This window comes from Nipponia nippon, unplaced genomic scaffold (assembly GCF_047370975.1).
Source record: "Nipponia nippon isolate SJK-2023a ecotype South Korea unplaced genomic scaffold, ASM4737097v1 scaffold_5, whole genome shotgun sequence".
In the NCBI taxonomy this organism is placed as follows: Eukaryota; Metazoa; Chordata; class Aves; order Pelecaniformes; family Threskiornithidae; genus Nipponia; species Nipponia nippon.
Window position 1 is genome coordinate 86,148,340 of NW_028262369.1, and position 72,089 is coordinate 86,220,428.

Genomic DNA, 72,089 nt, shown 5'->3' on the forward strand with positions numbered 1-72,089 from the left:
AACTTGGTTATTTATATGTGCCCAAGATTTCATGTATAAGCTTATACGTGTCTGAGGAAAGAACTGTCAATTCAGCCCTTGGTTCAGGTGCAGCCCTTAATTCAGGTGCAGTCTTCTGCCACAGACCAGAGTCCTACACTGCTAACCTGGAGTGAATATGAAGAGAATAGCTTTCCAAAAGCTTATGAGGCTATATGTTTCCCCTAGAGAAACATATCTCTAATAACTGTAACCATTTTTGATAACTAACATAAAACTAATTTTCTCCTAATAGTGCATCTTCCAGGATGATTAATAGGTCTAAGGGGTAAAACAAAGGCTCTTCTGAGTTATTGAAATACAATGTAAGCACAGGGCAAAGCTCTTTGTATTACTAAATTGCAACCCTTGGTGCTCATTAGGGAAAATAGTTTCCTGTTTGCTTTGAGCTAACCTAATGCAGTGGGAAAGTGGATGAGAACACAGGCCTCTGTCTGCTGTAAACCGCTGAGTTTTACCCTCAACAGCATGGAAGTGCCTGTTGCCAGAAATCTGAATAGTGATGATTTTTTTTGACAGAGAAAAGAAAAAGTACAGAGTGCAATATACTATTATTCTTACTCTTCCTGAAAATATCACAGAAGACGAATTGTCCAGATGTTAGAGTGCAATCATGGCACTTGGGAGATGAGCATTTATTTTTGCACAATACCACAGGCTTCTTGGGTGACCTTAGGAAAAATTTTCTATGAACAGCATTTTACAAATTATTTAAATACTTGATAATATCTACACTCTGCACTTCAGCCAGCTAATTTCAGTATCCTAAAATTTCACTGTAAGCACCAGAGGTAGCTGCCTCTTTTCACTGATTTGCAGGAAATTTCTGACTTTGAGCTTTTGAATGTCATCTAACGTAGATCCCTATAGTAACTGAAGATAAACGGTGTGAAGATTCCCTTTAGGGTTAAAAATCCATAAAAGAACTTAGGCTGATAGTTCATCTGTTTCTAAAACTGAGTAATCATAACATACAGCCTACACAAAGGGGTAAAGATTCAGTAATGTAAGGAAAGTACTTTGAAGTTTTAATTTTACAGAAACACAGATAGGGGAGGTTACATTTGCCACTGATACACAGCTTTGCAGGCAGGTTGTCCTCAACCCAAATTCTGACTAGGTGGAGCCAGCAAGTCCCTGTTGAAGTCCTCCCCTGAAGCTGAAATAAATAATAAAAAAATAAAAAAGGTATTACCAAGAATGAACACAAGACTGACATAATTAAAATCAAACCGGCATTAGTGAACTTATTCCAAAGCAGATCAAACCATTCAAAGAAAGATATGACTTTGGCTGGGTACCAGCTAATAGAAATAGATTCCATGTGGCGAAGGAGCATGAGGGTAGAGCCAAAGGAAAACAATAAGATGTTATTTCACCTCATGTGTGAAGGTGGGATTAATTTCTAAATCTTTTTCAAAGCAGTCAGGTTGCTTATCATATAAATTTGTCATAAAACATCATATTTTGTCCACTAGAGTCTCTGGATAGGCATCAAAGCACCACAGTCCTTCATCCCCCACTCTGCTACTCAGCCAGTGCTCCCACCAGCCGTATGCCTGGTACTGCAGGTCACAGCGCTGGACTTGCATCCTCCCAGCTGTAACAAGGGGGTGAGGTGGGAGTTAGCACATGCACAGCTGTGTGTCTCAAAGACTTTGCATGAAACTTGACAAGTCTAATATGGGGAAGGCCTCCCCTAAAAGGTCCTCCCTCAAATTTATTGGGTGGTTGGTATGAAGGATATATTGAGCTAATGCTGACAGTTTTCTTGTCTTTGTCTCATATCTTCCTTGGCAAAGAACAATCTTTGGTTCCAATATCTAATTATCTAATCACTGATAAAAATCACTACTTTAACAGATACATTACTGTGATCACGGCCAGAAAACCAATGTTACTCACAAGGAGAATCACAGAGAAGTGAAGAAAGCTTTGCTTTTTCATAACTACTGCCAATAATAATCTAGTGAATCTAGTGAGTTTAAAGTGCCAGCTATAGTTTCTGTCACCTTGAATCCAATTCTATGGCAAGGACTTGTGTTTGTTCTTTGCCTTTGGACACATTCACACAATAGAACCATGAACTATGACTCTGATTTCTAAGCACTATACACAAATAGCCGTTATCTGATTAGAAAGGAAAGACTAAGCTCATGTCCTTAACGTGAATCTGATTTTGCTCAGTTTTCACAATACATTCACAACCTGAATGAGAGAAAAAAGCCTACCTGGCAGAAAAGAGATGATGACCCCCTTACCTTGAAAATATCATTTGAATTCTAAGAGCACAAAGGAAGAGAAATTAGGCCTGGTTTTTATCTTTACTTGAGCTTGATTAGGTCATAGAAAGTTCAGGTAGTACTCATGCCTCACAGCCACAATCATCACAGCAGTAGAGAAGCTAACAGAACAGAAAGAAATGAATAGGAATTAAAACTTTTTAACAAATATTCCAGCTCCCTGATTGCAAATAAAAAGTTCAAAATAAAAACTTCTATAAGTATATCGAGACATTCTGTTCTGATTAGCATCCAAATTATGTAAGTCAGCAGCACAGCCAGTGAAAACTATTACCTGAGAGCACTCCCCTGACTTAAGATGTTTTGAGAGGAAAGCTTTAATTTAAAAACCTTGATGACCGTGCATTTAAATATTTTAAATTATCATTATCATGCATGAGACTGCATAAACAGTCTTCCCTGTCTTCTTTCTTTCTGAAGTGACTAGGGTTTTTTGCTTGCTGTTCTTTTTTTTTACCTTCATGCCATTGCAAAGTAAGGTTGTCCAAATAGACCAAAGAGGTTCAAAAGTCAAAGCTGATATTTGCCACCATTTACAAAAATTACTACTGATAAGTATTGGGGTGGGGAGCATGGGGCAGGAAGGTGAAAAATCATTAACCAAAGACATTCTGGAGCAATCTCATTTTCCAGAAGTGACTGCCCGCGCTGGACTCTGACTATGTTTTTTAAAGACTCCCAACCCGGAGGCCCAAAATTAAGGTGCATAAAGACATTAGCTCCTTTTTAGTATTGCCTTTATATCTTCAAGTCTTGACTCAGACTGTCAGGATTTCCCAGTAGCCTGTTGAGCTAAAGGGCATATCGTTATAGCATTTCATGGCCTACACAGAACCTTTTAATCTACACAAGCAGCTGGGACTATTCATGCTATTGGAGAGGCCACAAATGCCCATTGCATAGATTAGGCCAACCAGTAGAGAATTCAGCATAAACAAAGCACAAGAAAGAAGAGGACTGACAGCTCCAGTAAGCTGCAGGGAAGAGGCAATGAACTCTTGGCTTAGAAAATCACACAGAGAACCGGACATCACTGTATTAGATAGCAAGATAAGTTTTCCTGGCAGCTCTCTAAAAAGGCTTTATGTTTATATTTGGTTTTGATGTCTCAGAATCTGATGTCTTTCCTGGCTATAAATACATTTGCACTATAAATATACTTATCCTCCCTTGTAAAATGTTTTTAAATCTTCTGATGAAAAGCACTAAATATGTAGCTTTCTATTTCTGGAGAAGCCTAAGGTGAGATAATGCTCTCTACATTGAGATTTCGTGGTTCTGTAGAGAGGGCTGGCCTCGCATCAAAGAGCTGTCTGCACATTAAAAAATCTGTCAATCCCACCGCTGCTGGTCAAGGAAAACTAGTAAATCAACCAGTAGCAATCATGTTTGGGGAAAGGAAAGACAACAGCAAAATTGCAACAAAGAAATGACATTGATTTCAAGCTGGAGAATGAGTTCTTCTCATTCAACATGCTAAAATGTCTTCACACTATTCTTGATTTAGCTAATCCAAATGTAGGTAGAAGTGACACCAGATGAGTCAGGCACACCGTCTGGACTCAAACTCTGAATTTGGAAGTGATAAACACACAAAAGTTTGCTTGGATGTTTCAATTCAACAGTTAAAGCAAAAGCCAAATTTCCCATTTAGCTTTCAGACAACTTGCAGTTGGAAATATCCAAAGGTTAAGGGGCTCTCTGAAGAGACATGCTGCTGAGACTAAATGCAAATCATGTAAGAACTCCAGTTTTAACCCATGTAAAGTTAGTGGAAAGGGCTAGCAGAGACATGTGGAAAGGACTGCTGGGGAAATTGTGTGCAGTGGTTGCTTTCTTCCATGCACTGAAATGCATATGCTTAGGTTTGGCCAAGTAATGGCAGCTAACATGCATTCATTGCAAGCCAATGAAATCTCAGAGAGCAGTTATTCCCTAGTTATAATTGCTCAGAAGGTGTCAACAAACAGAAAAAGACAGGTCTCGTTCTCTGGCAGATATAGAGAGCCCCAGTTCTAGCTGGACTGCCATGAAAGCACAACGTGGTCTGTAAGACACCACCTTACGAGGCCTTTTGGTGTATTTGTAACTTCTAAAACGTATGTTTGTACAGCACCTCACACAGCACATGACTGAAGAGCTGAGTAATATCTTAGGAATCTCTCTCTCATGGTTTGTAAAATGGTGTTTTAAATATCACTAGCAATGAATAGTATGATCTTCCTCACTGCTGAACTTGTTTCTTCTATTTGTTTCCCTTTTTGTCGCAATTCTTTACCCCATAAATGCCTCACTCTATGTTAGGAAAGAATATCTACATGAACTTAAACCAGAAATTCCCAGTTCCATTAAGCATTGCACTCTTATTCACACCCTAGCCTATGAATAAATGGCTATAGAAGAGATGTATCTGATTGGGATGTACGATTTTCAAAGGAAGTCATCAGATCCCCACATTCCATTTAATGTATTATGCCACTAATGTAATTGTTAGTGCGAAATCAGAAAAACCTCTTCCAGTGAGTGGGTGGGAGGAAGAGAAATACAACCATGGTCAAGGTAAAATGAAGTGACTAATGATCTGAGACTTAAAAAAATATAATTGTAGCCAAAAGGAGTATGCTGTACCATCTAATGGACAAAAGATTGCAGTTTAAGTATCTGAATAATTACTTTCCTTGGAAGAAGAATGCACAATGTTTGATAATCCTTTCTGAATAATTGTAGTATTTCTCCCAGAATTTGTGTTTGGTAATTGAATAGTCTGAAGGTTGCTATGGTAAACACTTAGCTTACACAGCACATAGTGTAGGGAGCAGGTACAAACTAAAAGGGAGACTGGTGTCTGTAAAACACCTTATGATTCTTTTTTGTGTATATTAATTGTCAAAGATGCTAAGAAGATAAAAAGGGATCAACATAGCTAAGCCACCTCTGCCTACTGATTTCAATGGAATTGCAAAGTCAGAATTTGACTTGAAGATATTTACATCAGAATTAATAACCATTAAGTTATTAAATATGCTTTTCTCCCATCTTGAAGTGTCTGCCACCTCCTTGGGAAACTGATAGTCTGACAAGATTTTCTTTTTCTCCGACATAAAGACAATCAGAGGGATGTCAAAATAGTCATTCTCATCTTTATTATTGTTTATTACTGATGCCAGGTGGATCCTCAGACACAAGCTTTTTGATGTTAGGCATTGTAGAAAACGGCAACAAAAATGTATGTGATATAGATAGCAGAGGGGTGGAGACACAGTTCAAGGAAATAGTAGGATAGTACCAGCTCAGCTGGGCATAATAATGAGCACGACACGGTCGTATCTGCTGCACAGCCTGCCTGTCTGTAAGAGTTTTAGATATCACGACAAGGTAACATTTACAAAGGATTTGAAAGAAACAGTACTCAGATTGGGGGGGCTCAAGGGAGACAGTCACCTGGCTAGAGCTGTTCCTGATTGACACCACAGTGAGTAAAAGGCAAGTCTGCCACAATTCGTATAGACAAAGTCTCTTCACAAGACCTGGCTTGGGCTTATGAATAAATAAAGTATGTTCAGTATTTGATTATTTATCTCAGATGGCTTTTGACAATCTGGAAATAAGATGGCAATTTTCTGGATAAGTCTCTTTATTTTTTAAACTGCTATCATTAATTCTAACCATCTCTAGTGTGTGTTTACTGCACTACAGAAGCTTATGAGAATATGATAGTTTCACTGGCACTGTGGACAGAACAGATCTGTAAGAATATCCTCTACACTAATTCCACTTGTCCCAGATTTAACCCATTTTAAAAATTTGTTTTGTGAGCCCCCTCATGTGATGATGAACTATAGCTAGGGAAAATGGCTAAAGGTTATTCAAGTTTACTGCGACTGCAGGGATTCTGTCTAGTATCTTCTTGCTCAGAGAAATAGATGTGGCATCACATATCAGTGCAGCACAAAAAGAAGATACTGAAGACAACCTGTAAAAATGTCAGCAGAAGGTGATCAATAGCATCATTTTTAATAAGAGAGATTAGAAACATAAGAAACAACACTGTGTGATGACCCAGACGTAGCCAAAGTAAATCATAAAGCTAAAAACTAGAAAAGGAAAGGACCACTCTGTGAGCAGTGGAACTATCAGAGGCAGATTCCCCATGCACCGACGTCCTATGTCACTGCCCACTGCAATCGCCTGCTCCTGCCAGTTCCTCAGTGCTTCCAAAGCCATCTCCTGAGTCATCGCACTGACCTGTCCTCACAGTTTCTCCTAAACACCTCTGTATCTGTCCCCACAAGCATGTACCAACCCCATAAGTCATTTATATAGTGCCCGTATCTTTCTTTTGTGTGAGTGAAGCTGCACATGCTAAAACTATTTCTGAGCTATTAGGAGTGTACTGGTGCGTTAGCAGTGAGACACAGCATGCTGAACTTGCACCGTGGCCGTTCCTCAACAGGAGTGAGGATACAGGGCTCACTCTGTCTGTGACCAATTTTCTCCACTTGCACAATTTTCAATAACTGCATAATAATGCTAAGAAAGGCTGCCATAAAGAATTGATATACAGGTCTAAAGTAGATACGTAGTCAATTCTTTTATTTTTACCTCAGCCCATCTTCCACATAAGAAAGGCAGAAAAATGGGCAATTTAAATCCATACAAGGAACAAAAGCCTCTAGCTCTCATTTTCAGTGTCGTTGGGTGCATTGGAGTCAAATCCCCACTGGCTTTCCATGGACTTAGGCATGCTAGCCAATTTTGTTCTATTATAGTCTATTACTAATTTACAGAGAACACGGACTTTTTAGATGCTTCACTGCTCTATCTTGTCCTGTCTGCAAGGAGTGGTAAGTAGATTCCTCTCTTTTCGCAGGAAAGTGTCATTTTTTTATTAATTTTACAAACAAAATTCTTAGTGGATATAAATATGTCACCTGTAGCTTTCCTCTTTACTCTCTTTGTTCCTGAGAAACTTGTATTGCTTATTTTTCATGAAAGGCTTGTCGAGATGAGAAGCCATCACAGAAACATTTCAAAATTTCCCAGACAATTGTCTCATTCATAATCTAATTGTGCTGGCAGGCAAGAAACTCTAAAAGTCCCTCGATGAACCATGACAGTTTTTACATGGATCTTGACAATATTTGCCAAGCAATTTTCACAGCCTTGAAGTTTCTGTCAAAAGAATAGAGAAGAATGAGAAACCCAGGGACTTTGACCACATGAAATGCAACTCAATAATTTTTCTTCCTCCAAGCTGAAATGCTAGCCTAAAATTGTCATGTGAAAGGCATACAAGGAGAAATATTTGCTCTTCTGAGAATGTCTTCTTTTCAGAGCTTAACTAAGGTCATCCTGCATTCAAGGTGTACAGTGAAATGAAGCCCTTTTAAGTTATTATTCCCATCACAGGAAAAAAAGGTCTACACCGCATCAGAGGAAAGGTCCACCAGTATCCTTTTCCCAGTAGCATGTACTAATGGATGTATAAAGAAGAGGATAAGTACAGAGCAAGAACAAGCACCACTGACAAACAGGTCCCACTTCTATAGACATTGGTTTCTCTTCCAGCTGTCCTAGTAGTAGGGTTTAGAACGATGGATAGGGCAGCAACAAAAGTATTTGTCTTGGTAAGAAGGCCAAGCCAACTAGTGTCCTTGTTCCATACAATGTTTGCGGGGGCGGGGAGGTGAGTGTTCCATAACCCACAGGTCTTGGACTTGACCCTAAATGGAGATACATAAGGAAGCTTATTTTCTTCAGACCTATTGTTTCTACCTGTCTGTCAGTCAAATAAATTTGTATCATCTACATACATGTTACATTTAAGTTGCCGTTTTAATTTTTTTTTTCCCTCAATGAAACATTGATCCCTACTAAAAAAAGGGCAAAAAGTGACATATAAAATGACTGCATGATCTGGGGCCTATATACTGTTTATGCCTTAAACATCTGACCTGAAAATTTATCCTCCTTGTTCAATATTTGAGGTCTTAATACGGAACCAAAGAGCTACTGCTAAAAAACAGAGTATGGGAATGAATGAATTCACACTGCTTTTGCTCTCTCCCTTCAATTTACTTCCATATTGTAACATATTTTGCAAGCTAATATAGATTTTCAAAACCACAAGAAAAGGAAGTGCAAACAAGAATATTTACCTACTGTATTCATGCTAGAAATCTACTGAAGCCCTTTTGAAAGCTCTTTTCTTTAAGTGTCTCAAACCCACAAAGAAACAATACCATCTGGAGTAGATAACAAAACAGGCATGAAATTTACCACTTTGTGACATTGAATACTACAATCAATAGAAATGTCAGCTATCTCACATTAACATCAGAGCAGGTAGATTTATATGACCACTTGGTTACTGTGTTAGACCTCATCATGCTTAACAATAAAAGAGCTTAAGGCTGCCTGCTCCTAGCCAGAAGAATGCAATATTTCAATGGTACTAATCAGTTAGGATGGATTTTGTAGGAAAATGACAAAAATCACAGATTTGAGCAGGTTTCATATTTTCAGCAGGAGACATCTCAAAAGGTAATTCAGTCTGAACAAGTGGAATGATTTTTTCTCTGGAAGGGAGGGGCACTCTCTCCTTCAACTAGACCGAGAGTGAACAGAAAATTTGGGCTAGATGCTGGAGTTAAGTGACATGACTCCCCCAAGATGTCTCTTTCTACCCAAACCCTCTTCCTGCTACTGCAGATGGAAACTTCCCGATCTCGCTCACAGATGACCATGCCCTCCTTCTAGGAACACTTCCTTTTGCTAGTGTTTATACTGCATAGAAAAGTAATGAGATGGCTCACGAGAAAGCTATGGATGTGAGAAGGAACAGCATTATACTATCAAATATGCCTCACAAATAACTTGTGGTTTAAATGATTTAATGATATGGGGTTGCTGTTTCATTGGCTGGACAGATTTGGTCAAATGCCTTAACAGCACTCGCGCACATTAATACCAATTCTGAGTGGCTATTCAATTCCATGTTCATAGCCCTTGTTATTCAAGTTGCTGCGTGACTGTCAGAAGAAAACAGATTGCTGTTCATTTTAATCAGTCAGATCACAGTTCTATTGAACGTGCCTGTTTGATGTGATTGCATCTTGCGCAACTGAGCGAAATGAGACAAAAAGAGCAATTTTATATCACGTAGATAATAACAGATGCGCCCCTCAGAATTCATTATAGAAATCTGTTTTGCAGCCGTATGTTCCACTTCATCTGAAATCCTTTTGTTCTCATCAGCCTCTTCCTGTGTGAAACTACCACTTTGCATTTTGCAAGCATCAACTAATGGAATTTGATATTACTTTGTCCATATCCTTGGATTCCCTGCTAAATATTGAAAACTAAGAAGTCTAGTTGTCTATAACCTACAAAGATAGCCTCCATTTAGTCACCCATTTGTAAAGCACCAGGTATATTTACCCTCTATATTACTATATACCCTTTAAATATCACTCTCTAATAAATGAAAAGAGAGCTTTAGCAGTAAACATTTTTTAAAATATTTTGTTACCTTGGCTTTTTCTTCTGCCTCAGTCTAAGTCTTCAGGGTGAGCACAGCTCTGTGAAATCTCAGCTCAGCCTTGGTGTCATTTTAGTTTAAGGTGAGTTCAAATCTGTAGCCATCCAAATTCCCTTAGGACTTATATGTATGTGTATGAATCAAAATTACAGGTATCATATGGTGCTGCTTTCCTTCATAACCTTTTTAAACACCTACGTGACTATGCTGACTAATATGTATTTTATTGGTTTGATCCTTAGCTGATGTATATTTGAGTAGCTCCACAGATTTTAATGGAGTTATGCCAAATTACATTACTCCAATGGTTTGGCTGAAATCCTATCCCCTTTGACATCATTGGCAAAGCTCCCATTGTCTTCAGCAAAGAAATTATTTCAATATATATGCTCTGCATATAGAGACCCTCCTCAGCAGAAGGTTGTGTAGTCAGGTGAGCGGTGTGATGCCTTAGTTAGAGGCACCACATTCATCCTGTGAGGTCTGCTAGAAGTCAGCACTAAAACATGAATTTTTTTACTAGACAAAAGAAGGAATAAAGGAAAGATTGGACAAACATGAATTAACTTTTGCAAAAATTGTTCAAAAATAGAATCATAGAATCATTTAGGTTGGAAAAGACCTTTAAGGTCATCAAGTCCAGCTGTTAACCTAGCACTGCCAAGTCCACCACTAAACTATGTCCCTAAGCACCACATCTACCTGTCTTTCAAATACCTCCAGGGATGGGGACTCAACCACTTCACTGGGCAGCCTGTTCCAATGCTTGATAACCCTTTCAGTGAGGAAATTTTTCCTAATATCCAACCTAAACCTCCTCTAGTGCAACTTGAGGCCATTTTCTCTTGTCCTATCACTTGTTACTTCGGAGAAGAGACCGACCCCCACCTTGCTACAACCTCCTTTCACATAGTTGTAGTGAACAATAAGGTCTCCCCTGAGCCTCCTTTTCTCCAGACTAAACAACCCCAGCTCCCTCAGCTGCTCCTTGTAAGACTTGCTCTCTAGACCCTTCTCCAGCCTCGTTGCCCTTCTTTGGACATGCTCCAGCACCTCAATGTCTTTCTTGTAGTGAAGGGCCCAAAACTGAACACAGTGTTCAAGGTGCGGACTCACCAGTGCCAAGTACAGGGGGACGATCACTTCCCTAGTCCTGCTGGCCACACTATTCCTGATACAAGCCAGGATGCTATTGGCCTTCCTGGTCACCTGGGCACATGGCTGGCTCATATTCAGCTGGCTGTTGACAAGCACCCCCAGGTCCTCTTCTGCCAGACAGCTCTCCAGCCACTCCTCCCCCAGCCTGTAGTGTTGCATGGGGTTGTTGTGACCCAAGTGCAGGACCCAGCACTTTCCCATGTTGAACCTCATACAATTGGCCTCTGTCCCTCGATCCAGCCTGTCCAGGTCCCTCTGTAGAGCCTTCCTACCCTCCAGCAGATCAACACTCCCACCCAACTTGGTGTTGTCTGCAAACTTACTGAGGATGCACTCAATCCTCTTGTCCAGATCATTGATAAAGATATTAAACAGATCTGACCCCAGTCCTGAGCCCTGGGGAACACCACTTGTGACCGGCCACCAAATGAATTTAATTCCATTCACCACAACTCTTTGCACCTGACCATCCAGCCAGTTTTTTTACCCAGTGAAGAGTATGCCTGTCCAAGCCGTGAGCAGCCAGTTCCTCCAGGAGAATGCTGTGGGAAACGGTGTCAAAGGCCTTACTAAAGATATTTCAGTGTAAATTTGAGCAGTGACTCAGAGCATTTCCTTACTTTTCTTTGTCTTCCTTATAAAGTCACTGGCTTCCTTAAATATCTGCCTTTAGCCTTTCTGTAATTATAAATCATAATTTTCGCTGGGTCAAGCCTGCACACATATACATGTCATAAAGCTCATAGATCAAGCACTGGGACCCAGTCATATCTCTGTATCCACTCCTCACAACCTGCCCGTGGAGCACCCTAACTTCTATTCAAGGGCACCTTGTAACTCCCTCATCCCTCCTTCATGTTCTCTGAGCCACTTCATCTGTTCTTGGAGGCCCTGTTTGTTTCCTATATCCATATGTCTACAGCATCCACAATATCAGGACCCTACTAAGGTATATTTCCCATCTCTCTCTGTCTCCCTCTATGACACCCACATAAGGTTTCCACACTCATAAATCTAGTTCTCAGCACAGGGCCTAACCTCTATAATCATCACCACCTGCCCATGCTTCTGTGTGAATTCTGGCTAATGTCTTTTCTGTACAAGCCTTTCTTCATCTCCCTAAATCCTTCCTCTTTTCCTACTTTACTGTAAGACCTCAAGTCCACATCCAACTCATGGTACATCAAAGGCTTGATTCTTCAGCCTGCATTTCCATAGGGTGCCTAATAATCTTGTAGCATAGACTGGTGGAGAAGGCAACTAGACAATTAAACTCTCTTCTGTTCTTTTTTTCAGCCCAGCTAAATATCTGGTGTATGACCTTGGGCCTCCAAAATCTATCACATCTGTTTACATCTGTTTAGACTAAATTTTTTAAGATGAGGCTGTAGTGTAGTTTTAAACAGTATCTTGCACAATCAGATCCTGATCTGGGAAAAATTTTGAAATCACAGAAGTATTTTCATTCACTTAAGAAAAAAAATCGTGGGGTTCTTTTTATTTGCTTGGTTTAGTTTGACTTGGCATTTTATTGTAGGGAGGGATTTTTTATTGTTGTTCAGGTTTTTTACTGTTTCATAGAGACACTCAGATCATCTTTTTTCCTTTGTTTGAAATTTCCTCTTTTCTCAGTCTGGACAGCAAATCAAAAAATCAATCATTCAGACAATACTAGCTAGTTCTTCTAAACTCCATTGAAATACCAATAATAATAATAATAATAATTGATTTTCAGTCCTATTTCGGCAGAGGACGTCACATACTTAAGCCATTGCCTTGTTAGACTAGAGGTGTGCTAGATGATAAAGGGACTATCTCTCTCATGCATGTTTGAAGAGAGCAAGGAGATTTCTATTTGTTGTAAACCTGGAGGAGCCTGATAACACAGACATTTTTTAATCTGAAAGCTAGACTTTCATCAAGTGCAACTTTTGTATCTTGAGAGACAGATGTTGAGGCTCTGAAACGTCAGAAAAACCTACCAGTGAAAAAAAGGTGTAAATTACACTTGTGTTAACAGTAAAGGGACAGATGCAAAATCCACATCAAAATGTTATGAATTATATTGCAGGCCTAATGTTGCTTTGTGTGTGACATTAATGCCGTTGAAAACACATTGACATAAAAGCCTAATATAAACATTACCAGCCAAGGCTGAAATAAAGGCAGGAAGGTTATCATTGACAGTATGGATATAAACATATCAGTCTTATAATAGTATTATAAATAAAAAGGTTGTTAATTTAACAATGGCCATATATATATATTTAAGTAATGTCAGAGCTCACACATTGCCAGCCTTTGTATCAGCATTTATATGGGATCTCATAAAGCAGCCAAATACTTCCTGTTAACTTTTAGGAAATGATAGTGCAAACATGACCATAAACATGATTCTACTGCATAAATCAGGTCTGTACATGTGTAAATTGCATGGGTAATTTATAAATGTAAATGTAAACAGAAATAGCCTGGCCATGCATCAAAAGCACCAAAGTAATGAAAAACAGGCTCTGGAAATCATACCCAGGTTCTGCAGGTATGTGGTTTTAGAGCACAGAAGGACAAATAAATTTTTTTGTAAGTGGTGTTCATCATGCTCAGGCCTCAAAGTTCTCAAGGAGTGTATATTAAGGGCAGAAAGCTATACAGTATTACCCTCCCAAGTATCCCCCAGCCCTATTATTTTCTTATGAAGGGCTGGTCAGAGTCAATGGGAACTTTTGAGAAGAGATTTGCTGTTTCCGTGGTGCCAGGCATTCATTCTACAACACATTTCTGTGAGTACTTGCTTTTAATCAAGGCCATTTACCAGGGACCTTGGGACTATGGAAACATCTAATGTTTGAGGAATTGAGAGACTGACAGTCCAAAGAGACACAGATACATAATATGCACAGCATCGTCTTTCTTATATACAAGAAAATTCAGATTTGCTTTTAAAACCATGCTAAAAGCTGACAACGTCACTCAGCTGGCCTTCCATGCTGTCTCACGTAAAGACCTTTAAAAGGGATGGGGGGTAAACTACATATGGACCAAAGATTTTGGCTTTTATGCTTCACTCTTAAAAATAATTATGCAAGGCATCAGGGCTCGTTACCACAAACAACCCCACTGGCAGACAACTTGACTCCCAGGCCCTCTTCTGGAACCATAAGACAGGTTTCTCTTCATTAAAGCTACCCGTCTGATTTTTCATACCAACTGCACAAGAGTCAAAAATGCCTTTAGCTCTGCCTAAGCAGTACTGCTGACTCCTGTTTTGAAAAAATCTTCACTTACCTACCGCAGAACAGCACTTTATTGCTCTGTACAGAGAATTAAATAATTGAACAAATATTATACCACTCCCATAACTGAGGTATTAATGTTGCTTTAAGGAATGTGATGTTTCTTGCCAAGAAACCATCTGTTGAATGAAATATGTGAGACTAAAATGAGGCTAAAAAGGAGACTGCAGATATGATAGCTCCAGATTGGAAGCTTCCTGGTACCATGGGAATGCTAATCAGTGTTGATCCTGACAGCTGTAGGTGTTCAGCTCCCAACAACTAGTAATGCACTCTCATACCTTTTTTTATTTTATCTTTTTACTTTTTCAAAGGTGAAGAGCAATCTAGAGCTACCTGCTCAGCATATTTAGGGAAGAACAAATTAAGGAGACAGAACATTATCTCTGATAGTGTTTTAAATGAGACAGTGGTGGATACTGGGAGAAGTGAACATGTAGCAACTCCTACTGATCAGCCATGAGAAAAATTTTTGAGATTCAAAATATGTTAGAGATTTTTATGTTGGTTTGATCTTTTAAATCTACTTTTACACTTCCTGGTTTTGTCAAGTGCAAGGAAGAGACATGCATTTGGACGCCTTAAATCTTATTTCCACTCCAGTTTCCCACAGTGTGACTAGTTGGACAGCATCCCCTTCTTTGAAAAAGAATCTTTGTGTATCTTAATGCATGTTTGCAAAGGCATACCTGGACAACAAGGGCCCAGAACTTTAAGCACCAAAGTGTCTCACTAGAGCACGAGGACAACTGACTTCTGATTGATCCCACAGGCAAAGCATTGCTGTTGAAACTCTGAGAAGATTTTAATTTTTTTTTCATTTATGTCACTTAGTAATGATTACAAATTAATAAAAGAAGTCTCTTTCAGATTCCTCCTCTAAAGAAATTTGAATTATTTCAACAGAGCTATGACATCCACTAGTTAACACAAACCTAAGAAAGTAAAATCTTGTCCTAAACATCCTTGACCAGTTATTTCCCTCTAGTGTTGCTAAGAAGAGAGGTATCACAAGATGAGGTAATTAAAAAAATACCTTGTATGGAAGGTGAAACAGTGATTTCTCACCTCCAGTGACAAGAAGCAGGCTTTTTTATTTTTCAGCCCGCCCCAGTACCAGTACAATCAGATGGTGTTAGTATGATGTGCTTTCACAGTTGTTTTGACTGACTGTGCATGTTGGAGCTTCTTAATGCCAACATAGCTCTTTGATTAAAATGAAATAACCAGCAGAGAAAAAAAAAAGGAAATAAATACAAGGGAAATAAAACCTTGGGAGTATTTGTAAGGTCCACTGAACCTGAGGACTGTACAAGGTACAGGTGGTAAAGAAACTTCCTACCATCTTGTACAGTCCTAATAGTGACCCTTCTCTTGTCCTGCAAACATGCTCCTGCTGTCTCAGGCAAATGACTTCCAAAAAATGGCAATGTGAACAAAGCACTTTTTAAGGAGTTTGCCACAGGTGCCAATCCCCAGCATCTATGCACAATGGCCTGACTCTGTAAACCTTATTCATGCAAAATGACTCTGAAAGCAATTCAGGGGGATGTTTTCATGTAGGCAGAAGAGGACTGAGGGAGTCCCATTTGGTTTCATTGATCCATCACCTGCATGGTATCACACAAGAGAATGGGAGACAGTTATTGTGTTGTCTTCATCAAATCTTTTCCCCTCTCCTCCAGTCATCACTGAAGCTACAGCCAGTCCTGGGAGGGGCTTGGTATGTGTGATTTACATGCAATTTCCATGAACTGAAGTTGATAGGAGGGAATTCCATACAGACATTTTGTTCACAGCAAACCCTTCTTCCTCATTGAGGCAGGACCCTGTCCTACATGTGATGATCTAAAATGTCAGTAACAAAAAGGAATTACAGACAGCAACACACAGTCAGCAAACCTAAAAAGAAGTATTCACAGTACACAACTGTAGCTGTCTAAAATCAACATCATCACCTTCTACAGCCAATGAATAGAGCAGGATGTCCAAAACTTTGTATTATGAATATGTCCCTTGTAGTTCTTACAAAAACATATATTACAAAGTTAAGTGAGTAAATAAACTGATTTGCCATGAACAACAAAAATGGCCCCAGGGCTTTAGACCTCATTAGCCTAGATTCAAACCAAAGTGATGAATTCCATTCTTAATTGATTCTGCAAAGATTCCTAATGAGGCTGCAAAGGGAGGGATCCTGAACATAATAGATAGCTTTTGAAAAAATCAGCAACAGTAAGGGAGAGGGAAGGGCCATCGTTTAAACATCTTTGTAAGTAAATGAAAAAGACTGGGGGTGTGGAAGAATGTGAGGATATGTTTCTACCCAAACCAGAAATTGTATCATAACTTTATTTATGAAAGACAAAAAAAAAAAAAAAAGGTTATATAATAGAAAATGAAGTATGGTGGCAAAGTGCTGAAAGATTTATGCTTGGTCAAATTACAAAACCTTGTCCAAGTATCACTCATTCCTTTCAAAAGTGGAGGATCCAAACTTAAAAATGTAACCCGTCACCACACTGCAGAAATTAAAACAGGAGCACGCAGCCTCTGAAATAGCGATGATTCAATTCTGCCAGATAGAATTTCCATCAGCTTGAATACTGTTACCATCATAATACCAGCAATCCTGAGTGCTCATGACCATGTAATTAATAGCTTTATACCTGGCAGCCCATTCCATGACTTGGACCAACGCTACAGCCCCGGCACACCCTGCATATAAACAGAGAACTGTAAGTCTGGCAATCAACTTGAGATCAAGAGACTGCATAGAGTAAGATTCAGTGTCCACCCATCTCTATAAAGGACTGCTTTTGTTTTCCTCAGAGGTGAGCTCCATTTCCATAGGAAAATTCTGTCTTCTTTCCATAATGGGTAGGTGAAGAGGAAGCATCACTGCTTAAGGTTATTTCCCTCTGTGGAATAAATTAATAGTTGTTACATCTTAGATTAGGCCAAATGATATCTGATCACCCAAACTGTAAAGGTACAGAAATTTACTCATCTCATTTTTGTATGTGTTAAGAGGTCACGGAGAAAATCTCCTGGATCTTTAGTTTCTAACCATTCTATGAGTCTTCTGGTCAAACAGCTGGATATGTTCAGGGTGACTGTTGGAAAACGCCCCAAAACTATAAAATTTTTCAGGTTTTATACATTAGTATAGGTTAGCAGCCAAGCTGAAATTGACACTTAAGCACCAGCCTATAGACTTCTAATTAAAGCAAGTGAATTCAAACAAAGGATTTGCACATGCAAAAGTTTGGTAAGGATCAATGCCTAAGCTAGAGTCAAGACTAAACCTTCAATAAAGACATATCTAATGAGTTGCTGTCCTCCAGATCTAAATAAATCCCATGAGAAATGCACATGAATAATAGGCTCTGATGATCTCTGAAGCAGCTTCAGTCTATCACAGGGAACCTTAGTGCAAGTGTAATTATTATGGTTCCTACTGCCTGAATTTCTTTCCTTCCCCCATCCTGGTTCCTGGAGAGCCATATAAAGAAAAGGTAGAATGATACCAACACTGTTAGGATACTGTGAAGGAAACAAGAAAAGCACCCAAAATGAGTTGTTTCCTCATGGGCAGTGAGCAAAGATATTAAGGAGGGCAGGGAGCAGTTCCAGATGGTAAATAAAATACTAGGAGCATAATGAACACCACAGATTTTATAATCTGGCCATTTTTTCATCTAAAACAGTGAAAATCATCTAAAACAGTGTGGAGGGTAGAAGATATTTATGGAGGGTAGAAGATAGTTAATGCCTTAATATAACTGTACTATTAAACCACTGATAATCGAGAATTGTACCTTTATATTTTTTGTTCTTTCACTCAGCTACAAAGTTAGCAGTGAATGAAGACTACTAGTGTTTGAAAGATGTAGGGTAGCATACAAAATAAATTGTAACATGAAGGTGATATAAGCAGAAATGCAAGGGCACAGCTATATCCAAATTGCAGGACCTTGCAACATGTCTTGGTTCCCAAATCAGGATGGGAAATCCAGCCATAACTAGACCACTAGACCTGTGTCTAGACATAGGCACATAGAGATTTTCACTTTCCTGATCAAGAATCCAGCATTATTTCACAGAACAGAAACAGAAGAAATCTGCTCGGTAAAGCAATCAAGGCAGTGGGAGTCTAGGCACAGCCTTAATGGACAGAGTAGTTGATAGTTAAACCACTACAGCATAACCAACCTGATACAGACAGCCCTTAAAGATGGTGATGGGAGAAATTCCCAATTTCCACAGCTGAAACAGGGAGTTGTTGAAATCTCCCCCATTCCCTCCCAGTACAAACACACCAGGTGAAAGACAAGGCTAAGGTCAGTGTTCATCTCAGCAGTTTACCTCATCAAGGTCTTCAGCAGGTATAAGGTTAGATGGATACAAATCAGGAGAAGCCCTGCCAGGTCACCTCCATGTTCTCGAATTTTGCAGTGTTATATTTTATTACTTTCATTCTCTTTGCTTTAATAGAAAATCCCCAATCTATACTTCTTCTATTTACAATGCGATTTCAGTAGGAACAAGGTTGTTTGGTTGGGTTTGATTTGTGTTTTTTTCTTCTTTTAACTCATAAATGGCAATGATATGAGAGATTTGGAAATGTATTTACCATGAACATACTTCTGCCATCTCCTTCGCTTGTCAGATACAAACAATGCTTTGCACTGACTTAGGGCCAGGCATAAGAACAAGTTACTGCATGTTAGCTGGCCCTCTGTAGCTCTCCACTTGTATGTTTTTAGCCTGCAGTTCACCTCTCTTGGCCCCCTTTCACTTAAAAAAAGAGGATATTTGAATATTTAATCTGAATGTTTAATGTTTTCTGAATGTCAGAATTTGGAGAGAAATGAAGAACACAAACACGTTAACTCACTGTAAGACTGTTTTGAGTAATCACAAACCCAGCATGTTTTTGGTATGAGACTATTTACCTGTGTTTTGAGACTTTATTAACTGAAGATTGTGAAGTGCTTAGCGATCCCTGGATGAAAGGTAGTTTATACCATGCTAAGCTAAAACATAAATAAGAATAAAGTACAGGTATATGCCATATCTGGAGAATGGTCTCCAAAGAGGGAAAATCGGGGGATTGATTTTTATGTTTATGAAAGTCAGTGGGGAGTTCTGCTCTAAAATCAGTGGCATGTGCAATGGGCTCATGTGGATGGATGGGGAAGTTAGTGTGCAGATAGATGTCGATTTACAGCCCACAAGGTATTCTGCAATAACTTGCCATGAGGGTTTTCTTAGCCTACACTGAGAATGCCTTTGTGTACAGTAGTCTAATAAACTATTTTGCACTTGTTCTCTATTAGATAGGTTTCTTACACCAGCTGACACACCAATTTCTACACATTACCTTTTCTGTAATGATAAATCCTGTAACAATGTCTGGATAAGTTACACTTAGGTCTCTTTATATTCACCAAACATGTAGTCAGGCTGGCAGCACAAGCATATGAAATCCAATTCCCCTCTGCCGTAAACTGGAATGCCTCCCTGGAAGCCAAGGCAGGTCCAGAGATTCAGATCTGCAGCAAATTCAACCTGGTTACCATGATATGGTCACTGTAGCACTGCACAGTCTCTGAGCATCCTGCAGTTTTCTAGGGAAGAGGTCTACACAGTGTGCAAATTTAGAAAACCACAGCAGTAGTTTTATACACATTGAATGCCATGAGTAGCACAAGTCGCAGACATAGGAAGGTCCCAGCTGCCCCCCAGGAGGAAAAGCAAAACAGCCACAAGACCTAATCCTTTGCCCTGAGGTAAATCTGCCCCAGGAAATTTCACACTGGTTCTTTTCCAGGAGGAGTTTTCCTAAGGGTAGAGGAGTTTGTGCAAAGTTATGCTAAGTCAGCTGCTGCCAGACATTTGCCTAGAGGGGTCTGCAGGGCAACCCCAGTCGTTCAAGTTTAATCATGCTGAGTTCTCCAGTAGCAGGTGCAGTACTCCAATGCATTGTGCCATCCTCTGGCAGGTCAGTGTATAAAATATCACTCAGTGCAGTTCAAGTCCAAGAGAAAAAGAGAAATCTTCTATGCTCATTCTTGAAAATAATGCTTTATTAAAAAAAAAAAAAAAAAAAAAAGAAAAAAGAAAAGAAAGTTTGGCAGCTAAAAGTGCCAGGCTAGTGGAGACACACTGTCTGCACAGCAGCTTCTCCTGGTAAGAGATCTTAAAACTTCAGCAGTGATCTGTTATTCTTACAAGACACAACAAAGCTCCCAACAGGCAGAGAACAGCAGAATTAATGGATTGGAAAGTGAGAGTCTAATGTATGAGCTTTCAAAAGTCTCCCAAGACTAGCAGCCTCATTGTGCATATCCCGTAAGTTACTGCTATTGGGTTTTGGGTGTACGTGATACCATCAGTGGAAAAAAAGCACAAAGGTCAATATAGCTGCAAACTATCTCAGAGCATCTGGGTAATATTTCTATGGAAATCCTTTAACTCCAAGAGAAACAAATATTATTTACACAACAAAGGGCTTAAAAAATACCCAAGTAAGCAAAAGTCGGCTCAGTTCAACTACTTTACAGTTAAATCATTTTTTATTGAATTCAAGTTTCATGGATCATTAGAGAGCCAGAGGCAGAATTCCAAGAGCTGCTTTGGCCTAATGAGTCTTCAGCAAATTGTTTTTTTAAGGATCCCATGCCCTCTTTCTGGGCTGTGAAAAGAAACTATGTTTTATGTAATTTCTTTTTTCTTTTTTTTCTTTTTAAAAAAAACACAAGTTTTTTAATTTAACATAACTTATACCTGGTGCAATAGGCTGTTGGTAGGGTGCATTTCTTAAACCTTTTTTACTACGAATATAAATGTCCCAATACCATAAAAAAGGTACTGACACCTGAACTTACTTTCTTATGGCCAAATTATGCACTTTTCTTTTTATATACTGAAAACCTACTGAAGTCAATAGTTTTAAACTCCCTGATTGCACAGGCCTATGCTGCTTTGCATCCTCCAAGAACCCATGGTTATAAATCAGTGCAACCGTTACTCCTAATGTTGTAACTGATTTTGGAAAATAAGAGAGGAAAGTTTAATCTATCAAAAACCCTATAGCTGATACAAATTTGCCTCCAAAGGAAAATATTTGTTAAAAAATAACCCAATCACTTTAACAGGTAAATGGAGAGTGAGTTGAAAGTTAATACTCTCCATATCAGACAATAAACATTTGACATCCAGTTCATCAAAATCCCTTCTATCGTCATGGCCAGGGCATGCCAGTATCTGCAGCCAACAGCACAGAAGGGACTGATAGGACTGGCAGCATGTCCAGCCACCCGTGACTGTCTAGCTCAGATGCCTGGACACTTCTTTACAGCTGGGTACACAGGGGGGTGGTGTATGGTACACAGCCAAGGTGAGCTCTGAGTTCAGATATCTTAATTGCTCTGCTGTTGTGTCTAATACAGCCTCAAATGGCCTGTCCCTGCATCAGACAGTCACCCTGAAAAAAAAAAAAAGGATGCCAATCTAGCCAGAGAGTTCCTTCATCAAAGGAAAATTGCCTCACTAGGAAGTTACTATTAGTGATTTTCTCGGACTTGTAATTGGAGGTCTTACTTTCTAATGTCCACACACAAGACAAAAAAATTGTCTTTTGCTTGAGTGCGGTGAAGTTTTTAGTACCAGCTTGCTAAATGGATGGGCTGAAGTTTGCGTGTTTCAGAAAATGGAATGAACAGCACAGCAAGAGACACAGCAGCTTGTGTTACAGTTCATCTACTGTTAATCCAGTCATTTGGTCTGAAAAGCCAATCAATCTTTGTAGCTCTGATTGTTGTGCAGCTAGAGTTGGCAAAAAATATTCCTGTAAACTAACTAAACAACAAGGATTTGAAAGAGGCAGAAATTTTTGTCTGCAGTCAAATTTGGTGATCACTTCCAGCCAGGGAAATAGGAGAGACAGCCATTTCTGAAATAAGCATTAATTTTCTCTGCTCTGAATGGCCAGTGGCATGAACAGGCAAAGCAGACCAGTCTTGCTCTCGATGTGGTCCCCACAGTACATCACCAGCTCACCATGGAGACCCATGTGACCTGTTCTCATTAAGTTCTTTGGTGGCACCTGCTTCAATGGGAGGTGAGGGAGGTTTGTCCACATCATTATCCACCTGTGCTTCATGGTCTCTGCTCAGCGCTCCATATGTTGAACTCCTGCCCTGCATCTCTGGCCACATGGCCAGCACTTGCTTGGTCTTGCAGGCCCTCCTTCTCCCAGTGTTTCACAACAATTTGGTCTCCTTCTTCCTTACCCCAAAACCCTGTCCTTTGCTCCAGGATGTTCACATCCAACCACAGGGCAGCAAGTTTCAGAATGCAAAAGCAGGCACAAACATCAAACAAGGCTTTTTCTGCCACACATAACATACCAAAACACATAGCAAAGCAGGGTTCAGGCCATCTTCCCCTTCCTCACTCCCCTTCCTCCAGCATAGCTGATAATCAAGTCTCAAACTAGGGACAAGTTGCTAGAGATGGTAAAGATGAACTTCAGTGGAAAGAGCAAAGCAGTGCTCATTAGTGTTTCCAGAGGGATGGACATTAGAGGGCATCATAAAGGCTTCCCCGACTCATGAAGCGTAAGAAGAGGAGCTGGGTGACATTTTAGGACTTTGGGGCCTGGTGACCCAGGGTGAGGTGTGGGAGTATAGACAGAGCGGCTTGCAGACTGCCCACGGAGCACAGCAACAACAGGACCATGGGGCAAGCCAGGGGCAAGCGGAGTCCCCTCAGTGGCATAATACTGTCTAGGGCTTTCCCCTGGCTGGAATTTAACCTCAGCAACAGAAGGCTGGGCCCCTCAGGGGGACATCAGAACACTTCTCTACAGTGCCATAGTGTTGGCAGCCACAAGGCCACGGGAGATGGGCAGAGGGCAGAAAGCAGCAGTCTGCAAAACCCATCACGGGCACCAGCTGAGATGACCACTGGGTTCCCTGCTCTGTCTCATTTGACAGAAAAACGCAGCTGTGCGGTCGTGCATCCAGGACTACTGAGCATCTGACCACAGCCCAAGGGCAGCAGTCCAGTGAGGCTTCATACAAAGAGCACTGCTCAAACTCAGTCCTCACTCCACTACAGCTTTCCACTGAGAAGTGCGGAAGAGTTTGTTGAGCAAGAACTAAGTTAAGGACCTTAAGATTTGTCATGTTAAATTTAAGCCTTTTGAAGTAGTTCACAGCTGTCAGTGTCGACTGTGTTATTTCAGCTTTTAGCTTCCTGAGGAATCGAACAAAACCCCTAAGAACCCTTTGTGAAACTGTTCAGCCCAGGAGTCACAATTCTTTTGCATTTTGCACTACGGAAAGCTTGCTGGAGCTGCTTAACTACAGAAGGCTGATTGCCGCATATCTTGAATTTCAGACAAATCACGAGATGTAAAAATTGGGACTCAGTGTGATAATGATGACTTTGCCCACTTAGTTCACTATAGGCTTCAAGTACTGTAGTTATTCTCTCAACATTAAAAGAAAAGTAGCTTTCTCCCCCGCTATTTCCCAGGAAGCAGGGGAATGAAACCTAACCAGCTTGAAACCATTCAGACTAAAATGCAAAATGATGATTTTGGCAGGGAGTGGGTATGTACAGTGGATAAAGTGCAGGAAATTAAGACCCAAGTGCAGAAATATACATTAACTGAAAGCCACAGTAAAGCACCTTGCTATGTAGCATGTTTAGAAAAATTATATGCAGTTCAAAATTAAAGACAATATTCTGTTTTTATATTTCATACATATATATGTGTGTGCATGAATGTGTGTGTGTGTGTGTGTGAATTACCAGCAGTAATGAAAGGGGTAGATAAATTACTTTTGTCAGATGAATGAGGAAAAAAGAAAAAAAGCATTTTAAGTACAGTCAGAGCATATAATTAATCAGAACTACTCTGATTAATAATTATTGTTATTGTAGTTATTATTGATAAATGTTAGCACTAGACTTCAATGGCTGAGCTACTAAGAATTCAGATTAACTGAAATGCATCTAATTTGCCTGCATGTAGCTATAGCCATTTTTATTAACCAATAATTCTTCTCTAATGCTGCTGGTTAACATCGCTCTCTTGCTCCATGCAATATACATAGTTCCTGTTCTACTTAGAAATACTGAAGGACCATGAATCTGTTCTTGCCTCTGCCCCAGGCTTTCTGTTGACTTCAGTGATGTTAATTCTCTCTACCTCCCTATCCTTGTCCGTGACACAGGGTAACGATCCCTCCTGAATTCATAGGGGCAGAAAGAGACAACCTTTATGGCTGGCTGTGGTGAAAGAAAGGGGAATGCATTGCTGGAAAATCTCCCAAGAAAGCAGATCTGATGAGTTGGATTAGAGGAACAGACAACACAGTGAAATTGAAGTGGGGCAATGAGTTCAAACCTAGGGAGGATCGATATTATTTAGGCTTTTTTCTGGGATGTTTCAGTCTTGGGAAAGGATGCTCAATGAAAGAGTAACTAGCTCTGTAAAAGGAGAGAGGATAAACTTTGGGTAGAAGGTGGGAGATGTGTCCATTACTGCCTGCCTGTCAGATAGTGCTATGACAGAAGATCTGTCCTGGTCAGGGGATTTTCATCTTCCTACCAGACTACAGAAATCCCTTGCCCTGTTGTGAGAGTGAAGCGTGAACAGAGCCTTCAGCAGTGATCCTCTTCAATTTGGAATATACCTCTACCATGAGGCAAATGGCAGAGTTAAGAGAAGAGTTACATATTTTTATCATCTTTGCTCATTGCCTTTCTGTATACACTACTGGCCTAACTGTAGTTTGGGCTCACAGCAACTGCACTGTAGCACCAGGATCAAGATCCCTTTGGGTGGGTAACTCAACCATGCATAATTCCTGCAGCCAACATGATCCACATCAGGGTGTATATGAGCTTTCTTGCTTGAGTGTGGTTCAAGGGTTGGTCAAATTTGAGCGTGGCCTTCATGTAACTATAAGGATAATAGATCAGCCTGGGCCTGAGTACAAGCTGAGAAGTGGGCTTTCTCAAGGGTGTAGACAGGCTCCCCAAGTTTCACCTGTGTTCTAGCCACTGACACAAGCATAAAGCTTTACAGAGGTGTGGGCTCTGTATTGGTTAGCAACATTAAACACAGCAGTTACTGCCACTGCCAGTGCTTTATCCAAGGAAAAGCTTCAGACTGTCAAAGGTTTTATTTAAGGGTGCATTTTTTGTAAGTAAATAACAAATGGAAAAAGTTGTCCCTGTTAAAATCTACCTCCCCTGCTAACTGAGTAATCAATATGTAAGATAAGTTGAAAAGGTATTTTCAGATGGCCAGTTATTCTCGGTGTTGTGATTCTACATGAAGTGTATATTATCTTGGCCAGAGACAGCATTTTCCTATATGCTATAGTTAAATCAACTCTGAAGTGTGAAATGAGACAAGACAAAATCTATCACACTTCCCTGAAACTTTACCAACGCTGTTTCCATCCTCAGAGAGCAAAATAATCTTTATTTTGAAAGGAAGCATTTCTAGGTCAGACCCACCTCTGTTTCTAATTACTTCTGTTTTCCCATGTTCTTAAGCTGCAGATGAGGAAGCAAAGTGGTACCCAGTAAATTATGTTCCTTCATTATCCACATGCAAAAGTATATTATTTCATAGCTATCTCTGGAATTTATGTGCATCTCATTTCTACATTTGGATAAGTGCAAATGGATAAAGTTAAAATGAAGGCATGTTCATTTTACCTTTATGCCAACATCCTTCTGCAAGGTGTAAAAGAATCCTGCTTTCTGTCCACAGTGGTTTGTTTTCGGAATTGATTTCTTCTTGGTTTTGCTATAGAGAACATAAACCTTTCTCTAAACTGAAAGTCAGTTAAGTAGACTTTGACCTATTTGTGCTTAAAGTTCTTTTTTCATTGCTATCCTAAGGAGTCTTCCACCTGCTTGAGTCAAACATAACTTTACTCCCAGTATAGTTATTCCAAATTGCCTGATGTTAAAGTTTATGATACCAAGAAGACAACAAATTCCCAACACTGCTGTCAGTCTCTACCTGTCACCAAAACAGATTTTTGTCTGCTGTCAGTGAAGTCAAACAAACAAAAAAAGAGTTGCTTCCTGCAGACAAAGCCTACAGCTATTACAGACAATTCAATTTAGAAACTCCATTAATGTCTCATCTAACCAGTTCTTGAATGAGTGTAGCAATGGTGTCTTGACCACATCCCTTGGAAGTAAGTCCAGCTACCCCGTTCTTTCTTCTAAGAACATTATTCTTATTCTCTGTTGCAAACTCTGATCTAATTTCCTCCACTTGATCTAATTTCCTTCTGCATGTAGGATGATCATTTTGAGAAAATACATATTTCAGATATAAAGAGGAGATTAAATACTAGAACAATTGACCTTAATGTATACAATTCTTTGTAATGTATATTATTACTTATTTTGTTTTCCACCCTTTTACTACAATGCCTTATTGAATGATAAAGTGTAAGTTCAGGAGATAACAATATATTTTGAACTGTATTCTTCTGGATGGAGAACGGTAAAACAAGATATAAAGTTGAAATTCTGCTAAAAGCTGTAGGATTCCATAATAACTTCTGAACTGTCTTTTAAAAAGCATATCGAAATTATAAACGCTCAGTTTTTGAAAACATGTGTGAGATTTTGGTTGTCCTATTGCCATACCAAATTTCATAACCTTTTCTTTGGTTTCTACCATTAAGTGCTGTTTGGCAGGAAGATAAATAGCTGCAAGAGAGAGCAAATCTCAAACTTACATCACCCGTTCTTCATATGCTGCTAAAATGTGCTTTTTCTTCAACAGTGGAAAGCTAACAGCCTATTTATCTTTGAAGCCAATTCTATTATTTATACAGTATTTATCAGGTCTTCACTTTATTTTGAAATACAAGGATGTTGAACTCTTCGCAATGCCTGGAGTATTCAAGGGAAAATGATTACAAAGGCAACTTCACTGCATAACAAAATTCAGGCTAATAAACTAACCCTTCTGATCCTTTTTTTTTTCCTTTCTCTTCAAATCTGCTCCTAACTCATTTTCCTAGAAAAAATAATTTAACAAGCATCCCTCACACCATATTGTTTAATTTTTGTTTTGTTTGATTGCTTTAGATAACAAGAGGAGGAGCAACAGGGTAACTTTTCACTTTCTCCCTCCAGAAAAGAAAGCAATTGAATCTGGGGCTTCTGCTCAAAGTTTGTGTCTCTCACTCATCTGCTCCTCTTTCTCACTGCCCAGCTGTGCAATGACTGCCCATTTAGTTGAGGCCCAACAGCTTCTGAAACAGCCTGAAACAACAAGAAAACACAATTTGTACAAGGCCGTGCTTTTGCATTCATCATGCATTCATCTCTGAATCCTACCCTAATAACGAATATCTTCCAAACCACTAGAAGTATCATGCATGAGTATTAGCAGGCCATAGGATTTATGTTATGCAGAAGACTCTCATCTTCTGTGTTGGGATATTATTTTTCACCTATCCCACCTACAAGCATTTATATATCATGGCTGCTCTCTCCACTGATGCAACCCAACCCTACTCCCTGGGCACAGGAAATGAGTCAAGTCTCCAACTGTGACAAATCTTGTGGCGGGAGAAAAAACACAGTGCCAGACCACAAATGGAAGTGATACACTGGTAGAATAGGGTAACACAAGAGAGAAAGACTTTTGCATTACAGTGCATAAAAGCAAACTGGCATCAGGTGGACCAGTGTAGTCAATTTATGCCAGATGATGGTCTGCTCCAACAGAGATGAGATCTACATCAAAGGTTGCAATAGCACAAGCAAACCATGTTGCCTCTTCTCATGGTCTTGTAGTAAAATTAGCCGACGTGGAGCTTTAAAGGCACATTCGACTTCATCTTATTTGTTTGGGGGGGGGAGAAAAAAAAAGTCAGTAAGAGTGATAATGATCTTCAGTCTCAATTTTTGCAGACAAGTCTCTCATCCCACAGTAAAAGAATTTCAGAAAGTGTAAGAGAGAAATAGGGACCCAAATCACCTTAGCTATAGTAATCCGTATGTGTTAATCAGAAGAATAAAACAAAGGCAAACACAGCTTCTATAGCTATCATCTAAACCTCATTACTGTGCTATAATATCACCTGGAGCAACTTGTTTATTTCAGGGCTGCAGCCAGGGCTGACACTGGGGAACTAATCAAGGACTTCTAAACCTAACTGCCTATCTCTATAGATACAGCAATATCTATAAATATGATAGTACTCGACCCAGTGCCTCTGTGAAGTGCAGGATGTCATGTATTATACCCTGACCAATAATAGTTCACACAGGATTATGAGGACCTATTGCCAGTATATTGCTCTCTGGTCTAGCTTATCCAGAATTACTACAACAGAGTAAGCAGAATTTAGGAGATCTTACCACCCTGGATCCTCACTGTTTTGCATTCCTACAGCATTTTTCATTCAAGAAACTCAAAGAAGTGTACATTACTTAACTAATTCAACCTTACAATGCCCCTGAGATGCAGGTAAACAAGTTTATGTAGATTTTACAGGTGGAGAAACAAAATCTAATATTTTTCCCAAAGAAATTAGTTACAGCCTTTTGCAAGTAAAATCTGACTCAGAAGGGGATGGGAGATGGAGCCTACACTGAGAGCCTCACCATACATTTCAACATTCTTTGACTTTGGGAGAGTCGGGCTAATTTACACCAGCTGTGGATATAACTTTCCAAATCCTTATCACTAATTGTCAAAAGCCCTGCAATAACTTCTTCCTAACAAGCAAAAAAGTGGAAGGTCTAACAAGCTGTTTTCTATGCCTATGTTAGAGGAAAGTGTTGGCAGAATCAGCTTGTTTCTGTAGACTCATACTTCGGAGCAAAATGGTCAGGGAAGTAGTTAAGTTCTCACTTTTTTCCATTGCCAAAAGCAAATGCATCATAGTGTACTTGAGTTTCCTGAGAATGACTAAATTTGTCTTTTTTATTGTGCAGCTGAGATATGGCATGATGTATTCTACTGCAGAAGCAAGTGGGGTACTGGCATTTTTTTCTTTCTTCTGCTCCAAATAGCTGATCTGTGGTACAAACATCCATGTCACAGGAATGAAAAGAACATGCTATTGCTTTACCCTTTGAATGTATTGTGCCTGCACAGGTTAAAGGAGCCAAAAGAAAAAGACAAGCAGAGAGCTGGTTTATGTAGTGAAAGATCCTGATAAATACATTAATCAAAAATATCTTTTGAATGTATCCCATCTGGTTCCGTAAGATAATATTATAACCTTCTCTCCTGTAGTGCTGAGGGGCTCTGTCAGTTGGAAAGATACTATTAAACAGAGCAAAACAGTAAGTCCTATTTCATGCAGTAATAAAAAGAAAAACAAGTTGCACCTTTTCTGACTACTTTGGGTACTTCAACATGTGTTATTTTGGAGGATTCTTTGCAACATATCATTGTGTCGAACAGAAAATTGAGGGGCTGTCATTTTCATCACAAACACATTTTACTGGAGGAAAATAGAGAACCTGCATGTAACACTGTGCAACAGCTTTCTTGTCTATTAGCGTCTAACCTGACAAACCCTTACTGGCTTGCAAAACTTTAACGATGACAGTTCAGGAAAATGATCCCTGCCAGGTACAGTATACTGGGGGAAAATCTGTGAGAACATTCAGTTTTACAAGCCAGGGATATCTGCTAAGGCTTTCTTTGAAAGTGAGCAGGTGTCTTGCTATGTTTTAATTTTATTACCCTCTTTTTGGTATTTCAACCTGAACAGGTAGAGCAGGAGAGGTGGCAGGAAGCGGAACAACAGGATAGTACTGTCAAGCTGTCATCAAATGACCTTCAACGTGCCTTACTGCTTTTCAATATACAGTGCCACACTGGAAGAAAAAACTGCTTTTGTCTTCTCTTTGTCAGGTGGGTTTCATCCCCTCTTTTAAGTGGAGAGCCCGGGCAGACTGATTTATCCATCTCCACACTGAATTATTATCTTCCATTTTTCCTAGTCCTGGATAAGATTTGGATTTTAATATGGCATAGGGAGCTAGTGGCTTGTGCAGGGTTAAATCCTCTCCAGACACTTAGGTAATGTGTGACTAGATAAACACCTCATGTTTGTTGAAGTGAAACATTATTCTGCAACTTCTCAAAGTCATGGGTGATTTTCTACACTGTCATTCCAAGCCGGGCTTTAATATGATAGAGAGTTCTGAAACTGCACTCCTATCACAGGTTGAATACACTACCAAAATCATTTTGATCCACTTCTCCTATCTCATAAACACCTGGCATTTGGCATGGTTGGGTGGATGGAGGCATTCCTGAACTGACTTTAATGATCTCATAGTACATTTGTAATAGATGAAGTTTAGCAGTTAATCATGATTGAAGTTGGCACCTGAAACAAAATTCTCACCTCAGTTTTCTGTTACAGTTGCAGCAATATCTTCTAGAAATATAATTTGGAAGCATTTTTGCTCTAATCTCAAAGGAATACTGGCACTATAAAATAATTTCTTTGGAATAAATGGATTAATAAATAGTCTGTGCTGCATTTGGGTAGTTCAGGTTCACTGTTCCTATTTGCATTTTCCTGAGAAGTTAAACTTCAAGCTTTCCAGGTGGCCTTTCTTCCAGTATATTTCATGGATTTCAGTTGGATCAGGGAGATCAAATTGTACTACATGCCTTTTTCTTTTTTTTTTTTTTTTTTTTTTTTAAGAAGGTCCTTTTGTTGCTCAAATTCTTTCAAAGCCATAGGCTGATTGATACCCAGGACTTTTTGGCCTATTTCAGCAGCGAAGTTCAGTGTTCCCACTGGTGCTGTTACCCCACCAATTCAAGCTCCCAGTTCAGGATCACTTGCTGAGTCTCCTGGACAGGCTTTGGGCCGCACAAGCTAATTGTCAGCATCTGAAGCCGTTGAGTCAGTACGGCATCCACTGCAAAGGGCAGGGGATACAGAAGGCTGGTGACACCCTGCACCGCTTATTCCATCTTTTGACCTGAAATACAGTGACTCTTCTGGGTAATCTGGGATTTCTAAAAGCATTTATTTTTGCAAACAGATTTAAAAATATTTGTTCAAATGATATTATTTTTAATAACATCTATGCCAAATTCAAAGCATAGCCATGGCAATACACGTATATATCTTTTCAGAGATTAGGTCTCATAGTTACTTTACCTGATATTACACCTATCATATTAGCAGGTCTTTCATAACATTGCCCATGTGCAGTTGTCCATCTTCAACTTTAGAAGCAATAATCTATCCTTACTGCTATGATAACCTCTACTAATATAAACTCTACATTGTACAACCTGATGAACACTTCATAAATGTTCATATCATCTTCTGAATATTGCAGGCATAAAATCACTTCCTCTTTGTTTGAGAAGTCTATGTCATTTATGATCATCATTTACCACTTTCCAGAAATTTGTTCAGAAATATCCTTTGCAATTTAAAGACTTGTGATTACCATTATCTCATTTTCCATAACTGGACTTGTGAATTTGTTTTGGTTCCTTTACAGCCATTTTGAAATATCAGGATCATATTCTGCCTGCAAAGAAAACTCCTCACTTAAGCATATTTTCAACTTATTCACTATAATGGACTCATGTTGCAGGGTTTTGGGAAAAGAATGTACATTATTTTCATTGTAATCTTAGCCTCTCTTTTTTTTTTTCTGAAAATGTAGTATACCCTCAAAATAGTTTGTGACATTTTGAAAATATCAACTATTTCATGATGGTATTAAAAAATCTTCTTCTTTTTCAAACAGGGAAAAAAGAATGACAAAAATTAGTTGAGGGATGGAAAAACCTTCACAGTAAAAAAAAGTTTAAAACTTCCATCCAGTTATTTAAGCAATGGAAAGAATAACTTGATAAAACTCTGCTTTCACTGTCAGAAAATACTGGATACCTACCATGTTTCTGTGATTTTTTTTCTATCTGCCATGCAAAAATGTTCATTTATAAAAAGGAGGTAGAACAAAGGGAATAAAAGAGCTTGCATGCCGTGTTGCTGGGCAGGCTGAAACAGAGCCCTGGGCAGTCTGGGATCTTTGCAGAATCATCAAAAATGGCAGAAGGATAAAGCAGAACAACCGGTATCTGAACTGTTGATTACCCGGGCAACAGTTGCTTTTATATTTCATTGATATAGTGCCTTGCATTTACCTCTCAGTCAGACACTCACAAAACCAGTTACAATTAAGCTTAGAATAGAGACTGTTGCACCATTAGATGGGAATGGGCTGGAGTCAGATATTGCTCAAGTCATCGTTTCTGGGAGGTCTCGTTTTCTCCATTCCTCTTGTGGAACACATGTAAGTATTTGGCATTCAGGTTCGGGGAAAGGGAAGAAAGGAAGTAAAATTCTGGGCATCAGGCTCAGAAAAGTGGCAGGCAGTAGGGCATAAGCTAGATCTCCCTACAGAGAAAGAACCAAACATTTCTGAGCACAAGCAGAAAGGAAAATGTCCTATTGAAAGAGGAAAACAGACTTTCTGGCTGCAGAAATAGTGAAAGAATGGGCAACCACATGCACAAGTTTCCTTTGAAAAAGCCACTTCCTAATCAAAGCAGAAAAAAAATCGTAAAGCATGTTTCAAAGGAGATTTTCAGCACCACCTCAGCTGCCAAAAGCTATCAATAGTTTATCTGCAAGGCACCAAAACAGAGGTTCCCTTCCCTCTCTAGTGCTAGATGATGGGAGAAGTTAACAATCTGCTTCTGTTATCAGTCACTCAACTTGTATAAGTGACAGCAGAGATCTGTGTGGTGGATGGAAAGCTTCTTGACTGACTGATGGCAGCTTGCTGTCTTTATTCAGCTTGCTTTAAAAATATGTGTGCATATATATACATATACTTACATGTGTGTGTGTATATATATACACACTTATATATATATATGTGTGATGAGTAACAAAATCCAGTTAAAGAACATTGTCAGCTGACAAATCAGGCACTCATAAATAGCATGTTTCAGTACAAAGTTTGTCTGTTCAGAAATATTATTCACTGGTTATTTGAAACCCAGATTTGAAAGATGCAATTTCAAGTCTCTGACAGAGTTTTCGCATGTGACCTTGGGTAAAACACCAAAACAGGAATTCAAGTGCCTAAAACAAGCATCTAGTGCCATTTGAGATTCCCTGGTGGATGTGGCACATCTACATAGGGCTGTTACAAACGATGCAGTACTTAAGACAGCCATGTTACTATGGTCCAGCTGCTGGAGGCCAGGTAAGAATAACTTAGAGTGCCTAAAAAGAAATTAGACACCTGTTTCTATATCCCTCTTCATTTAACTCTGTGCTTCAGCACCACATTAGTAAAGTTCTGACCTCTACCAACAATTTTCTTACCAACAATTCGCAATAATAGTATGTGATACCATTGAGCCATGATAGTGCTGCAGGGCCCTTTAGGCACATTGACCTCTTTGTGCACATGAATTCCTTTACTTTAAGTTCTTTACTTTTTTTTTCCCCCCCTTCAAGATGACCTGTCTGTCAAATAACTTCCCGACATATACATAGAAAAAGATTTTGATCTGGTGACCATGAATTTCTTGTGAGCAAATACCATAGTACAGGTCAGTGGTTTGCTTCAGTGTTTGATGTTGCCTTATTGCATGTGGTCAGGTCTTGTTTAAAAGAAAGAAAGAAAGGGGGGAAAAAAAAGCTTCTTAATTTCAAAAGGCAAACTGATCCCTAAAGCCAGACATTTTTTTCATACTCACATTGGCAGTGTACCCACAAAAGAATGAGGGGATGGAGTTTACATTTAAATTCCTTTTAAAGCAAGATTCAGTTTTCATTTATTTATCATGCCATAGATAAAGAATGATTCTTTTTCAGTGCTATGTCTATGATGCCCCAACCTAATTGTAGCAGTCTCACAGCAGCCCTTCCTCATGAATCACACTGGAAGAAGATAACATAATATCTGCTGCTCGGCTCCTGAAACACAGCTGCAGCCTTCCAGAGGATCCACACCAGCAGTGCCAACAGACTGAGAACAGTCCAGCTAAAAATGGATTTTTTAAAAAAGAATAAATTAATAGAGGGTGACCATTTATTTCACTTGTTGTAACAGCTTGGTGAGAACATCGAGGAAACAATAAAGCAAGCAGAAAATACTAAGTGGATAATTAAAGTTCACACTGAAAGAAATGTATCAAGTTGCAAATGGTAAATGGGAGAGATCTTGTGGAAGATGCGCGTGCAGAAAGTTTCACTGAGTGTAGCAAAGTTGTCAGGAGAGGAGTAGCACTTAGCCTTCACTAAATGTCTGGGCACTTCTCAAAACCAGCCAGTTCATTCTGGTTGTAGATATGATCCCATATGTTTCTGCTATATCTAAACCCAGCTGGAAGACAGACTGATTACTCTTGTACATCGTGAGGTTTTGGTGAAACCAATGAATTTACCAGTTGTGGAAGCCATAATGTGAGGAGGAAGATTCACTAACAAGGAACTTTGAAAGTTAAATGGTCAGAAGCGCATAAATCAGGAGGAAGCCCAATCAAAACCTGGTTCTTTGTCCAGAAGTAGATTGTAAAATGCCAGCTGGCATTACAATGCAGCATTCTTCTAGGAAATACAGCCTTGGTTATTATACAGTGGCATGTGTCAGCTATTTCAGAAGGGCCATATGTCAACAGGGGTGACCCAAGGAGCAGTTTGTCCTTTATAGTCTGTCAAAAGCAGCTCCCTCTTCAAGGAGAATCTGTAAATAAGAAAGGAGGATGGAACCATGCCAGGTGGCAGCCAATTGCACAAAGAATACATTTGATTTATGCCAATTTAAAAGAGCAGTGTTTGGACTCCAAGTCAAAATTATATACTATTATGACAAATATTTTTATTGCAAAACAGCACTGTCTTCATCATTTTCATACCAGTCCTTGTTTGTGCCTCTCTCTTTTTTTTTCACAGAAGGCTATAATTTGCTACTGCTCTTATCCTGATGAAATTCAGCCCTGCTGTATTCAGTCGGTGTTTGTCTGCCTCTTTGAACACTGGCTTTAGCACAGATGTTTGCTGGAACTATTGGCTTCAATCTAGTTTTGTAGACTTATTGTAGTTACACAGGCAATTCTCACTGGATGCAAGATATTTTCTTAAAGTATAAGACTTTTGTCCCAGGAGAAGACTCCTGTGAGAACATTCCCATAGACTGAAAAGAGGTGATCAATTTTTAAGAAAGGAAGTCATCACTTTTCTCTCCCTACAAGGAGAGAAGACATTGGTTTTATGGCTAAAAATGCCCTGGAACTCAAAGCAAGCCACCTTCACCAGTATACCCCTAGGCAAGCTGTATTGATACCTTTGGCCTTGGTTCAGCAGAGGACTGAAGCAAGTTACGCATGCAAAAAACCTCAATGCCTTCTCTGAGCTGATGTTGAGTATAGCTCAATGTTTGCTTTTCACACAGCTGAATGAGAGCAGACTGTCTCCGAAAGCATAACCTTGCTTGTGGTGCTGCATACTTCTGAAAAGCCTGACCATCATGTAAAGGCTGCAAGGAAAGGAACTCATAGATGTCATGTTATCTATTTGATTCATGGATGAAATAACAAATACAGGGATAATTTGCAGTGAGGGTTGAATAGAGATTTTTTTTTTTCTTCAAGTTTGTAAGATATCTCTTGGGTCATCTCTGAAGTTTCTGGATTTCATTATAATTGTCTTCACTGAAATATACTTGTTATTCTCAGGCCTAGCCTAATGAATTATCCAAATCCTTCTGAATGTGTTTGCTCTGTTCCTTATTATTTATACTTTGTTCCCATTTATTATCTTCTGCAGTGAAAATCTAGTTTTCAAATCCCTCCTCCAAATCACTCATAAGAATAAGCTCATCATCTTTGTAGCAAACCAAGCATATCTCAGAATTAATGGTCAACATCATTTACTATATGCCGTACTTCATTTCTCTGTTTGTTAACTTTTGGACTTATACATTTAGCAGTGGTTTGCTTTTCTTAGCCGGAAAAACTGTAGATGTGCAGCAAACCTGAAGCTGACAGACAGTGAGACAATGCCACACCTCCTCAGGAATGTTCTGAGATCAAAAACTGCCTCTGGAGGGTAAAAGTGTGCGTATCACATCGTTGTAGCAAGGGTGTATTTGTCATGCAACTCAGCATTTAGACATCATGTAACAATTTCTGAAAATATACCTGCCAATCTGAATTGTCTTCCACATGTTATTTTCTCAGGCTTGGAAATATGTGAATGGTTGTTAATAAGAAAATGACTGAAGCTCCTCAGCCCTTTTCTCTTCCAATTTGAAACTGAATTTAAAAGATGATCTGATTGTAAGGTGCAGGAATAGAAATACACAGATGAAAATTCAATATTTTGCTCAGTTACACTTTCTTTGTGTGACTTTGAGTAAGTCACTTAACCTATGCTTTGCCTCATTTCTCTGCATGGAAAACTCTATCTGTGAAATAGGCATAAAACTTAAAAGGATTAAATGAAAATGAAGTAGTGACAAAGTTAGCTGGACACTCTGCACCTGCTTGATGCCTAAGAGGCCACTGCAGTGTCAAAGTCACCAGCTAGCCAGACTGGTTTGCAGGAACACTCTCAGGGCGAGACTTAAGGCCAGCCAGGTAACATATCTTAGGAAAGAAATGGAGGAACCTCAGGTATTTCTTGAAGTGGACATACCCGCAGTACAGATATGTACTGACTCAGCTGTCTGCCTACATCTACTCTTCCAACACCCAGACAAAGCTGCAAGAGAGGAGATCCAGGAGTCTTTCCTGAAAGGGCCCTGGCTTTCAACAAGGACACGTAAGAACAACCTGAATTCACGGCTTCTACCAAGGCACTATGAATGTGCGAAGCTGGGTCTCAAGAGTACCCTAAGCTTGAAGCATCTCCAAGAACCAGGGTCTCCATATCTGTTGAGCAGAATCAAGCAGTTTGGAGAGTTTGTGACATAAACTTTGCCATCAAATGGCCTCTAGTTGCCTGTCTGTTAAAACCACAATCAGACAAGACACACAAAATACTTCCTGTGAGAATAAAAAAAACCCTCTGCTCCTCATAAAATGCCATTCTCCTGCCACTTTAAATACAATTCCAGTTTGCTTCTTGCTTCAACGGCTATCCTTCCATTTTAGAGATGTTACACAAAAAAACGTGCTAAGTGAATTGCTAATTAAGACTAAGAGAAGGAAAAAACAGTCCCTGGTGCCATTTCACAGCCTTCACTCTGGTAAAATGCAGCTGTCACTTTCAGTCACTGCCTTTCCCATAAGTCTATGTTAAATATTAAAGCTCAAATACAGTCTACCTGATTTGCGTCTGAAGTACAAGGGCTTGCAGCAAGGAGGCCTCAGAAAATGGTAGAAAATGAGCTACAAATAAAGGTCATAGAAAAAATTCACAAGAAAAACATGTCTAGGCATCATCTAGAATAAAACAGATTTATCTTCTTTTTTTTCGTCCTTTCATTTGAAGTTAGTGCTTTGCACTGGGGAAGTGGGGGTTGGAACTAGCTGACCTACAAGAAGTCCTTTCCAAACTAAACTATTCTACAATTTTATGATTTGTAACTTTGCCATTAACTTTTTAAATTAATATAGCTTGAGTGAGTGAACACAGCCACCTAGTTATTTCACCAACTCAGGCTGTAGCTGCCTAATACTATACTTTGTCAAACATAACAATATACAAGTACGGTTGGTGAAAGTTATTCTGTGTTCCTGCCCGCACTATATGTGATATAGCAGATAACATCACATGAAATCTGTAATGAGATTTGTCTCCATTATTCTTCAGGGTAGTCATCAGATTTGTTGAGCCTTTTCTCTCCTGGTATATCTTTTTGTTACTGTAATTTATTACAATTTTATATCATTATTTTGTTTTGTGAATGTTTCATCAAAGAACCTCTCTGCGTGTTCTCCTTTTCTCCATGTAAAATGCCTGACTGATAGTTATCTATTTGTGCTCATTTTGTTCTTTACTCCTGCTCTAAATCTTCTTTTCTTTGTTTTACTGTATCCCTGTTGTTTGCAAGAAGCTGTGATCAAGTTAATAACAGATCTTAAACACCAAGGATTCTCTGTCTAACAAAATTAAGTCACTTGATAGGACATCTTCCAAAACAGAAAGCATGGCTAGGTGCCAAAATATCACTGAAAAAGAAGGGGAGTTCGATACCTGCCTCTTACTTGTGCTTCTAAAAATCTCCTCTCTGCCCTCAGAGGCTTGGGAGCATTGCAAGGTCAAGACTGATTGCATGTGCAGAGTGTACTGGGCATAAGGCCTACGTAATTCATATTCATCATTTTACTTTTCAAATCCTAAGCATGCAAGTCCTCAACTAAAATTGGCAGACTTTCTGCCTCCAAAATGCAAAGGATATACATTTTTTTCTTTATGAGTGTTGGCTCTGTCATTTACTAATGTAAGAGTGTGTGTGACATTTTGTCAGTCATTCTTTTTTATTTCAGGTGCTGGGACAAAAACAGCTTGATGATGAAAAAGTGATGACCAAACTCTCCGTGACCTGCAGGTTCTTTATATTGGTGTTAAAGAGTGTTAAAAGTGAATATGGAATCATTAGCTTCTCTTAAAAAATGTGGCCTTTGCACATTTGTAGTAAACCTAACAGAACACTTCATCCACACTGGAGACTCAAAGGACTTCTGCAATCCTGTTGTTTAATAACAGCATTGCTATTGAAGATCATTGCAGTCAGTGGGGTGGATAAGAGGAGGTAATATATGCTCCTGGAGCCAGCATGAGAGAGAAGACCAGGCTAGATTTAAAAAAAAAAAAAAAAAAAAAAAAACCACAGGAAGGAAGGAAGTCTTCTAAAACACCTATTACTGTTCTTGTTCCAACAGGCAAATGTTCCTGTTAGAGGGCAGGACCAGTTTCCTGGCTGGGAACACTGTAGCTTCATGAGAATAATATATGCTCAGGTCATATCTATTGAAGCTGACATTCAATGTAAGAGGAAGTTTGAAAGCAAATGCCACAGTGACAATGATCACAGCCTTTCACCTGCATCTGCACTTTAATTTCCCTACCAGTGTTTCTTTTGCATGATACTGTGGTCAGTAACAACAGCATGGCCAAAAGTGAATTAACTCCATTTGGCTCTAATTGAACAGGAAGGGTCGGGGGGGTGAAAGGAGCCTGACAACCAAGGTGCCACCACCAAACCATCTGATCCAAATCCTTCTGATCATTAACCTCCACTCCATCCCCCAAAGCATCACATGCAACAAAGCACTTGAGCCTTCCAGGTCCCCCGGAAGCACTATGAATGTTGTAAACATCAGTACACTGAGCCATCAGACTGACAGCAGTTTCCCAGCAGAAAAGGAAACCTAATGTATGTTGACATATGATGGGCACAGGAGCTGTGGTGCAGCCCTTTGAGGATCGCGCGTGCCATTTTCTTCCTTTCAGAACTGTTGAAACAACAGACTATCCTTGCCCAAAATGGATAAGTTTAAGCCAAATGCTGTCAGGTCCTCTTATTACCAATAACGCTTGACAGGGCTGAGCTTTGCTTGATCTTTTTTTAGCCTTTTTGTCCAAATGGAAATGGCTTTTTTTTCCTCCAGTTGTTTTTTCCAATCCACATCGCGCACCGCTGGTCTAAATGTGCAAGAGGTACCAGTCCCTGCATGAAATTCCAGGAGCAGAGACATGCAGCTAAGACCTTGCAGAATTTCTGGGTGTTTTTTCCTTTCTACTTAAGACAACCAGCAAACCCCAGAATAAAATAAAATTCTGTGTGGGCATCCTCAGATCAGACATGAAATATTCATGCTAATGTAGCAATCTGCTGCTGGGTTTTGGAGGGTTAGTTTATATATTTATTTACTTATTTGTTCTGATTCTTTTTACTCCAGTTAATTAGGTCTACCAAAGACAAAAGCTAACTTGTTTACCCGTAGAAGCCTTATCCTCTATTCTACAAGCATTTTCATCATGTCCCTATTACTCTTTGTTAGAATTCAAGCTGTTCTCCTGAGATGGTGAAACCAAGTTAGCCTGACAGGCAGGAAAATGTTTGCAGACACCTAGCCAGTCATGTCCTGGAATAGTTGTCACCAAGAGCAATTTTAGAGGCAAGTGGATGCCTAAAAATAACCATTTTATATATATATATTTTTTTTTTTTTTTTTACAGGAGTTGAAATGATCACAGTTGGAAATTATATTATGCCTGAACTACAGCTCAAGTCTGAAGTTGGGCCAAAGTGAAAGCTTGAGTGCCAAAGTGTTATTAAATACTAGGATGACATGGAAAAAACTTTACAAAATTCCTCATGGCAAATACTGTACTTCTCATGAGCTCAGATTCCTGCTTTCTCTTTCCTTTGCTAAAAATACCAAAATGAAAACTATCAGAGATGAAGAAGTGAAAATAATTTCTTTCCATTAAGCGAATTTGTTGTTACTGCTATTATTTACCATCAAAACAAAGAAAGCACCAAGAAAAGACTTGGGAAACATGATTAATTTCCGTTGGTAGTTCTCTGTCTAGTCCTTAGACAACTTTGGTTTAGCTTTTAAGACAGTCAGTTGTAATTTCACGGGCTCTGCCTAAAGCACGTACATATATATCCATCATCAGAGGAGCCTTTGAAGAATCTACCTACTCAGTTTTGTTTCATGGGACCTAAACTCTTTGGATAATTTGGTAAAGCACCAAACATCTTTAAATGCTGATTTTACTGTATGGTTTTTCTGTCAAATTAGAGTTTATCTTCTACCCCTAACATGTCTCATCTACATAGGTCATAAGTGCTTTAGGACAGCGATTGTCATTCAGTGTGTGATCAGAGTCCAAGGTAGCAGATCTGTGAGGTGGGAACTTTCAACTGATACCACAAGGAAAGTACTAGCGGTAGCAGAGCCATGATAACAGCTGTCCTGGTTTCAGCTGGGACAGAGTTAATTTTCTTCTTAGTAGCTGGTAGAGTGCTGTGTTTTGGATATGAGAATAATGTTGATAACACACTGATGTTTTGGTTCTTGCTGAGCAGAGTTTACACTAGTCAAGGACTTTTCAGCTTCTTGTGCTCTGCCAGGTGCATAAGAAGCTGGGAGGGAGCATAGCTAGGACAACTGACCCAGACTGGCCAAAGGGCTATTCCATACCATATGACATCATGCTCAGTATGTAAGCTGGGGGAAGAAGCGGGGGGGGGGGGGGGGAGCGTTTGGAGCGATGGTGTTTGTCTTCCCAAGTAACCGTTACGCGTGATGGAGCGCTGCTTTCCTGAGGATGGCTGAACACCTGCCTGCCTATGGGAAGCAGTGAGTGAATTCCTTGCTTTGCTTTGCTTGCGCGCGCGGCTTTTGCTTTACCCATTAAACTGTCTGTATCTCAACCCATGAGCTTTCTCACTTTTACTCTTCCGATTCTCTCCCCCATCCCACTGGGGGGGAGTGAGTGAGCGGCTGTGTGGTGCTTAGTTATTGGCTGTGGTTAAACCACGACAACAGCTAAAATGTCTGACAGCTACAGAAGAGAGCCAAGATGGATGGGGATGAAGGTCAGTCTTCTTTTACAAGTAACTCCTACAGGATCGCAAAACTCCTTGGTAGGGCAACTGTGTGAGTAAGCTTGTCCAGATAGCTTCTGTAATGGAGGAAATGAAGAAGGAGAAAGAAATGTGGGTTTGGCAGCTGAGGTTATAAAAATGCAAGAAAAATTAGAATCGTGCTTGATGGTATTGTCCTGTTGAAGGAGTCCAGCATAGGTCTCATTTCACCTTCTGGACTTTGATGATAGCTCTTACAGTCTCCAGGCTGCAGCTCCCTGGCTTTGTGCCATGTCTGGTCATGTGTACAGGTTGCTAACAAACTATAACACATTAGGGGCTAGAGATAGAAAAAAAAATAAATAAATAAAACAGAGCCAGGAACAAGAAAATAAGATAGCAAGTTTCACACCTTTATTTCTCCTACTCTCTACCTGGCACTGGATAAATGCAGCAAGTGCTTCCAGACACACCAAATCGACACCCAGGTATCTCAGGTCTGGTCATGCTTTTCTCACATGTCATCTTACAGAAGCGTTAGCATTTCCATCTGTCTTGGCTGTTTGGACACAGAGCAATAAGCATCAGGGCTGAATGATTGAAGCTGCCCTTTCCAGAGCCCCGCCTGGTGAATAGCATACAAAAGCACATGATGGACCTTTTTGCTCTCCCACCTAGAGAGAGAGCCAGCCCTGAGTCAAGAGGTGTGTATGACTTCTAGTTGATACATCAAATTGTTTGGTTTGTGATTGTTTGTTTGGTTTTTTTTAAATTGAGGAGTGGAATCTGGGGAGACAGCTTGTCTGACAGCTTGTTCATAGAGCTGATCTCCAAGATGGGAGTAAGCATCACCTGTGGAGGAGCTGATGATCTTTTTGAAGAAAGCAACATGGAAGTGTCTTCGATATGAACATCTATAAAAAAACAGATTCCAGAAAGAAAGTGTGATCTCAGCAAAGTCCTTCACACTTTTAGCTCCCTTGCAAAGAAATAACAGGAAGGGAAGAAGCAAGTTCCAGGTACAGAAAACCTACCTGGAGCTGGCACAAGGACTTCACAGGACTGGAGCCAAAATCCTTGGATATTAACACCCTGCTGATTTAATGTTCAGTCAATTGGTCTAATAAGCAGTGACCTTCAAATGGTTGTTTAGTTTCTCTCTATGGGTGAAGTGCGTAGTTCCCTGCCTCCCTCGCCTATCTGTAAGGTGTTTCTCTTTCAACACTGTTTAAGTTGGAAAAAAATGTTTGAGATTAGGACTCTCAGATTCATTCTGACCTTGCATAACCCTGGTTCCTCCAGAAACAGCAAAGTTCCTAAGGCTCATAACTTGCAAGGACGCTCTTATTTAAGACCCACCCCTCCTCATTTATAGTAGGAAATGCTATTCTTGCAAATTCAAAGAATGTGTGCCCCTTTTCTGTATTCCTCTATCTTATAGTCAACCTAAGAACGCAAGCCTGGAAGGAAGGACTCAAGTGATTTAAAAAAGCCTCCTGGGCAGGGAGAAAAGACACCTCTTCTGTCACATAACAGTTTACAATCTTTCACGAATGACTAAGCTCAGATCCTTGAAAGTGCAAAGTGCCTTACTGTGCTACATACAAAATGCCTGCATACTTTGGGGCATCTGGGTTTAAACCCCTGAAGCTGTTCTTCACCTATAAAATGAGATAATAATATCTTCCTGCTTCAGCAGAGTGATGTGGGATTGTATCAGCTCACCTGTAGCCAGAAGCAGTTCATTACTGCCCTCAGGTGTGAAACCAGCTGCTGGCACAAAGCCACAGCCATAAAAGACTGCAGCTGGAGCAATGAGCATAGTGTTATAGAGACTGAGAGGTTGTGGGGGTTGTTAGGTTGTCTGGAAGATTGGTAGTGTGGGAGGGCAGGAGGGGCAGAAAGAGTTGCAAAAACTTGTGAGGGCTCCTTCACTTTCTATCAGTACTGGATTTCTGGGCTAGGATTCAGAGTTGAGTCTACAAAAAGAAAAAAGGAGCAAGGATTAGTAGGGTTTTGAGTGGAGGGATGGCCTATGCTAGGCATGTAGTTCTGGGATTTAGATTAAAAGCTAAATTGTTTTGCTTTCTTTATGATGATTTTTTTTTTTTGTCATGATAGAAAATGCTAAGCTGCATTATGCCTTAGCTACAAACAAGCGTCCTAGATACAGGTGGAGCTCTCTGACAGATAGTTTGGGTTTCAAAACTATTTTCCTCTTAGTTTATGCAGGGAAACTATTTCCTGAATGTTCAGAGAATTAGCTCTGCCTGCCTTGATTTTCCCTATAGTCATCTCAGAAAGAATTGTTTTTGCTTTTCATTTAAAAAATAAGAGTAATGGTGAAGGTTCTTTTAAAGAGCCTCTATGGGACTTTCAAGTGCTCACAGCCAGAATGGAACATTGCTCACCTTAAAAGCTGCTGTAAGTAACTTTACATTCACCCTCTTATGTTCCTAGACTAACCTAATGGTCACTGCATAGCTTGGAGCTGATGAAGACAAAGGAATATTATTAAGTTAGTGGGCATGAAACTGTTCTGCAATAAGAGGAATTCTTCCAATTCCTCTGAAGAATAAGTCACTTGGATACCCTGGCTACCAGCAATCCCTGAAGCAAATTGTCTCCTCCTTTTGCCATCCATTGCCACAGCTCCCTTGTCTCAGGTACAGCTAATTGAAATGTTATCTGAAAGCCTCAGCTTTACTCTTATCCTTCAGAAAGAAGTGAAATGATATGATAGCAACTAGAATGCTGTCACTTGAGTACACAGTTTACAGCTTGGGTATGATAGGAACTGAAATTCAGCATGCAATTCTTTGGGGGGGGGGGCGGGGATCTCTTTTTTTTTTTTTTTTTACAGTAAAAGTACATGTTAATCAGTACGTTCCTCTCTTAGAAAGCAAGTTTGCTATTTTGCCAGCTAATCAGTGGTGCTCACTGGAAATGTTCTAGGAAATGCTTTTGTTGTGGCACAGCACCTTTTCAAAAGCATCATTTTCATGGAAATCTACTGATCTAAAAAGCATTTCCATGTTGGGAAAGTTTCTTTGGTTTGGTAGGAGAACTGAGATTGAAAATTTGGGGACTGACCCCAGCATAAGTAGGAGGCTGCAGCCATTCCCCTCCCTACCCCCAGGCTGAATGAGGTAGATGGAAGTTCTGGCTGATTGAGCTCAGGAACTCAAACCTGAGACTCTCACGTCTAACAGGAGGGTTTTTTATTCATGGGCGCTCTGGTTTTTATCCAAATACTCTCTTCCCTCCCTCTTTTGTCAAAAGAGCTGTGAAACACTTTCTTAAAAAGTTTCCCTCTAGCATGCAACAAAAGAAACACAAATTAGTATGCTTTCATGTGAAGTGTTCTTCCCCAACAAGTCCCTGAAAAAGCAGTATGTCTGCAACTGCCATTTCCTATGGCAATCTGGTCTGCAGGTAAACCTTCTAAAAAAAAAAAAAAAAAAAAAAAAAAAAAAAACCCACCTTTTGTGCCCATTAACATCTTCAGGGAAGTAGTGGGATTGTGTTGGATAGATGTTCTATCTTGTCTGTCTGATTCCAGTTTAATATTTATATTGCCTTAAAAATGTGCTGAGCTACAGGTGAAAACTCCCTTTTGATGAACTAGAAATAAATTATTAGGGCAATTATGTATATGCAAACATGCGAAAAAACAGTCCTCTATCTGTAGAAATTCTATATTATATTAAGGATCTGAGATATTATTATCCCAAATTTCAAAGTCATTTCAAGTTAGATAGCTACATTTTGTCTCATTGGGTCAGTTTACAATCTGGTGCCCTTGGGTAAATCTCAATAATGACTTGTCAGAATTAGATCCTGCACAAGAGTGTGCAGACACCCACTCTCTTCCGTTTTTTCTGAAATCACTGCAGATTATTTCAGATGTTCAATATGCCTTTGACTTCTGATATCATAAAAAAGAAATGATCTATGAATTTTGCATTTTCGGTGTGCTAGCTTCAGTTTCAATAATCATGGGGCTGCTGCAGATATAAGAGAGTTTCCACTCTTGTGAGTCTCCAAATCAGGATCCAGTATCTTTTTAAAGGAGATTCTGTGGTTCAAATGTGCTTTAACAGGCATTAAAGTTCATCAGAAACTATTGCACCTCTGGCAAAAAAAAAAAAAATTGTGGTATACCCTTCAAATCTTAATGTCTATCTGCTTAGGGTTCTTTAAGGGGTAGGAGGGATCTTGGTAATTTGAAAGTCTGAAGGTGTAAAAAAAAAAAATAAAAAAAAAAAGCTTTTTTCCATGACCTTGAGTAACTTCCTTCTTTTTTCTAATTCTAAATTATATGTACAGTTCTAGAGACAGTTATCAATATATAGCTCTTCTCTTGATACATAGCTGCAATAACAAAATGCCACTTAATTTTGCTAAGCTTTGATAATTTTTATCAGTGGAAAATCATTTACAAAGCAAGAATACAATAAATATTTGATTTAGGTTGGGTGTAGTCATCAACTCCCAGAAGCAAACAGCAAAAACAAGTATGTAAATCTAGAGATATGAAATGTTTTGCATAGAAAATGCACAGTTACTTTGCTTTGGCCTGGATAATCTGAGTTATTTTGTTATTAATGCATCCTCTTATTTTTGGCCTGGAGACTGTGATACAACACCCACTAGTAAATCTCTATTCTTCATAGAATCATTTAGGTTGGAAAAGACCCTTAAGATCATCGAGTCCAACTGTTAACGTAGCACTGCCAAGTCTACCGCTAAACCATGTCCTAAGCGCTACATCTACATGTGTTTTAAGTACCTCCAGGGATGGGGACTCAACCACTTCACGGGGCAGTCTGTTCCAATGCTTGATAAACCTTTCAGTGAGGAAATTTTTCCTAATATCCAATCTAAACATCTCCTGGTGCAACCTGAGGCCATTTCCTCTCATCCTATCACTTGCTACTTGAGAGCAACCCCCACCTCGCTACAGTCTCAGGTAGTTGTAGAAAGCGATAAGGTCTCCCCTGAGCCTCCTTTTCTCCAGGCTAAACAACCCTGGTTTCCTCAGCTGCTCCTCATAAGACTTGTGCTCTAGACCCTTCTCCAGCCTCTTTGCCCTTCTCTGGACATTCTCCAGCACCTCCATGTCCTTCTTGTAGTGAGGGGCCCAAAACTGAACACAGTGTTCAAGGTGTGGCCTCAACAGTGCCAAGTACAGGGGGACAATCACTTCCCTAGTACAGGAAGTTCATTTTTTCCTGTTGTGAAAGGCTGCTCTAATCAGTGTTGGGATAAAACCAAGCCTCCAAAAGCTCAGAGGTGCTAGAAAAAGATTCTGCTATTTTTTCCCCAGCTGTTAGGACATAAAACAAAAAGAGGGGAGACCTGCATCCAGACAGATTCATACACTGCCACATCACTTGTGGAAGAACTGTTGTGCTGGATCATTATCTAGGTTTCACCAGTATGAAGGCAAAAATATATTCAATCAGAAACTTTTTGTTTCACCAGTTAACATTAGTGAAACTTTCATATTTGCCTATTTGAGATTTGCCTCATGAAAATTTTTGGAAGGTGTCTCTCATCTGCTGTAACATGGCTTTTAGAAATGCCACTCCTGTATGCATATCTGACACTTGCTTAACCTGTTGCTGAGACCACTTCTTTTCAAACCTTACACTAATCCATAAAGTAACTCCATGCCTCAAATGGACAAACGTATTTTTGTGGTCTTCATTTGTGTTGAACCATAGGACTTTTCCTCCTGTGGTGAAGGAAGAGTCAGCATGCCCTGCTTTTTTAGTGTACCACAAAGGGAGCCTGCAGCTCCTATACATTTCACTATTAACTGTTTCAAATACCCACTAAGAAAATAATTGTGGGCTTGAACAGAAAGAGTCCTTCCCAGCGGCACGTACTGAAAAAACAGAGTCATTATTCTTTGTTTTCAGCGTTGCATTTGGTCCTTCCTTTTCTGGGAGAGACATTGATGTCAATTCATGCACTTCCAAGAAATTATGGTTATTCAGTGAGCTGAGATGGGCCCTTTAAGCCACCCAATTAGGTAATCAACTCATAAGCAGGGGATTTGTATTGCTGTCACTCACCAGTAACAGTGGGTCAGTTGCTGTGTACCTGCATTAGCACTTCATTGAAAGGGAAGTTCTGTTTGGGGAAGAAAAAGGTTTTGAATGGGCGATGCTTTTCTTGATGGTATAGCACGGCCTGTGTGTGTTGGAAAGATGGAATAAAACCTGGGCCACAGGCTGAGAGTCTGCTCAGTTCTGATAATGTGGCTGCTGACCTTTAGTGCAACAGAGAGTTAAGTTTCTCGTAGACTACACCAGCAGCAAAAGGTGGACCCCGGGCTGTTCTTCAGCCCAGCGTATACATGGGGCCATGGACAGCAGCCTGCCTCTTCCAGCTGAGCGAGATGTAAATCTCAGGATGGAAGACAGTGAACAAATTCCTATTACAGACACATTCTGCAGCAGCACTTCATGACGTCTCTACAGTCCATCCTCAGGTGTCTGTTGCAGATGAGAGAAGAAGGGTACAAATGGTTTCTCATAGGAAATAAAGATTGTTTTTATTGGAGTGTTCTAGTTGTTGCACTGTGGGTAATTAAACCTGAAGGAGTCTCTCAGAAAAAAAAAAGATGATTTGTATAGTTCAGGGACTTGCATTACATAATGCTGAGAAATTATACGTCAAACACTGGTTGCAGCAGTCTTCTGCTAGGCCTTATGGTAGAAAAACCTGAACGATTTCTCATCAACATAAAACGTATATCACAAGGAAGGTGAATTGGTGAAAAACATTAGGGAAGATCAATTATTATTACTTCATTCAGGGATAAAAATTAAAATTATGGCTAATTTACTCTATCCATGGATAAAACCTGAGCCCCACTGATAGTGCAGAGAATTTTGTCATTCGCTTGAAAAGGTGTGGAGTGCCAAACATTTTAAATATACATTCAAGCTAGTTTAAGCAAATAAAGCAATTATTTATCATTCATATTCACAGAATAAACTTGCCAGTTAGCTCCCTGAAATATTTGTTGCTATTACACTTATGCATAATTTATTGTTAATTTTGTTTACATGTGCTGTGTTTGAAAATGAAGCAGCATGAGAGCAAAGAACATTATAGTTTGCCTGTTATAGAAAAGAACAGAGTGTGAGGAGGTTTTTTTATTCCTGCTGTATTAAATGTGATAAGTTAAATACAGGGACTGAAGTGCTTTTACAGACTTACACAATAAATATAATGTTCATCAATCCTCCCAGATAAATATTGATCATTATCTCCCACATTAAAGACCAGTCTGTGCCCATTTACTCCACAGGAAGGAGTCTGTGGGTGGAAAGGTAGTTTCTAAAAAGTTTGTGTCCTTTCTCTCCCACAACTGCCGCCTTGTGCTGATAGACTGAAATACCACAGGGACAGAAATTCCTCTCAAACGCTTTCTTCTTAATAACTGCTGGGTTACAAGACATTCCAAAGGAGGTGGAGTAATACGTAGATATGTCCATGCTGTGGAGGCTTCAGGTGTCCTTGGGGACAGCAGAGAGGAGGGCTGTTGAACGCAGGACGCCAGAGGAGCCTGAGCAGTCACACACTGAGCGTGGGACTCCCTGCCCTCTCCATCCCAGCCTGGCTCCATGTAGCTCCATCCTAGCACATGCCAGGTCCTCAGTTGTGGTGCTGTCAGCATGGATCTAAGTGACGCTGGCAATCAAACAACTTTGTGGCAGCAGAGACTCCCTCTCTGCAGCTCCTGGTTTTGCAGCATGATGTGGTTCTGTCAGCTCGGCCAGCCGTCTCAATGAAAGAGGGCCCAACAGGGAGACTGCACTTCTGGCTCTAAAATTTCCCAACAAGGAGAGACATTTCCATTAAAAACTGCTTTAATGTCTGTCTGTAGGTACTGTAACCAAATAATATAAAAGTCTACTTGGTTGTTTGGCACTGCAGTGGCAGAGTGGGAGAAGCATCTTAGCCTTTTCTGTAAACTGAGCATGGATGAAAAGTCAGTGCCCCTGTTATGTAGTGATCAAAGGCAAACCCATGCACCACAGAGGGCAACAGATGAGGGTATGGTCAGAGAATTCAGGGAAAATTTCTGTCTTTCATTGAGGTCAATAAATGTTTCTTACAGGCAGTGGAAATCAACTTGCAAAGAAACAAGTCCCTAGAAACCAAATTTCCCCTTCGGCAGCTACAGACTAGCACACGCTGCCTTTTGCGTAGAAAAGCTTAAAGAAATAAGCACCAGGCAGGGAGCTGGGAGATCCTGGCAGAATCCTGATTCTGCCTGTGCTGGTTTTGGTTGGGATGGAGTTAATTTTCTTCATAGTAGCTAGTATGGGGCTATGTTTTGGATTTGTGCTGAAAACAGTGTTGATAACACAGGGATGTTTTCGTTATTGCTGAGCCATGCTTATACAGAGTCAAGGCCTTTTCTGCTTTTCACACCACCCCATCAGTGAGCAGGCTGGGGGTGCACAAGAATTTGGGAGGGATCACAGCTGGGACAGCTGACCCCAACTGATTCCATACCATATGATGACATGCTCAGCACATGTAAAGCTGGGGGAAGAAGAAGGAAGGGGGGGACATTCGGAGTGATGGCGTTTGTCTTCCTAAGTAACCATTACGCGTGATGGAGCCCTGCTTTCCTGAGGATGGCTGAACACCTGCCTGCCAATGGGAAGTAGTGAATGAATTCCTTGCTTTGCTTTGCTAGCGCGCGTGGATTTTCTTTACCTATTAAACTGTCTTTATCTCAACCCATGAGTTTTCTCACTTTTACCCTTCTGATTCTCTCCCTTATCCCATTGTTGGGGGAGTGAGTGAGTGGCTGTGTGGTGCTTAGTTGCTGGCTGGGGTTAAACCATGACATTGTCACTGGTGACCAAAACACAATTTTTCCTATCTGTTTTCCCATCGGTGGAGTGAAGGCCATACTTCTGTCTGAAAGGGCGTTGTACTGTTTAATTAGGTAATGTCAGGACAGTGCTTTGACCATATAAACACTGTATAAATGCTAAGTGCCTAATTCATCATGCCCCGTGTGCAGTGGTGAGGCGATAGCGTATCCCTTCAATCTCATGTGCAGGCATCCAGCCCAAAGTGCTGTACTGACATCCCTGGATGAGTATTGAAGCCCAGTTACTCAATCCCTGAAACACGTCCCATTTCTCTGGTGTGTTGATCCTCCTTCCCATCTGTCTGCATGGCCCCATGCCCTCTTGAAGCATCCTGTGTCCATGTTAGGAGCTCAGAAGTGCCAACAGGAGGGAGAGGTGTGTGTGCACAGCCAGCAGTGCTTTTCCTTCAAGGAGATCACTGTGCAAGGTGGCACAGCCTTTCCACGATGTGTTGGCCATGGTGGGGAGCCTTTCTGTAACACCTGAGTGGCAGTTTCTGGCAGAAATGTGGTCGTGTCTTCTCTACTAATTAGAAACAGTGATGACTTGTATGCAAAGACTCTTTTTTATTAGTCACAAAATCTGCACCGTTAGGGTCCACTTTACAATTTAGCTGGTCTCATTTCTATTTTAGCACAGAGCCAGGACAGCCTTTACAACTGTGTTGTTGCAGTACTGCCCATGAGCAGCAACTGCTGCCTAAGCAGGAGAGATGAGGATATCAGCTGAACTGTCTCAGAGCTCCTTTGACCGAAAGGACTTCAAGGATTGTCAGACAAAATTAAATGCATCAAGCTTCAGATTTATTGTGCAATATTGTTTCAGCACAAGAAAATAACCCACGCAGGCACAGTATGGATTTCCATCTTCCTCCGTTGGTCGGACGACATCGTGGTCTTGAGGTTGCTGCTGCCCTTGAGTTTTACAGGCAGTCTGTGCCTCAAACAGCAAATACAGTCCCTGGATCAGTGCCCAGAGATAAGGCAGCCAGGGGCCATTGTCGTGGTAATAGTAGAGTTGAAGAAAAACGTAGATGAAATAAACCCAGACATGAAGCCAAATAGCTGCTTTCTCTGCAGTCCTTAATCCAGAGCTGACTCCAGCAAGTGGAGGTGCCAGCATGCACCAGTTGGGTGTTTCTGGCCTGGCTGTTGTTTGTTTTCATGTTCCTCCTTCCCCTGGCTCCAGTCAAGGCCAAAAGAAGGATGCGCAGAAGCTGTGAGGGGAGATGGCCAGTCAGACTATCCAGGCTGGACGAAGACGCACTGGGGATCAGCAGAAATCACTGCAGATGCTTTGTGGGATTTGTTTCCCTTATCAAAGTACGGGAATGTTCAAACTGGGAAAATGTTCATAGTTCTACTGCTAACACGAATAACCAGCACCACAAAAACATGACCATCAGCATGAGATGCCACTGCCAGCTTAGATAATTCCCTCGTGCCACCCCTGGTCTTCAGCAATTGTTTTATGAGTTTGGAGAACCCAAAATGGTGTGACTAATGCAAATAAAATACTTTTCTTCTTTTTTGGTTTGGTTGTTGGTTTGTTTGTTTGTTTGTTTGTTTTCAAAAAGGGAGCACTTCTACATCTGGTGTTTTTGCCAAGAAAAGCCAGAAAATCTGAAGCAAAATATTTTAACAAGTAGAAGGAAACAGACAAGATGACTGTGATTTTAGGAACAGCTTCCAGCCATTACATAGACGTACACAGCTCCCACAGCCAGAGTACTGTGCACCACCAGCCTGTGTCAGTGTGGAAAAGAAGCACTGCGAAGCTCCCAGACCTTACTGAGTTCTTGTGAACTTGCTTTGTTTTCTGTGGCTGGGCCTAAACAAGAGCAAAATGAGGCCTAATCATCTCTCTGGAGCCTAAAACTGTTTTATTCTGATTCCTTATTGAGAAAAGCAATAAAACGTAGCCCAGTGGTTTAAAATATATAAACCTATATTTCAGTGGTGCAAAATCATTATAGTGTCTGTCCATAAATTCTTGCACCAGTCTAAGCTGTTTAATTGGCAAAATACATACTATATAACATGAACTTGAGCACTTAAATTTAATATCAGCTCAGCCTAATCTCAGGTGATATTAATGACTAATTAATACTTTTTGGGGGTTTTGTTCATGCAGAAAGAATCAGTACTCTAATTACCACTTGTTTGATAATGTGCCTTTATCTTTGTTTTAATGGGGCTACCAGTTTATTTAGATGCAAACATCTAAGGTTTTTTACATCCCCAAGAGCAATTGCTCTCTTAAACACTTTCAGTCATACAGTTACTTTAAAGCAATAAGCAGTGCAAGAAGAACTAGCATGAAATTACATTATATCTCCAGAGCTTTGTAGTTATATAAGAACTCTTGGCATATTCTGTTAATTAATGGAATAAGTTTACTGTGGGTTTTTGAAGTTATTAATTATTTTTATTAGTTTAAAATTCTTTAACAGTCATGTCTGTGTAGTATTTCTATTATTAAATCAAGCCAGAGGTGTATGGTATTTTGTGCACTCCTATCTTAACCAAGAGATGCACAAAACGTAAGAGGGAGGACATTCATTCAGTAATTTTGACACTGCAAGTATATATATATATATATTTATGTATATGTGTGCGTGTATGTATGTATCAGCAGTACCCAACAAGCATGAGAACAAATTAACATTCTACGCCACAGATTTGCTACACTAAATCTAGCAATTTTCCAGTGTAGGCTTATTTTTTAAATACTAATATTTCTGACCCATATTAATTTATAAGTGTCCCTATAATGTAGAACACAGTAGTAATTAGAAATTTTCAACTATAAAAGAAAAAAAACCCTCTACTCTTACTTTCTGAAACTAGACTGAGGCAAGTATAATGCACAGTTAGATAAGGTTTCTTCTTGTGTTTAAAAGACTAGGAGATTGCATTCTCTTTTACTTTCCATGATTTCTATTTCCATGATTTCTGACAAAGACTTAATTGCTGAATCTTTTTAGCTGCCTGCAAAATTAATAATAGATATATATAAATTATTAATGTAAAAGACCTATGGAATTTAGTCATTTTCCCCCTCCCTTTCTCAGTGTGGGCAGGTCAGGTGCGAAAATACTTTGCTTCAGGAAGGTGTCTGAAAATTAATTCATTAACATTCATTAGGCACTAGTAATGAAAAGTGAGAATGGAGTACAAAGAATTGCTATTTTCTTTCTTTACATTACTCAGACTAAATTGGATTAATCAGATTGGAAAGGGTAATAAAATATTAGAGCTTGTTCTTATCTCTTTGCTTCCTCCCATCTGTTATAAATGAGTACGCTGGAATGCTACTTGCTGTTTCAAGGCAGCAACAATATTTGAGGCACTCTGAGCTACCTTCTCATTTTGAGGCAGAAAATGGTTATGGAAAGATCTTGTTTTCTCACTGAGCTCCACTGCTGGGCAGCAAAAGGGAGGGAGCGACTGTAAATCAGAGGCATTTCCTTTTTTCTTCCTGTTTCTTTTTTTTTTTCTGTGAAAGACACAATGGCTGCGGAATTTTGTAATTCCCTCACAATCACCAAAGCTTTTTTCCCCTCAGCCACACACCTGACAAGTAAAACCTACATCCCAACTTGCCTTGCCTTTTGCTGTGCAGAAGAGTGGGCAGCATCATTTGCCTTGCTGGGGCATGGCTGCTGGGCAGCGCTGCTCTAACACTGCCCGTCACTCATCAGCTTTCCTCTCTCATGTCAAGAGGTGGCATCACCTTGTCTAAAGTTCCGTGAAACCGTGGTGCAATCCTGCTTCTCAGCTCTGCCTTCAGGTGCAGAAGAGGATGATACTGCAGCCAGAAATGAGCTTGATCTTTAAGAATACCTGAAGAGGGCTGGGTCTCATACGAGATCTGAATCTAATTTTTATGATTTGACCCATCTCTGTGCAAAAGAGCCCACTCACAGCAGTGAGAGGTTTCTCGCTACCTTGGCATTTGGTCCTGTGTGGTTGTCTTTTTACAAACTCTATCTTTATCAGCTGTCTAAAGCAATTTCCATCCAGCTTTTCAGTTTTGTGAAGAAGCTTTTCTAGAGATTTTTTTCATTAAAATGTGGTGAAACAGATTAAACATTTTAGATGGGTTTTAATCATAGTTTTCTTCATTTCTGTCAAAGATGAGCACAGAAGAGTAGCATTCTTTTCCTACCAGCTGTTTTCAGCAAGCCCTTTAACTGATGAGAGAACAGAGGCATGTGAAGGTACACAAAGCACACTTGGAAAGCTAAATGCACCTCCAGGATCTCAGAAACTCAATGGAGACAGGCAAGTGTCTTCAATATGGACCCACAGGACCGCATCCTATGGTGCAGTACCCAGAGGCAGCAAATAGGCTGCAGTAATCCAGAGAACAAAAAAGAGTTGCACAACCAAGTGTATCTACCTTAGATCACAGTATATTTAGAGCTAGGATTTTTTCTTCCAGTATCATATAAAAAAAATTTAAGTTTAATTTTTCCTTGAGGCCTACAACTTTGTCAGCACTTCCCTAACAGCTTTCTCTACACATCTGTTACACATAGGGAGGAAAAAATAGCTAAAATCTTCATTCTTGCATTCTCCCTCCATGAATATTTCCTCAAGGGACTTTTCCTAATGTCGGTGTTCCTATGTCCAGTCAGATAACTCAGGAGAGAGCTGCCCACACTGACCTTCAGGGTTCTCCAGATATGCGCTACTGCCTCCATTTCTCCGTCTCATGCTCTCTCTTTGTCTTTCCATCACATCCTTCTCACGAAAGAGAAACTCTGTCAATCACAGACCTTCACAGAGAGCTGACTGACTCCTTCCTGAGCACTGCTGACTTTTGCTAAGCCTGTGGCTCTTGCACTTGGAGCTGCAAACTGGCTCCCACAGCAGTCTATAACTTCTGTATTTTTAAAATGCTCGGTCCCCCCTTTCCTCTGCTTTTAACATCTCACAGCAGGCATGAAGCTCTGTGAGATGGTCAGCAGGAGGACTGAATTCATGTAAGTAGAAAGAAAAGAGTAACAACTCAAGTCTTCCTCTATCTGGGACCAAATCACTTTGAAAATGCACAAAAGTAATACTCACTTTTACTGTGGTTTTTTTTTTCAATTTTACATACTCTTCATGCTTCTCAGGGCTCTGGCTTGTTCTAAGAATCATTGAAGTCAGGTTTGTGCTTTGGTCCATGCCTGAACTGGGATCCAAAAGTCTTGAAGTAAGCATTCTGAGTAAGAGCTGTAACTTCAGTCAGCCAGGTTGAAGTGAGATGAATTGAGCAGATCTTGTTCTTGGAAAAGATAAATAAATTTTCTACCCACAACAAGCCATGAATTTCATTCATTTCCACAGCACCTTCCAAATACATTTGTGAAGTCAGAAGAGAAGAAATAATATTCCCCCTACCCCGCAAAAAAAAAAAAAAATAACAGGTTAAAACCTAATTTGTATTCATCTTTTGGGGAGTGAGAATTTCATCTTTTAAGATAATTTTTTTCTACAACTTTGAAATACAGAATCTTCAAAACTATTAGGAAAATATTTTATTTCAAAGGTCTTTCAATTAAGAACTCATTTGAATATTTGAAATTCTGGTGATAAAGAATCTTGCCGCCAAAACACCTTGCTCATCTGGAACAAAGCAGATCAGCTATAGAAAACATCAGAGTTAATAGCTTGACCAATACATTCCTAAGGCCAAAATACTGTCACAGTCATTGAAATTCATAGTGCACAGTGAAAGCTGGAGAAATTCATGCCATGATTATTTTATATTAAGCCTACACATTCTCACTGACATAGGACCATATTTTGAAACAAAACTCCCCAACTGGATTTGAAGTTCTACCAGAGAATACAAGCTCTTTTAATCTAAAGACTTCCAGTAATAAAGAGTTCAAAAAGCATGTTGTCCTGTTGTCTCACTTCTGGTTCAAGAAACTCACATGTTTCTAGCAAAGTCATCAAGCCTCAGTTTTTAGTTACTACTTCTTGCTGCCAAATTATAGCCAGCTGCTCTCAAAGCTTCCTTCTCCCCCAGAGGTGAGAGAGGTTGTGATCCAACAGGATCTTCCCCTGCACAATCCACATTCCCCCTGTGACATGGTTTCTTGCAGTGAGTCTTACATGCTGGGAGAGCAGAAGCCCAAGATGTTGATGCCATACACAGTAGTGATGCCGCTTCCCTGCTCTGAGTCACATCCCAGTTCCAGCTAGCCAGGGGTCCCCAGTTCCCTGGGGACTGTTGCACCAAGAGCTCAAACTGTCATCTGCTTTGTCCCTTGAGTAAAAGATCATAATGTGGCCATCTCACATGTTTTGAAACACCATCTATTCCTCTTCCTGATGTAGAAAAAGCCTGTTACTGAGTTCAAGTCAGGCTTCCTTCAGGGAATGAGGTCTTCAGGAAAAAAATTGAGCATTAATGTCAAACTGGAACCCAATTAATATTAATCCTTCCCAGTATCTTACGTTTTCATGTATCTCCTCATTTTTGTGCGTGGACTCTTCTGTATTGTAGTTTTCTGAAATAGCATTTTCTAATTCTAAAGAAAACAGACTTGGAGCAAAGTGTTGGATCATTGTCTCCCATGACCTTTTTCATTTGTACCTTGTGCCCTCTAGAAATTGAGCCTTGGAAGTCCCAGATGTTGATTTTTTTGGTCTGTGTAATGCATGTTGCATCCTGTTATAGAAACAAAGGACGCATATTCACTTTTATCTGCACTATAGACTCAAAACACCACTTCATTGTGATGAGCGTAGTCAGCAGCGGTCTCCTGCCAATTCTCCTCCTCCAGATTCATATTCATTTGTTAGGTCTAATTAAAGAACCATGGTACAAAGAAGCTTAGGGCTGCTTTACATTCAAGCTCCTCTGCTTTTGACTGATAGTACACCTTTTGTGAGCAACATTTTAGGATTGTGTAGAAATGACTTACATTGACAGATTGCTTTTGTACTTGCTGGCTACTGTCCATTTCATTTTCATTATACGTTTCATTGTATACTTCAGAGAGAGTTTGCTAACGGTTTGCAACATACCAAATTTATAGTGAGGTTTGAGTGCTTTAGGGATGGATGGGAAAAGCCTAGTATCTTCCATCAGATTATCCTACAGTAGCTTTAAAGAAGCTGTGGAGCCTGCAGCAGATGAGAATACTGTAAAAGATAATACAGCCCTTTCTTTCTTTTCAGTTCTCTCCTTCTTTTCTTGTCTACTATTCCATAAGAATATTCCTAAAAAGACTATATATTGTGCAGAAACTTGGAAATTGGGCACGACAAGCCCACCTGAAAATCATCCTGGGTTCTTTCCAGGTCAGAAATGTTCTGTAGATTCAGTTAACAGCCTTGTTGGGACAATTCTGTCTTGATTACCTTGAAAACCTGCCCATGGTCAAGGCAGCCTAGAAATTGGTTGTCATCTTTCAGGTCCGCCTTGCTAGCAGGCGTCAGAAATAGCACTGACCAAGGTGCTGAAGTTTGGCAGATTCGACTCTTGCCCCGCAAAGAGGTTGGTTCTCTTGGAACTACATCTAAACAAATCAGGGCATTGGAGAAGGGAATCCAAGCCTATTGCTTAAGAATATTTTCCTTTTATTTAAGCACTTACTAGGTGAGCCCCACCTTGAGCAGATAGAATCTAACTCTGAGCTATAAAGGGAGAAGGGAGATTTTTCAAGTCTTTTAAAGAAAAATAATGTCTCTTTGTAAAATTGGGGTGCAGTTATCAAGCACTGCCTTTAAATCCACTTCCCCAATACCAGGAAGCCAGCAAGAAATTGTGGGAATTGGAAAGGACTGATGAAATGTTTTGGCAGGGCTGAGAGTAGGAAGAAAGAAGGTTTTCAGGAAGAGAGCATGTGTTTGCATTTCAGCTGCTCCAGTTTTCAGCCTGGCATCTCAGTTTAACCTGATGATGAATGTGTGAGTTTGTGTTAAGACACTAGACTGCAAACTGAACAGCTGAAGCACAGGTGTAAATTCCCTTCTGCTGGATCTGTTGCAATAGTAGCAACCTCCAACATGGGGTATGGCAATAATTTTTGTACCCTGATTTCAAGGTTCACGAGAATGTTTGTTTCCATGTTAAATTCCTTGCAGAATATCCACATTATCCACTCAGCCACAAGCCAAAGGGTAGGTGCATAGACCTTCTGCTGAATGTGTTTGCAATCTTGGAGAAAATGAGGGAAAAAAAACTCTTTTTTTTTTTTTTTTTTTTTTAAACTGTGTTGCATTATTGTGGTCATTATATTGATAAGGACAGACCTTTGCCTGTAAGGCAAATCAGAGATAAGATCTGATCACAAAACCACAGACATTACACCCCTTTCTAGGGACAGCAATTTACCATAGTTGCATGGGAACAGTGTTCCATCTTCCCAGTAAAACATTAGTACAGTGGTGGGAATAGTATTAGTGCCATGTGTTATATCAAGATATTTGCTGAGATCAAGAGTAAACAACACCATATCTATGTCCATAATACTTGTCTGAAACTTTGCATTGGGTAATTAAATAAAGAGCATTGTCTTGGGATTAGAAAGCAGAGCAGGCGTGTGCACTACCAGGCACTGTATGTTGCCTCTGCTTATTAAACAGCGTGAGTGCAGTTACTTCATATCATATCTGGGGAACACACTCATGTTTCAGCTCTGTTTTTTTCCCAGCTGATGAAGGAGTTGAAAGGAAATATGTCTGTTCGTCAAAGGATGAAGTTCTTCCGCCGGCTGGTTTTGCACCAGACTAAGTCCAGTTTGTGTTCTTCAGTTTGTATCAGCCCTGAAATTTCTCATTCAGAGAAGAGTATTTCATCCAGGCAGTCTTGTCTGTATGGGCCCAGACATCAATATGAAGGATTTTAAGGTTTTAAACCTTAAAGCTGAAACTATTTCAGTTTTTAAGGTTTCAGATTCTACTCTTATTTCAGTTAGGAAGGCATTAGCTTTGTTTTATGGGGATACTTCTCTGAAAGAACTGCCACCAGTGCTACTTGGTCCCTCAGAGGCCACCAGTGTCTGCTCATTAATTTTGTTGACAAGTGTTAAACGCATGGTTGACTTTGAAGCAAGAATCTTAAACTAACCAAGACAATCAGTTCTTGCTCATGATAATGTCAGCTTGACTATAAAACCACTTGATTTATAAAGATCTCTGCTGTGCAGCTAAATTAAATAAACAGTACACTCAATGCCTGTTGTCCATACTGTAAATAAAGCAGAGTATAATCACTATGATAAGAAAACATTTTTCCTGCCTAAATGCCATGTTCTCCACTAATGTATTTCTTTGTACCTCTTCTGACTTATCTCACCAGTAATAAGTTATGGGACAGACAAGTTACTTCAGAAGATTCAGAAAAATTTCATTAATTTTTCTTACAGGACTAAATGTCTTCACGGAGACCCTTAATTTCTGGCAGGAACCCACACTGATATGAGCCTATCTACAAGGTGACTGTGAAATAAAGTGGACTGAACTTTGTTGTGGCTACTAGTTTGTGCCCTCAGAAACCCAGGTTCAGCTCCTGATTCTGCCATAGGTTTCCCAGTAGAGCAGGATTTGAAATTAAACTCGCTGCCTTCCAGGAGAGCATTCAGCATTGGGTTATTGATTCTTTTTCTCTCCTTTTTTGGTCTAAGAGTTATTTAAGTATTTTATATCAAGTGGAACAATTTCTAATGATTTAATATTCACTAAGGGAAGGAGACACTATAGGTTGGTAGCTGGTTTGCTCTGTTGGAAGGAAGGAAGACTTCAGTACAAAATCTCTACTATGTAAACCTTTAATTATTTTAGATAAAGCAGAACAACTTTGACTAGTTGCTACAAAAGCAAAGCTTGCTGTCGAAAGTAAGAAAATGCAACCAAAGAAATGCGATGTAGTTTAAGCCTGCTTTTACCAATGAAGTGGGAAAAGCCCCTGGGCTCATTTAGCTCATGGTGATGTGCACCTCAGCAGCACCTCATCTACAGCAATGGAAACATATAAGAGTAAAAACATTGCTGGAGAGGAAAATCAGTCCCTACAATTTAGGCATAGAAAGGACAAAAAAGTGTGAGGAGAGGAACCCTACAAATAAAAGTTGCCTACCCTCAAAAGACACATCTCTAAAACAATTGGCCAATTACTTTATATCCCCTTGTGAAGGAATGACTGTTGTCTGCTTAGATTTCAGGAAACAAATACAATACAAACCATATTTACTTTGACAAGCTGAAAATTACAAGCATCAAGGGTCCTGCCTCTGAGCTGTGTTTTTGCAAAGCTTGACATTTTTTAAGGTTCAGGCAAGCATTGACAGAGAACTGAAGTGGAAGCCATGAAATCTCAGGTGAATGTGAATGCCCAACTAGTGAGATTTCAATCAACTCTATCAACCATCTCTTCAGCTCCCAGTAAACAAGGAATCTGAGAAGACAAGCATTTCACTAGCAGCATTTTTGTTTTCCTAATGATAACTCTTGGCTTCCTCAGTTTTATCAGTGCTAAGGTAGTAAGGAAGTCTTAGGAATGCATATGTGTAAGGCTGTCCACAAACTGATTTTTTTCCTGTCATTTTCCCTTTCATCAAAATGAAAACAAAGCATTCCTTGGACCTTGAAATATATACACTTAAAATAAAAGAATCTGACTTAGAAATGTCATGTTTGTGCTTTGTAGTGTGAAGCTTTTTACTGTCTCTTAAGTCCTCTTCCATAACACATCCTGTCTGAGCTGTTTCAATAGTGCACCATTTCCAAGCAAAAGAAAATACCAATGGAAAGAAGACACTTCAATATTAGAATCTTCTTCAGATGCTTTAACTTAAAACGTGGGAAAAAACAGTCAAATCCCAAAATATTTTCTACAGGGACTCCTAAATCTCTGTCTCCATGCTCCTGGGAGACAAAACTCAGAGTTCATACTCTTGTTTTGCTTTATCAACTAGATTCTGGCTCTTCTTCCAAGTATTTGAAAGTAAAGCCTCTGTATTCATGTTGGAAAAGATTTTCCTGGAGTGTGATTTTTTTTTTGTTTTTTACAGTATTTCTTCTGCCTCAGCACCTAATAAAAGCTTCACAGTGTTCTCTGTACAGAAGGCCCGACCAGAACAGCATGAGAAATAGGATACTCTATTGGGTTGTAAAGGATCTCAGTTCAAATTCCTTCTCTGCATGATCCAGACTTGGGGCTTGAACCTTGGATTTTTATCTCTTAAGCAGTACCTGTTAGCTTGCAGGCTACTTTAAACACTGTGCTTTGTGTGTAACAAAAGCAGCATTTCTCCAGGAAAATCTCAGATAACTGTACCCACATGATCTTGATTATGGTTCCTTTCAGTTTGATTGTGCAAGTGTGTTGTTGCATTGAATGACAGATAAATAGTGTTACCCAGATTGGACCGGACCCTGTCTCCACACAGTTATGAGACAAAATCAATGTAGAAACTTTAATGCCTGTTTTCCTTCAGCTTTCCTCACTACAGCACATAGTAACTTCTGATCCAGATCATGGAAAGTAATGTCAAAGGGATTAGGTATCTAAATAATTTTCTCAACCTAGTTTTCAGAAACAGATTGTATTACCTTCAAATTTTGGCATGTCCATGCTCCCCTTATTGTCCTGTGATTTCAGCCAGCAGCAGAGAAGACAGGGTGAAGTCTCTTGCCCCTCTTCCTCCTGCCTGATCACTTGCTTTCTGTAAGTGGGCAGGAAAAAAGTCACAGGTGTGCTTGTTTCCAAAGTCAGGCTGCCTGCACAGACCCTAAGAGAGCAGAAAGCCCAAGGGCAGAGTCCAGCTTGTTCCTACAGTTTAGCTGCTTTTGCGTTCCTCAAGTGGTTCTTGTTTTCCTGAATCATTCATCCTTTCCTTAGAGGAGAAGAAGAGGAGTTTAAAGAAGGAAAGATTATTTTAATCTGCTGGCAGTAAACCACTTCAGTCAAGTTAATTATAACAGTTGCACCAACCTGTGGAGCAAGGCAAACAAACATGAAAGAGAAGAACATGCAGCCAAGACAAAAAAGGGACCAGGAGATGAACTTGTCTTCAGTCTGTCACTCATGTGCTTTGGTTTGCCATTCTTCTCAGGCATTTTAAGTTTTCTAGGCAGCTGTGTTCACATATTCTGACAGTGCTGCTAATTCTGCCAACTCAGTGATGTCTGTTTGAAAATTTGGTCACCAAGTTAAGCAGATCTGAGAACCCACAAGTTCTTTTAAAAAGATCCAGGGCTGTTAGTTTAAGTGTGTAACAGATATGCACGTGCAATCATATTTATTAATGTAATCTATACACTTAAACACACACACGCATGCACGTGTGCGCACACACACAAAAATATATATGTTTAAGCTCTTCAAAGGCAATGGATCTACAAATGTAAGGATGGTCCTTGCCCAGAGTACAGAGAAAAAGACACACCTTATCTTAGGAAAAAAAAATATTCTCATGACATTGAAATAGAAAATTCAATCATTTGTTTGCAAGAGTCTGTACCACCATGTTATTTGCAAAACACAAAATGTACCAGAACAAACCAAAATCTTGTTACTTGTGTTGCACTAATGCTATCCACACCACAAAGACTTTTGTAGCTCAGTAGCTGCCTTGGTGCCACAGCTGAGTACAGGTAACAGACCAATTTTTCATGTACTGGATCAAAGAAATCTTACAGGTATGTAAGAAAAGCATAATTTTTATATCAGTTAGATAAATTGGCCTTGCCAGCACTAGGGCTGTCAACAATAAAACCGTCAATGTAAAAGCATCATCAAGCCCCAGCCCTAGTCAGTGGGAGTAAACAGGTAGCAGGTACTGCCTTGTCACAGGTACAAAGTAGATGATGGTTTCTGAAACAATCATGCTGGGTTAACTTTGTAGTCAAGGGAAATTTAGTCAATAGAATTAATGGAGTTTAGGGTACATTTATCCACAGATGTTTGATAAATAAAAGTCCCACTTGCCTCTGCTGATTATGGTGACCAATTCTCTGCAGAGACAAAAGGGATCCTAATATGACTAGCTCAGCTATAGGCACATACTCTTGGTCAGATGAAGACCACCTGTAGTAAGTGGTTTGTTGATGTTATAAAAGGCACAAAATACCCCTTTCCATCTCTTTCTGCTGGAAGCTCATCTACTCCATGCTTTGACAGGCCATATCCATTCAGATTCACAAAACATAGCAGGCATATAAGCATCTGCTCTGCTTATACCTGAAAGATTTAAGCTGTAATTATGATTAAATGTGGTACATATGCAGTAGCGGTGATTGGAGGCCACTGATGCTAAAATGAGAATGGGAGTGGGGGACCTGTCTATTCTTCAACATACTCTACTCTCACACTGTATTATATCTCTCATCATTTTTGTAAGCACTTGCCCAGCTTGTATTGTGAGCACAAGAGTTATTAACTCATAGTCCTGCAAGGAATAGGTTAGATATTCTCCTGGATAAACACTTCTAGATGAAAGAGAATTGAAATCTATTCAGCAAGAGAGGAGGAAAGATTATTTGTGGTTTTGCTGGCTGGAATGCAGTGATCTCTTCCTCTGCTGCAGAGAAAGAAAAAATAAATATGGCTTGTCCTGTAAATTTTGTTTCACACTTGTACTAAAATTCAAACTCTTCTTGCAAAAAATGTGCACCAAACTAATGGAATGAGAGGTTTAATAAATACAGTGGTCTAAAGGAAATAGTATTGCAATGTTTAATTAATATCTGTTATGCTTCAGAGTCAACACAACTCCTTTTTTTTCCTTTGCTCTGAGAAGACAGCACTTTTTTACCATAACTTACTCCAGACTCTTCTATCAGTAAACAGCAGCAGAGAAATGTATCTGCTGAAAGAAAGCTCAGCATTATGCAAAGAGTGATAAACTTCTCAGAAGGTGTTTACAAATGCATTCAGTGAAACAGAATTTTAATGAATTGTGCCACATAATCTTGCAGTTAATGAGCTGTAAAAGCCTTTGTCAATTATAGTGACTAGGAACTAACTCTTTTGGATTCCAGATCAATAATAGGACTCTTCTCCTGCACATTTTTATTTTTAAGGGAAAATTAGAATCTAAGAAAAATAAAAGGTATCTTTGTCATATTAGGCATCTCAGAAAAGTCCCTCATTATTGTAACAGAGCTATCTACCTTCTTATTACTTGTAAAATCATCTCTCAGCTGCATTAAAAGAAACAAGCCTTCCAAGATCAAGTGGCACCAGTGTTATAAAATACCAGTGGCAAAACCAGAAGAGACTAATGACTTCAATAATAACTAGGGACCTTTTCCAGGAGTTATATTAAATTCAGCTGTTGTACACAACCTCCTAGAAAACAAAAATTATCCTGCCCTGCCTTTGCTATCCACCATAATTACTCTGCTGTTAGAAAGTGGACACCTTAAAACTCTCTGAAAGACTGGTCCCTCTGTTTGTGTCATATTTTAAGCAAAGGGTCTGCACACATTGCTTTTTTTTCAGGTGAGGTCACTATTCCTGCCTAGGAGCATAACTTTATAACACATCAGAACTGCCATAGTTCCCAGGGACAATGAAATATTGTGACCAAATTGTTCCTGTGACTCTCTATCCAGCTAGTAAAATATTCTTTTAAAAAACAAAGATTTGGCTCGATATTTTAATGTCTTCAAAATCTAAAGGAGATGGGACCAGCATTTATCAAAGAAAAATATGGAAGACAGTTTTATTGCTTGTAATCTCCAATTTATTATGTGACTTTTTCCCAGTATGATTCTGCTTTTTCCTTCTCTAAAGATTTTTTTCTCTTACTCTTGCCTCAGTGTGGAGGATCCATTAACAGAAGAACCACATAAAAAGTAATTTCAAGGAAAAGCCTTATAAAATGTGAAAAATTAAAGCTGTGTTCAGATCCCATTAAGAAAAGAAATTGCCTTGAGGCATCCACTAAATATGTGAAATCCATTTCTGCTGAAGGGCTTCAGAGTTTATTCCTGCCTTACAAATGCGATTTCACAGCACAAGTTGAACGTTTAAACAAAGCGAAGCAGAATCTTTTCCCAGTTAGCGCCTCTTTTCCTTGATTGCTGCCAGGTCACCAAGTGCAAATTTACGTGAAAATCTGAAATGATATAAATCTCAACCAAGAGGCTTTGAGGGCATTTCTGCTTGGGAAGACTGTAAACCAGGAAATGGTCTTCAGTATGGAGGGTTTACTGTTGTTATCATTAGTATTTATTTTTCTTGGCTTTATACAGGAAGCTAGAGAAGACTGTGGGCTTAACATCTCCTTTCCTTAAGTGGTTAGTTTAAGCTCCCCTAATGGCCCAGCTCTCTCTGACCTTCTGTTTCCAGTGCTGGCACCTCCCATATTTCTAGTACAGCCCCCTGATTCATCTTCAGCTCCACAATGCCACATACAAGACTAAGGGAGCAGAAGAAAAGAAAGATTGAGCAGCCACCAAGGAAGATGTCTTGTTCCTGCTGAAATCCATCACTGCCACCTGCTTATTTCCCCAGGTCTCATGGGAAAGTGCATCTGCCATGCACTGATGGGGACCCCAACCCAGGTCAGGGGGGCTGTGAGGAGGCAGCACTCCAGCCTTGTGCCTTGCTGCTGGAGAGAAGTTCTTCATCCAAACAATAGTGCACTATTTGTTTAGGCTCATTCATTGAAACATCCTCAGGAGCAGCCCTGCTTTGTCCAGTAGCTATGGAGCCACATACTGGTGCCATTGCCTGGATGTAAAATGTTTGCTGACACAAGCCAATGAACCAGGCTCTTTAAACAGACTCGAAATACTATGGTAACAACCCACTATTGACTTCAGATCATCTGTATTTACTCTATTTTTACTGTTGCTCCATAAAACTTAGTGTAGCTTGGGACTGGAGAACAGGTGGGAAATCACAGTCTTCTCCTCTTCCAGAAATGAGATCCTGCTCTTTGTTGAGGAAATAGACTTTGCCCCTCCTCAGTTGCAGACAGTTTACTATCCGGTAGCTGAGGCTCCATCTCCTTGCCCAGAGTGATGTTTCATGCCTATCCACCCCTGCTCCTTGAGATGACAGACCCAGTCTGGTAGCAACTGGCAGAGCTGTTTTCATTATTTTGCTCTGTCCTACAGAGTGAAAGATACCTCCAACGTTGCAAAAGACTTCAGTGGTGAGAACTAACAAGCTGTCTGCAAGTGCTCCAGAAGTCATAAGTGGTAATTTGATTGTACAAAATAACCAGAGAGGAAGAAGTGCTTTTTCCCCATCTAGTTTTCTTGCTTAGTCATGATTTCAAGGTAATGCCTGGAGAGGAGGAGAAATAGTATCTCTGAAGGTTATTGGGGACACTCTTCTAAGGAATGTAACTAGCAAAATGACTGTAAGCCTGATGAAAACTCCAAAGGTTTCTAATCCAGCTGAGATATATGAAAGGGGCCCCTACACTCTGGCATATTTATTATTGGTTGCTATTTCTCAAATGGAAATACATGGTAATATTTAAGCTCATTGGCATAAGGCTTATCCCTCAGGAACTGTATGCCAGCCCCCATGAGCTTATGACAATGTAAACTGCTAAACTTAGGTCTATATCATGGGTGTTGCCTCTTACCATCCTGCTTCCAATGCAAACATCCAAAAGAGATGCTTCATTTCTCACTTAAAAGGAAATTAGAGGGGAAAAAAAAGCCTTTCCAGATGTAATGTTATTGTTTATAAAAAATGAATAGGTCAGTTCTGAAAATAGGTCAGAGTGAAAACTACTAATGCAGTACCACCAAATCAAAGCACTGAGCATCAACAAGTTATCAGTTCTCCTGATAACTCCTTTGCAATATATAACTTGGCTAATATTGTCCCTGTTCACAGCTCCTGAATAGTTAATTATAATGTGGTTCTTTCTATACAATTTTTCAATTTCCTTCTTGCTAAAACTACTGAACCTTGTCTGACAGTCCCCTAGTTTCTGAATTTTGCATGTGTTTCTTGGGCCTGGATATTTTATAAAGTACATGAAAATGAACAAATACATATATGCTTTAACTGTCTGCTGAACATTTAATTTTCTCTCAAGCTGTTTCTCAGTTCATTCACTCTTCTATTTAACAGAAAATGCCAGTAATTGTTATGTATATTTTTTATTATAAGAAAAATTTTGAGATCTTGATAACACATCTCAAAATATGGCATGGCTCTGTAAAATTACTATGGATTTATATCACCATTACTGACTGCTTGATCCATTTTTTGGTAAGATGAGTAAATATACTCATTGGGTTTTGTGTATAAAATTACTTCTATACCATTAATGGAAGGTAGATTTTAATTAAGCCAAAGCAAAATATATCTGAGACAGACCCACACTTTGACATCAGTTACAGATGAGCAACCCTACCAGAGGATATTGAATTCCACTGATGCTACAGAGCAGAGGTTCATCCCCTGTAATTACAGTCTAGAAATTATGTTTGTTGAAAAATCTAAAATGAGAGCAGGCACAACACTTGGAACTTTAGTTCAGCTTCAGTAATAGAGTTAAATGCTCTGGTGTTTAAGGTAGTAACCTAGGACTTCAGATGTCCAGCTTCAAGTCTTTATTTCCTCATGGGTTTCTGCTGTGTGATCTTCAATGAATCGTTTAACGCCTGTCTCTTTGAGGTGTTGCAGAATTTAACACCTGCTGTTTTCAGGGAAGGGTAAGATCTGAAAGACCTGAGACATTGTCTCTTCGTGCCTCCATTGCCCTGCTGTGAAAGGGAAGAGTTGCAGGGGTAAGAGCCTTATCTGCTTGGGTATTGCAGTCATGAAAGCTGAATGCATCACACTGAAATTCTGTTCTTGTTTTACTGAAGTGCATATAAACATAAGGTATTTAATATTTGGGAGAAATTCTTAGGATTTGATGATTTCCTGAAATAGGATTTTTTTAATTGTTTTCTATTCTGCCTTTCAATGAAGCATTAACTAAGAGCAGCAAAATATCTTACTTTTTGTCCAAATAGATTAATTTCTCTCTTCTGCTGTGAAAATTAAAGTGGTTGAGAGGGACTGTTACTTGTAGCCCTTTACTTGGAAAGATTACCTGTCAGTGTTCAGTGGTAATGGTCACTGTTCTTAATGTCCTTAAATATTCTTTTTCCAACATCCTTCTCCCTTCACTCTATTACCATACTCTTATCTCTCATGTTTTTTGTATCTGTAGCATGGTCTTCCTTTTGCATCTTTGTCTCCCCTCCTTCTCCCACCACCCCATCTACTTCTGTGTCAGCTCCTGTGTTAGGTATGGTAACAAGGAATTTTGGACTAGAATAGATGGTACAATTGCTGCAAACAAATGAAGCTGTCTAAGACTTTTGCTCGTAGCCTGAAGAAAATCCCACACAAGGAGGTTTCAGTAATTTTTAATACAGAATAGAATAAAACTGTGCTGGAGTAGTCTCTCTTGCATACTCAGAACAGCCTCCTCTCTTTCATAACTGCCTTTGCTGTGCTGCCATCCTCACCCTCACCACTACTCCATGCCCTTCACCTCATTGTTGATCTCCTCTCTCTTTCCACCACAAATCCTCTCCACTACTTGAGCACCTCTCTCTCATGGCCTTTCTCAGCCAACATTATGCCCAGTGGACTCCCCCTGTCATCCCCTCCTACTCAGTAAAAACACACCGTTCTCCTCTTGACAGCCTTCACTGTCAGGTTTAGTTGCCTTGCCAATAAAGCAAGCCATCTCCAAAGAGAATCCTTCCTGGCAGCATTCCCTTTAAGGATAATAATTAGAAGCCTGCATTTCAGAGGCAAAACGAGTGAAATTAAAGGAACAAGGCTTTGGCCAGCCTGCTGTATGAGGGAACATTGCTGTGCTTTCATCACATGGAAAACAAACTTGGAAAACAAACTTCCTCAGTAGCCACATCTTAAATTAATAATAGCAATGATAGTGATAGTCATAGTAATAAAGTAACCGCGTATAATAGATTGAATAAATGATATAAAACCATTGTTGTAACTATAGACTGGGTACGTTTCCCTGGCCCACAACACAAACAGAAGGCAGGAAAAAAACCTGAGTTGTGAAGTGATTACCCCTCAGTTTATTACATCATCTTCACTCCTTCCCTCTCCTCTTGGGACATAGTTTTTAGCCCTGATGAGAAAGTGCGTTGGACACTCTTTCCACTCTTTTTTTGGAAAAAGTTCCCTAAATATGTCTTTCAGATGCCACCATGCAAGAAGCATGTGGCTGCACAGGGTCAGCATTGTTAGTGGCACCCGCTAGAAAATTTGTTTAGTTTCGTTTGTAAGAGATTAGGCACCTGCTACTTTGGAAGTCAAATTTCTCGCACAAAAAAATAGACTACCATGAGGAAGATATCAGCCATATTATATGGAGAGACATCTTGTGGAGGGAATTTGAGTATTTAAAAGGAAACGAAACCAGAATAGTAATCCTCAAAACTAGTGCAGCACAAAATGGAAGAACATTTGAATCCTTCTGTGCTAGAAAGCCGATGTACCCAAGGGGACCTATTACAGCTAAGCATTAATTGGTGAAAGTCTGGGAGAAACATTTGCAATTGCAGAAGCCGTTTGCTGCAAAGGTGCCTGATTTGCATAAGCACATTTCTTAAGCACTTTGTAAAGGACATTAATTAGTTATTTTATGATTTAAATTACCTTTAATTATTCTTACATGTAACAACTTTGCACAGGGTGCATCATCATATTTGTTTGCACCAGTAAACATCCACCAGTTGAATAGGGACAAAGCGGAAGAAAGAAAAGCAGGACATTTCTCTTCCACCTTCGTTTTGTCTTTTCTAGCCTGTTAGCTGAAAGAAACTTTTCCCCATTTTCTTTCATAACTCCTAATGTTACTTGTCTCAATGTTACCAAGTTGATTATGATTATTACTCTTTATGAGATGGAAATTGTCTCAGCCTGGGTGATCATTCTGATGTCTTTAAATATACCCTCTAATTTTCACAGTTTTACTATTTCACAGATATCTCTGCAGTTGTCAAAATTCAGTTGTGTGACACTGTACCCACAAATAGCAAGGCACTAGCGAGCATATTAATATAACTGGGAAAAGGGAAAGATGGAACGAACATTCTTCCCTAGTTTAGAGATGAAAAAATAAAAGACAACATCATCCGGTAATTTCATTGCAACACTCAACCACAAAATAATGCCAGGTCTCTGAAATCCCAAGACTAACTAAATATACCATACCTATTGCAGTAAGGCTGGGTTCACTAAGGATTTCTAGATGCTGCTATGCTTCAGTAACAATAGATTTCCAAACACAAAAGTCAGTCGGATTTTTATTGTGCTTTGGTAGCAAAGATTTAAAAGTAGCCAGAAACTAGAGGCAAAGAAATGACTCTCCAGCTATGTTGCTGCCATATTAAGGGCAGTGTAAGCTGTCTACAATTAATTTTTTTTTTCTCATCATTATTCTCTATTTAAAATTCATCTTTGACACTGTGTCACTTTGAAACTTGCGGTCATGCACGCAACTTAATCAACCATATTCCTGTCCTTTCTTCTTTGCCTAACTCTAGTTTTAAAAGTTCTTTGTCTTCCAGTTCGTCCTTCCTTAGGAGGAGATTATGACCTCCTTACCCTGTTTCTGTAAATCCTGTGCTTCACTGTCTTCTTGCCCTGCACTATATTTTGGGATGACCATATCTTCTAAAACAAATTAAACTACCATTCTGTGCCACATTTATCAGACATATTAGAACAATCTAGATCTCATTCAGACAGTGTTTGTTGTAGGTCTTTATCCAACGTCTCCATCTACATGTGACCTGAATGCAAAATATCTAGAGACTGATCAACACACACACACAACGACAGACGAAGAAATATTGCCCTTATGCCCCCAGATCCCAGGAGGCTCCCAGTATCCCCTTCTCACATGTAGAACTTGTGCTTGTCCTCATGGATCTTTGACTTGTGAGAATCATAGAATAATAGAATCATTAAGGTTGGAAAAGACCCTTAAATTATTGAGTCCAACCATTAACCTATCACTACCAAGTACACCACTAAGCCACGTCCTCAAGCACCATGTCTACCTGTCTTTTAAATACCTCCAGGGATGGAGACTCAACCACTTCCCAGGGCAACCTGTTCCAATGCCTGACGACTCTCTCGGTGAAGAAGTTTTTTCTAATATCCAAACTAAACCTCCCCTGGTGCAGCTTGAGGCCGTCTCCTCTTATCCTATCACTTGTTACTAGGGAGAAGAGACCGACCCCCACCTTGCTACAACCTACTTTAAGGTAGTTGTAGAGAGCAATAAGGTCTCCCCTCA